The sequence below is a fragment of the Mya arenaria genome, chromosome 12, assembly GCF_026914265.1.
Source record: "Mya arenaria isolate MELC-2E11 chromosome 12, ASM2691426v1".
NCBI classification, from domain to species: Eukaryota; Metazoa; Mollusca; class Bivalvia; order Myida; family Myidae; genus Mya; species Mya arenaria.
In genome coordinates, this window is record NC_069133.1 from 34294122 (window position 1) to 34362281 (window position 68160).

The following is a 68160-nucleotide window of genomic DNA, read 5'->3' on the forward strand; positions in this document are numbered from 1 at the left end:
ATATGTATGCAGATGTACAGGAGATATAAATATAAACACTTTTTAAAACTCAAAAAGTGTTTCCTTAAGAAACAAATATGTTCTTATGTGTAAAACATGAGGAAGATGTGTTTCCCCTGTTAAAGAATTAAACAAACATTCAAATTCTTTAACTTCAAACAATAGGAACCCCATCAAAATACATGAAGTGTACGGTAAACAGCGAACCTGGTTTGAGTAATATCTTATTACGATCAATATACAACAACTTAAGTTTTTAAATATAATATGTATTTGACGTAGAAAACGTCGTTGAAGAACTCATAAGACGCCAATCTTCAACAAGCAATCATTTTCCTAACAGATTACCTTTGAAAATATGCACTTTGTACTTGTATGATGATATTCTAGATATAAGTCACGTATAAAAAAACACATCAAATAATTTAAATCAAAATTTTCAGTTTAATATCATTCGAAAATAAGATAATGAAGATACTGTGTACATTATCATATACATAATAAATCATGCACATACGACATAGTACAGTAACAAAGTGCACATGCTGTCCTTACGTTTGGAATATAAAACGAATAAGGTGTTGCAAAGTTGAATGAAACACAAACGCTTTCGAATCACATTAACGTATGAAATTGCTCAAGATCTATTTGGTTTAAACTTAATTATTTTCCAACATTGCGAAACAAGTCATTACAACATCATATCAATCACTTCTGTTGCCATGATATAATGCGAGAATGTGGTCTTGTGCCGTTGGAAAAACCGGAGTATCCGTAAGAAACCCACTTGTCCGGCTTGGTGACAAAAAACAGACTCACATGCGTCCAGGCCAGGAATCGATTACGGGTCGCCTAGGTGCGAAGGGAGAGCGCTAACTGCTGCGCTTACAAGACAACAAGAATATATACTTACATTAATTTTATAACCCTTCCTACACGAATATCTGAATATTCCAGTACCAGACTGTTCGATGACAGTTTGCTTCACCATGTTTTACTGTAATGACTAAACTTGTTAGATAAATCGTAACCAATTGTCAAATTAACCAATTTGTAGAAGATGGCACGCATACATAACGGGATTCCTAAAATAGGAGTTTATATTTTTATATGTTAATTAACTTTTTGTAAATGTGTTTCATTATATATTTATCTTGTGTATGTATGTCATTGCTCCATAATTGATTATATTGTTTATGAAACTTCAGTAACATATGATTATTTTAATAATAAGCATTTGTATAAATGTTATTGCAAGCTTAATTAGCAAAAAACATATCATGCTAAAATAATGAATATGTATGGTAATTAACAGTTAATTTGTGGAAATAAAACCTACTCAATACCATACCTGGACCTTTCAAAGTTTTTTTAACGAGTTTTTTTTGTCAGATTTCAATATCACCGTACCTTTGGGAACTCTTTTGAGTTTTGTTGTTGAATTTGTTTAGTGGTTTTTAATCAAAGTGCCAAAACAATCAATCAGATGATGCTATAATAAAGTCAATTGAGGGCGACTTTATCTTACAGTAAGTAACACTACAGAAGGGTGGGGAATGCTTTTTGAGATCGCATATTGTAGAAATTGCGCGCACCATATAGGGCCTTTTACTGTCAGGCAAATGAAAAATGTAAGGCTATTAGTCTGATGTACTGTACAATACTAAGCGAAAGTATTTCGAGTTTGAGTTCGGCATGAATGCCATTGATTTTCTGTTAATTGTATAGCTTTATTAATAGAAAATACACTCATTATATTAAGCGACGTGTATATTTGTATGTTACTCGGTTTTTAGAAATTTACTTCTTCTGACCTTGCCGAAAATGTCCGGGTGTTAACAATTGTACAAGAAGTAGAACGGTGCGAAAACGTGACAATAGTTGTAATGATTCTTGAGTATGAAGTGCCACTATATGGCTGTAAATGTTTCTAATATTGTTGATTATTGGCGAAGACAACCTGAACAGCGTGGTGTGTGTAAATGTACAGTTTCTCTCCCTTGGCAAAAATGCAAAACAGAAAAAAAGTTCACTGATTGCTCGTCAATACGTTGCCTATCACTAGGTTATTTACATAATACTAATTTGTGTTCCATTTTCCTCTCTCATAATTATATGATCATAATGTGCATAGATTGATATTTCCACTTAAGCATATTGTGCAATTCCAGTTGCTTCGTGAGCGATGCTCTTTGTGCTTCAGCTATTTGTAAACACATCACATGCTATAAAACTTGTGTGTCAATGGATTTGTGGTCTACATGACAAGAAAATTTAAACCTTGGTTTTTGCACAATATTATTAACAATGTTCAAATGCAACTTGGTACACCCTCCGATACTATGAATAACAACATACTTCGCTAAGGCCTACCTATTTCAACGACTCTCTTTTTCATACTAGAAATATCAGACGTTTTTGTTTGTTCTCCGCACTTCTTCCTTCATATAAACACAATTGCCTTTTCACTCATCTAATGTGAAAAATCTGTAACATAATTTCGTATTTGTTTTGAACCTAGTCAATTTTAACCCACACAATTATGCCATGTAATTGCTATCTTGTTTGTTTAACATCTCAAAAGTACATTTACATTTTTACTGACCGTTCCAAGGCGGTACCTAACAATCCTTGATAAACATTCCTATTTTATTTATAAAGTATACATGAAAATATATACTGTGCCTTTTGAGGAATTTTGTGCTGTTGTTCCATGTTTCTTGTATGTGATTTTTTGTTTTTGTGTTCTATGTCTTTGGCGTTTACCCTGTGCCATTGAACGGGGTTTATGTTTAAACTTTTGGCTACTGAGCTTGTTTCTGTAGATTTTTACATAAGTATTCTTATCACTTCGGAAAAACATTTATTAATTTTTATTTCACGTTTTCCTATAACTCCAAACAGTTGGTCTTCAAGATGCTTATTTACCATAAAAAGCCCATCATTTAGATCTTATCAAGTATACGGATTGTCGCATTCTGATTTATTTATCTTTCTGCAAATAATTATTTCTTTCTCCGCTTATTTATTGTGGTTTTCATACCCGTCTTCTGTAAAAATATTATTTTTGCAAAAATCCTCCTTAGCATTGCTTCCAAACACATTGTTTACAAATTGTATATTTAAAGCCGAAAAATGTGTCCACTTCAAACTTCAAGAACAACTACAATTACTACTGCTGCTGCTGCTGTTGTTGCTGTTGATGTTGCTAACTTCTTCTACTACTACTACTACTACTACTACTACTACTACTACTACTACTACTACTACTACTACTACTACTGCTACTGCTGCTGCTGCTGCTGCTGCTGCTGCTGCTGCTGCTGCTGCTGCTGCTGCTACTACTACTACTACTACTACTACTACTACTACTACTACTACTACTACTACTACTACTACTACTAGTAGTAGTAGTAGTACACTACCACTACCACTGCCACTACCACTGCCACTGCTAACGCTACAACTACTACTACTACTACCACTACTACTACTACTACTACTACTACTACTACTACTACTACTACTACTACTACTACTACTACTACTACTACTACTACTACTACTACTACCACTACTACTGTTACTTCTGCTGCTAATACTACTTCTCCGATCCATTGTGACATGGATATGTATTATTAATTAATGACTTATTTGGTTATGTAGTTTTATCTTAATGGATACCAAGACTCATTTAAATTAACTATAATTTCCTCTTATGATTTGTTTGCACGTATTTTTAAGATTTGTTTAGATTGACTTAGAGTTTCCTACTTATTCAATATTCAGAGATTTAATATTAAACACAATTTCTTACAGAATATTAGAAAAAGCTGAACAGGAAGTCTGTAGAATGTATTGAAATAAATTTTATAGATAAGGGAAATCCTTTCTGTTTTAACAAAAGTTTCTTTAAACAATTTCCAAGTCTAAATAAATGTTTTCACCAGTGCTAAAATATTTCCAAAGTCTTGGATTGAATTTAAGTATATGTTGAAGATCATTTTTTTTGTTAATAATCTGAAAATGTTGTTGGAATTAAATAGTGTTCATATAGAGTGTTCTGTATTTTATTTTATTTAATTATGTTGACATTCAAAAGTACCAGGAGCAGGGGTGATGGTTTGTCAACTTTTGTTGTGTGTACAGAAACAAGGCCCAGAGTGTAGTTATTATCTGTAATTCATACAGATGTAAGCAAGGGCCTCCGTTACTCATGCAATGTGACCCATGTACTCGAACGAATCCCACTTTGTGGTTATTTACTGTAAATCAGCCTGCTTGTAGAAAGGGCCTCCACTACTTATGCAGTTTGATACACGACCGAGGCCACATTATAAAAGAATACCGTTTTCACAGGTGCAAGGGGGCGTTGACATGGTCATCTGTTGCGTTACAATGTACAGTCTAATCAAACCGAAACTACTGTTTTAATACTTCGTATGTTTGTTTCCGCCTAGTGTGCAATTCAATATTAATCACCAAAGTAATGTGTTTACCATTTGCGATGTTTGTTGCACAATGAAAACAGGAAGTTACCTAAGTTATAGTTTCCTCTTTGGAAACAAAAATAGAGGTAACGGTTGTAAAATATGATTAATGCAAATATTTTGCCTTTTTATCATAAAATGTCCTTATTTACGAACGAAGAAAGAACATACCAAAATCAATAACAACATCATCAAATAACATGGTTATGTTATTATGCAAAATTGTGCTTTCATTGTGTGTTTCAACAATTAAAATGCAAGTATCATTACATGAGTTATATCGAAGCAAACCAGGTCATCTTCAGTCGCTAAGTTTTAAAAAGGGGTAACGAGGCTGCTACGTCCTGGTTTGCAAAATTAAATAGAAATGTATGGAGTGTTTGCGGATATATTGTCTCGCATATCTTACATATTCAATTAAACAGTGAACCAGAGAATGCGGTATATATATATACTTATCTCATGTTACGGACTTAAATAAGAAACAGTTAAAGCCCATGGAATATTATTTAAAGTGACATTCCTATCTTATCTTCAAAATCAATACATACACATTTATAACAAACATAAATTTCGAGTGATAAACCTTTAACTACTTACTAAATAATCCATTTAGGGAAAACATTAATTACTGATAACAACATTGCAACCGTATATTTAATAGCTGAAAACGCAAAAATATTAAATAATTGGTGAGTGCTAAGATATTTACTGTGATATAATATTGTCTCATAAGGCAGAAATAACATGTTTTCTGCACTTTTCTTACAAATTAAACTCGGTATTCTTCATAAGAACCATTGTTTACGACATTTTTTCTGCCCGTTTGGTATTTTCAAAAATGTATTAATTGTGGTAAACCTTATTTGAGAGTAAGTGTGCATCTGTACATAAATATATTACATACGTCAACGGATGATTACATTCAGATAAACAATACGTTTTCGCTGCAAACATGTTTCTAAATTTCATAAATATATTAAGCAGAAACGAAGGTAATTTAATCTGATTTTTTATGAGCTCACAGATAATATATATATATATACGGCAGGTGTGCGGCAGAGTTAGATAAAAAAAACGCCTTTAAAATATCAAAATACCCTCCAAGTGTCCTTATACGTCAAACATAAAAAACACATCAAAATGAAATTTGTTCCTCAATAAAAGAAGTAAACAAACAAAAGTAGTAATGTGAGACATTTTAAATTATTATATGAACAATACAAAAACCATTGCAATGAACAAAGTGTACGGAACGGAACGGTATACAGCAAACCTGATTTTAGTAATAGCATATTACAGTTAGTTTGAACACCATCTTAAATGACAAACCAAGTCAATACAACTAATTATTGTTTGAAATATAATAACATAATAATTATATAATGCAGAGAACGTCATTGAAAAGCATTTAAAGATATACATTTACATGATAGACATATTGGATGTTAAATGCGTTTTGTTAAGGATTATGCCATAGCCATGCGGGTCAAATCAACTAATCTATATAAGTTATATATCGTTTTTCAGCTTTACAAACAATCCGAGAAGTTGATGGGTCGTGACATGTTGATGTGTTTAAATTTTTAAGCTGACCCAACAATATTGCTTCATGCGATTGTAATGGGTGGAGCGATAGGTGTAAGCCTACATATCAGTATCCCATTGTCTGGACAATCTTATAGATGAAATAAATATTAAATGTGTTACATTCTGTATAAAATCGAAAAACAATAAAAGCACTTGCGATCAAAGAAAGTAATATGTTCACTTGTGCACAGATCAAATTTAAACATTTTTTCACCATTTTTTGCTAACACGGAAAACATATGTACAAGGCCAACATGACAGTTTCTGACATTATCACACGTAATGCAATTTAACAAATGTCAATAGTAAAAAGCCCCGAACAAAAACCCAATTCAAGCTCAAATTATTTAAATCGAATGTTGACCCCGAACAATATCAATTTCTAGCTTACATTATTGAAACCGAAAGTTGGGAAAATAAATGAATATCCTAGTTATATACAGTGTTAAAGTTGTTAGTAATTCTAGATAATTTCATTCATTATTCATTTGAAATACATAAGTACAGCCAATAACATCCTAATTGTGGTCAAATTTGGTCAAATCCTTATAAAAGTAACTTTATTAGGCAAGTAATTCCCTTTGGCAATTGATTTCAATCTCGCAAGTCATTAAAGGAGACCGGCCAATGATTTTCATGGTCAAAAATGGTAATAAAACATGTGGAATTAGATCGTATGGTATAACTTATCTAGACAGGCCCTGGGGCAAGCAGCATTTGAACTTATGCAGCAAAATTACCCCCTCTTACCTACAAACAAAATGTTATCTCAATTTGCGAAATTCTACGCTTAATTGGTTCATAAATTTGTTGCTTCTGACCATGGGATGTATGTATAATTGGCCTTAAATCGTAACAATTGCTGACAAAGACACATTTATTGACAAATAATGACAAAATCACCATAGCAAGGTTGTAGTTTATATGTCAAAAGTTGGTAAGAATGCTCTAATCAGCTTTTCTAAATGTTACTATGTGTTATTTAGTAGTAAATATAAAATGCCAACAAAGAATTCTTATGAGCCTTTGAAATGTCTTCGTAAAGAAGTTGAATCATTGTAAACTTAAACTTGAAATCGTGCCAAGTCGGTGAAATAAAGCAGGTTTGTTTTTAAACCTTCAGAAGTTGCAAAAAAAAACACGCAAACACAAAATTAGCTCACTTATTTCCTTAATGTTATCTGAGCACAGCAGTGTTTCAATGTAACTGTCTTTCTAGTCGAATTTTGATGTTGAAATTTGGTTTAATGAATAACTATTCGAAATTGAAGAATTATTCACTTTTTTTTTTTGTAAAACAGATGGTATAAAGATGATTCTTTGAAGTTTAATAAAAGTGCTTTTCTGAGGCTGAATCTAGACTTGGGACTGGAGATTGTTTATAATCATGGCCCCAGAAAGCTGCAATAGCCACAGTGCATTTATTAGCTTATAAAGGTGTTCAAAATATTTGAATGACTGTGCAAATACCATCTTCAAAGCATCCATTCTATATAGTTTATGCATCATCAAAGATATTCAAATATAGAAAATTTTGCTGACTTCATTCTCAAGTATGTGTACAATTATACAACATCAAAGATGTCGAGACTCGGTGATCATAGATGCAACCATGTTTGATCCGATTGAAATTCACACTGGCATTTGGAGATTTTAATAAGACGAACAGTTTGTCTTTAGAACCGCTTGTTTGTATTCCGGGCAGTTTACAAAAGAATACAGAAATTTGGCCTAGAACTTTAAATTTGTGAAGTTTCTCATTGGAGTATCAGACATTTGCTGCATACGTAGTCATAATTCTGCAATATGGACATTTGTAACCGTTCCTGCTAATACATGATAGCTAGTGTTAAGTCTCTGACAGTGGGATTGCTGAACCGGTTCTGATTTTAATAATTCAAAAGCTACTGACAAAAAGGACTGCCAATGTAGTTCCATTTAGTCATTATTTTGTTTTATTAATCTGAAGTTGGTTATTCAGTGGTTCCAGCATATATACATGCACCGACTATTTCAGAGATATTCCCGACAACACTAAGAAAGTTATCTTTCAATTTAAATTTACCAAACTTTTTAATGAGAAACTGGTTTTATGGTAATTTAGGTACAGCAACATAAATGATTAGAAATGCACAGTAAAATGTAAAGCTAAATTACAGCCTTGAACATATACGCCACTACAACTTTTTGCAGCTGCATTGTATGAGGAAAACTGCACTGCCGCAGTTAATAAATGACCTCGAGACTGCATCATTGTGCAGATGAATGAAAATACTTGACTATTTCGGTCCTGCAAAATCTTCAGCCTCAGCCAAATATTGTTAAGTGTAGCCTTGATCAAACTAATTATGCATCACATCAAGTCAAGCACAACCCATGATATCTCAGTGTCTGCTGATATTACTCTTAGTTATATGTAAGTCAAATGCCAGCAAGTGGTAGATTGCTGGTTGCCTTCTAACCATTAGGTGCTAATACCTTACCAAACATATCTCATATCTAGCACCAAAATACCTGGACCTAATCAAAACACTGTTTCTGCAAAGGCTACATAATATTATTCAAGTGCTAACTTGTTATAATCTGACACACAGTGCAATGTTAATTAATTAAACATTTTCTTCCCTATAATGATGGGCTACAGAAAAATCCCCTCATATACATGTATCTATTATGCAAATGTATATTGACTTAGATGTAAACCAAGATTTATCATTCATGAAGGAATGTGGAAATCATGAGTGACCTTATTTCGACCAATCAAAATTAAGGTAAACAACTGGGGATGTTTATCAACATGTTACAAAATGTTGCACTTTCGTTGGCAACATGAGTTAAGACAAATTGTAAACAAGATGAAATATAACTTAATTGATAATCCTGTCCAATGTTTGACACCTTTTATGCTTTATGAAGGTCTTATGATAATAAATACTGAATGAAAAACCACATGTTTCTTTAATATATTAGAGTGTGAAATCTCAACATCATTTATCGACTAATGTCAACGTTAGCAAATGAATGAATACTTTAATTATTTAATGATTGTATGATGAATTTTACAATAGACTGATAAAAGAACGTCGGCATCAAAGTATAACAATAAAATAAATAACAAAAACAGAAAATAACATTTTAACCACACAGCTGACTGTTACAGAAACCGATTAGCATCATTTATCAATGGATATTTAAATAAAAAATCAAATGAGGAAAAAATCGACAGGGAGCCATTAAATATTTTTTTTATCTTGTTGCATTTTTCTACCTTCTAATTTGACATTTTTATCAGTTCTTGGATGTTTGATTTTTATGGCTATCTACTAAATGGACATGTTTAGCTATTATCTGCGGCCAAATGGAGCCATATAAGGTACAGGTCAATAGGAATGACCATAACATCACATGTACTCCCCATTCCATTATTGATTGCAACATTCGAAATTGAGCTCGAAGGAATTTCCTTTTCCAGCAAACAATACTAAATGTTCGTACAGACTCGTTTTTTAAAGCCGCTTGTTTATTCTTAAATGTTATTTATAAATGCCATGAGCTGCCAGCGTACAAAACATTTTAATACCCCACACCAAATTTCAGCGACAAACTTTTTACAAATCGTCCTTATTAACACTTGTGTAACATTTATTTTCTTACCATTTTGATTAAGTGAACAAATTATGTAACGAAAATACCACTGTCATGGCAACCTTGGCCAAAGCAAAAAATGCATGTCTGCACTTGACTACATAATGCATGGGAAAGCATGTTGACATTTTACGCCACTACGATTTATTTGCAACTGCGCCACTGTATACCACTTTTCAGCTTTACAACTGCGGGGAAAACTGCACTTTAATGTGCAGATTAAGTAACGATTGATGTAATTACTCGGAGTATGATGGTCGTGCAAAAAAACGCCAGCAACAAACAGGTTTTGTTTTATGCTATAGTTATATGGTTATCAGAAAAAGATGCATTATTTACTAATGGAAAATAACCAGAAATTGCATACTTTTGACAGAAAATTTATCATTTATTAGCACAGAGATGTGAGATTTGCTTGATTATTTACATTAACAAGGCAATTAAAGAAATCCCTTAACATATGTATGCCAGTAAATATATGTATAAAGCATTAACCAAGCTCATCTCATTTGATAAACATCAAACAAGATTGTATTAAACAGAATTATTCCACATAAACATTACCGACATAAGCTAAGTGCATGAGATTTTGCCAAATTGGCATTTTTTATACATATTTTCTTTTATAAATCGGGCTCATAGAATTTGCATGCACTTTGCCCTAGGAAAAAAATATATGCTTTCTGAATGTCAGACATAGGGGAAAAAGCACTTACATGCTTTTTTACGTAATGGCTTTCAGATAATGCATGAAATAATTGACTAATTATAAATTCATGATCTTAGTTTTAAAATGAAAGTTTTGTTCTACAAAGCATGGCTATCGAAAATTTTAAATGCTTGTTTCTTTTACAACGCCAACAGACTTATATTCAATGGGTGTGACTAAAATCCATGAATGTCGGCCCCAGGGAGAGAGCATTAGTTTCGATTTAAGTGTGTGTGGCACAGTGCACCCACAGAGTGTTATTATGAACTCCGCAGACTCTGTCACTGTGCAGGGAACTCACATTAAACATTTTGTCCCATTCCAATCAACAAGACCTTATAATAATAATAATATTATTAATGAACTTAAAATACCCTTAAATAGACCAAAAGCTATTTAATGAATAACAGATTTGTGCTAGTTCCGTGGTCTAGTGGTAACGCACTTGACAGTCAATCTACCTTTTGATAATGAATAAATAATTATAAAAAATAATCATTGTCTTGCTAAATGCTGGTGCATTTTAAGAATCAGGGTAGCTCTAACCACGGTTACCATCTGTCTGTGCACTTTATATGCTTCAAAACACTAATATGACTGCAAATCTTATCGGAGCACTGGCAGAATTGGCCTTGCTGGAGTACGAATTTAAAAAACTTACTCACCCACCCTTATGAATAACAGTATAGCAATTTTTGACCAAGGACTAGTAACCTTGCTAGTAACAAAGTAACTGTGATCTTTCAAAGATGACACTTGACCAAGGGTCAAGTTAGGTCAACAATTATTGTTAATCCTTTGGGCAGACATCGTCTTGTCTGGTGGACACTTGCTGTTATACATGTCACGTTCTGACAAAAAGCATTGAATCAATGCGATGTTGACAAGAAAAGTCAATTAACAGCCTTTACATATGACATGTACCATTAGGTGTTTAAAGCCTTCATATACTGAATGAAAAAAATGACATTAACGAGTGTGTTGAAACATGAACAGATAAAATATTTGGAAACTAGAGTGCCATTAAGAATGCGTCAACATCTGTTTAGTTTAGTATGTGTGTTTTCAGTAAAAAAATGAGAGTTTACCAAAGTTATGGGCAGCTAGCTGTACACATGCATATTATTGTCTTTGGCAACATGCTTACCAAGTTTCAGTAGAAAATACCTGTTTGAGTTATGGCCAAAGTTAAAGATTTTACACCCTGACTATGCTGACAATATTATTTGTTAAACGATAGCACCCATCAGCAAGCAAAGAAAATACCTCAAAAAACAGGAGCTAAAAATAAGTTATGTAATCATATGTAAATGCTTTCAAAAGAGCATATTAACTAGATTTTAAAAATATAACAGCAATCAACTAAACTACCATTTAGAAATCTTTGACAATAATTAGTGCTGTTCAGTGACATATCTACGGTGTCACACTGTTTCATCAATTCTTGAAAATACTTGACCTAAGCTGTATTTTTGATGGAAAACAGGAGCATTTAAATGGAACTCCAACTAGTGAATTCAGTTGTCTCAGAGCACATAAAAAGGTATCTCTCAAATGTCCAAAGCAGTTATATTGATTCATGTGGAATGATCAATATTTAACATCCTGATAATTCTCCAGGTTCTGAAATTAAACTAGGAGATTTCCAGTTGTTTGTTGTTCCAGAAAGAAGCATGAATGTGGAATTGTACCTTATTGTACTTGAACACATAAACCGAAGAACGAAGAACAGGTGATCTAATTCTGTGGTTTAGAAATCAATCCGATGACATCAAGCTAAAAATAATTAGTTTGTAGAAGCTATAATGATGATGGAATGGCAACGGGAATTATTTTTCAAAGTAAAAATATATATATTATAAATCGCTAAATCGCTTTCATTTTAATGCTCTCGTAAAGCAGCAAAATTGTTAAATATTCAACATTTTGTTTCCAATCAATTAACTAACAAACATTGTATTAGCTATCATACAGTGCGCATCAAAGATATATATGGATTAAATGGATTTTTTTTTTAAATATTTAATGTTACTGGGTTCCCTGCCTTGAAAATTCTTTGATCAATGTGTCCCTGAATTATTTCTTGTATTAATATTTCACAGATATAATTAATTTTTACATTACAGTAAAAGGTCCGACCCTTTTGGGATTTTTACAAATTATTGGCAAAGCTCAGGTACATTAATATTTCTGGTTTACTGCACCAACAAACAGTGTTATAGATATAACTTCCCAAAAGAGCTCTTCAACAGCATGAATATTTTTAATTACAGGGGTTACGTTATAGAGGTGACATAACTGTGGTTTTGAATAAAGTGGGTTCCCGACTTGTTATTGCATATAAAGATCAAAAACAAAAAGAAACACTCTCAAATATGGTACGATAATTAGTAATTAGGTTTTAGTGCCACACGAAGGCATTGGATTTCAAAACGTAACATTACTACCAACTCGTGTTCAACTTACGTATGCTATTATAAACACTAAAATATCCTTTTCAATACTGGATATTAACATTTCAATGGTATCGGAAAGATTACAATTTATGTGAACAATTTTTAACTGCAAAACAATAGGGAGCCTAATTGAAGTATTGTCTTAAAACATGATGATTGTTTCTTTGCAAAAGATAAGTTCTTTATCTTAAAAGATTTTAAGACAGATTCTATTACTGCAATAAGTAGTTTGTGTAATTCCAAAAATGCCGATCTCAGCAAAATTTTAACAATGTGTCAGATCGCAAATGGCCTTAAGGTATCATAAACTAAATAAATGTACATGTATCTATTCATGTCCCGGTTTTAGGTTTTAGCGAGTATTTGCTTTAATGACATTGACCGATATCAAAGGCTTGTGCCTGCATTATCATTTTCATGTGAAATTCGTTTTATGGTCACTTTTCTTGTACGGTTACTTTTCCTCTTTGTTGAAACATGTACCAATTTTAATACTAAATGCAAACCTTAAAGATGAACTCTCACATTATGACCGTTTTGACAACTTTTTTTTATTTTTTTGTCATGGAATGAGCCAATTTTTGCAAAAATGTCTGAAAACCAGTGCTTACAAAAGATCATGCAGATTGCAGCTTTCATTATTATTTAGGTTCGAAAATTGATATTTATGGCATAAAGCTTTTCTATTGCTTTAAGTAAAATGAGTTTTTTACGCAGTTTTCCAAACACTTGAGATCCGTTCAATTGTGAATCATCTAATTTGCCCTTTATTGAAGGCATTAGGCCAAAATAAGCTGATTCTGAGACAAAAAAGTCACAACTGTCAATCTGTGAGAGCTACGTAGTGCGGCTTTAAGAATTCTTACAACTAACTCATTCAATAAATTTACAAAGAGAAAAAAATAACATATTTTCCAATAATTTATATACTCGACATGTACTATTCCGAAGCTTGGTAACATGCAAGAAAAGAAATTACTGAAAGCAAACATTAATTGCCACATACTTATAATATTCATAACCAAATGTCGGTATCTCTTTAATCTCAAGGTCAATGGTAAACATTATTTCTGTCACATTTATGTCAACATGTAGTAGGTAAGAGGGTCATTAAATACATCGTTATTAGCGAACAATATCATAAATAGTATAGTCTCTTTGCATGGAGTTGAAGTACATTTTTTATGATCTCTTAAAAGAAATGTATTGATGTGGTATTAACATTCCAACGCCCTAAATTCCCATATTCCCGCTAATAAAAAAGAAATTATACATCAAAGCAAAATGCAGGGTTTTTTCCGCAAGGTCTCTGAAGCTTAAGTTAAATGGCCATTATATATATATATATATATATATATATATATATATATATATATATATAACATTAAGGCGACTATAAATTAATTGCTAGATTTACATCCCTGCCTGCTCCTTCTTTTTATCTGCCATCCCTTAAATTTTTATTGACTAATAAAAATGTTAAACTGGGGTGTGTATTTGCTAGCAGTCCAATACTGTCTCAGGGAACAGCATTCGTTAGTATCAGATTGTGCCAAACTGAACATTCACATGTAAACAAGGAGAATTGTTACGATTGTGTTATTGGATTGTGTAGAAACACATGTATATGGGTCCTTATGTAATAAGAAAGAGCATTAACACATACTCAACAGGGAAAAATGTAACCCCACACACTCCCATTAAAACAAGAGCCGTCGTAAGACAGCGTGCTCGACTACGCCGCTTTGACTTAGAATACAATAACAATGTAATAATACCAAGTTTGGTCTCTTTATGTCAAACCTACATTTAACTATAATTATTTGATACATAAGGTGACTTTGATGCTGCCCTCCCACCAGCCCGCCCAAACAATGACGCAAGTCATTCAAATAACTCGATTTCCCATTATGAAAATGTGGTTAAAAATATACAAATATGCCTTTCAAAGGAAATAAAAAAAAGAAAAAAAAAGGGCCATAACTTGTATTTAGGCTTAAAACGGAGCTATGTTTCTTGTTGTAAGATGGTCGTAAATAAATTTGAATTTTATTATTATTATAAGTGCATTTAATGAATGGTATAGAAGTTTTTTTTTATTAAAATCCCAACTTGCCCTTAACTTTTACTTGCCTAAAACTTTAACCTAAGTCAATCAGGGGCCATAACTTGTATTAAGGATATGGAGTTATGTAACCTCATTGGGTGATTATCCTGAACAATTGTGTGAAGTATTAAGTCAATTGAATGAAGGGTATAGAAGTTATTAAACAATATCCCTCCTGCCCTAAAACTTTAACCTAAGTTCCATAGTCAATCAGGGGCCATAATTTGTATAAAAGATAATATGGAGTTATCTAACCTCATTATGTGATGGCTCTGAACATCTGTGTGAAGTCAATTGAATGTAGGGTATTGGACTTATAAGTGAAAATCCCAACTTGCCCTAAAACTTTAACCGGACGCCGACGCTGGGGCGAGTAGTATAGCGCACCTATTTTTCGAATAGTCGAGCTAAAAAGTATTTAGATGAAAATCTAGCAATTAATTAGTATTGGCCTAAGTTCATACATCACATCTGTTCATTCTTGCTTACTTCATCATATGAGATGAAGCTTATTTCATGCAGATAAGTGAGTTTGAAGTACACACATATTATTGGGTTGATCGCAACACTGAACCAAGCTTAAATGAACCGATATGATGAGTTACCAGTGTTTTGCATTCATTATTAAGCCAATTCTAGCACAGAACACCACCTGTTGGCTATCTGTTTGCTGAGATAATGACAGAAGATTTTTGAGACATAATGACATAAATACTGGTATAGGCAATTAGCAAAATGCTTGGCACTCGATGAAGCATTATGCCTCTGAAAGTATTCAGGGGTCGACACTAACTCTATTCCCCAGGGATCTTGAAGAGACACTACCAATTGAAACTAAGTGTACCTTTCTTAAATCCACAGACCCTTTGAATTTTTTTAAAATTTGAAATTGTTTAATTCAATTCTAGTGAAGTTGAGGAATTTATAGCAGTATTTATAGAAATCATTTTTAGATTGTGAATAAATTTCTGCTTGAACTTAACATGAATTTCGGAACCCTATCTTACTTTCTGCTAAAATATATCAGTGTGCTGTCATGACATATATGACATGGAGGCTCTGGAGTCCATCCATGGAATTTGGTATCCTCAGGTGCCAGGGACACCTGAAGTGTGGACGGATGGGCATGACATTTTTAATATGTCCCCGATTTGCATCAAATTAGGTCATCGACTTTTTGCAAAGCAACTGTTTCCCATGCAGGCCAAGCAGATATGACCATATCTTTTGTAGATTTTTACATCAAATACTGTATTATTAATTACCAGCCTTGTTTTTCAGTGTAATCATTAATTACAGCATCAAGATTCAGGTCTATAATATGAGATCTGACACAGCAACATAACCCAGAAACAGTTTTCCGATAAGCTATATTTATCTGACATACAACTGGTGAGATGTTTCTAAATATATCGACCAATTGGTACCGAGATTTCTTGGCACAAGTTTTTTTATTCAGATCAGATCAGAGTTATCTATTTTTTCCTCGATACCAGAATCACAAGTGTTTATTGCTCTTACAGTCTTTTCAGACATGCAAACCTGTTTCATTCAGTGTTTATGAAGATTTCTGGCTCAATTTTGTCTACTCTGCATTTGCTGATGATCTGGCATATGTTTTTACAGGAGCGTTTTAATTAATTTTTTGATGTCTTTGCCAGCGAAAAGAAATTGAGATTATATTGGTAATATGAAGCGGGTGCTTATGGCGGGCTTGGGCTTAAATCCTTTTTCTACTGATTTCATTTGGATTTAGATGTTTTCTCTGCATAAATCAATGAATCTTAGCCTATATATCCCGTGGTATGGAATTTAAAACCAAGTACTTGATATGTAATTGGAAATTTCTTATCAGCTTTGGAAATCCTTTTTAAAAGCCGAAATCAAACTGAGGTATATAGATAGATAGGTGTAGAGATACTTGTTTTGATGAAAATTTAAATAAACCAAAAATAACTTTTATAAAGGAAATACTTTAAATGAGATTGGATATCGAATATAAGGCAAATCAATGCTGTTATGATATCTAAAAGTTTGAGTAAAGATCAAATTACGTTATTCTGAAAGAATTTTGCATTGGACAGCAATTTTCTGAAAATTAATACTGTAGTCATTAATTTTGATAATGATTATTCTCAAACACATGATTACAGCATCTGCAATTAATGAAGCAAGTTCCGTTTAATTAAACACACCATGACATGTTGTTAAATTCTTCCGCAATATCGACGAATTAATAATCCATAGTATTGGCAATATGTCAGGTTTCCCATCAGGACTAACATGTAGGATAGAGACATAATCCTTTGCTGTAGGAAATAAAGTTCACTTCGCTGTTATATCAAGACACTTAGTCAAGTTTTGTTCCTTTAGATAATATGATAGATAATATATGGAATGTAGATGGGCATTTTTTTGTATTTATGGTAGGATGTTTTTATTTATTTTGAATTTATTTCGCATAGGCTCTAGTTATTGTTGGTTTTTCGTAATTATTGTAACTTGTTGATCGAAAAACTCTGCAATCAAATTATCGTAATTCATGTTTCATATCGATGGCCTCACTTCCAAACGTCAAAGTAACAAAATCTCATGTTTTCAGTAGCAACATTTTTAGTATTTTATCTTGGTAAATTGGTCACACATTTTTTTTACAAAATGCCAATGGTACAATTTTTGAAGTTACAATTTGAAGGTGCGGCATTTTTGCTTCTCTGTGAGATGTCCAATCATTGCTCAACATTTTGACCACACCATGCAACACCATTTTCTCATTGGACTATTTACTCGGCATTTTGCAGTAAGATGTGGCTCGCCTTTACGATGTCAAAATTCCGAAACAAAAAAAAACGCAGCTTCGGCATTTTGAAGTGAGGCAATCGATATAAGTAAAAGTTAATCATAGCAAAATAATTTTCTTTTCGCATTTATTTGCGTGAGATGTTTGTATTTCAAATTATTGTTATTGTGTTAAGACTTCATCTAATCAATTTCAAGAAACATTCTTATCTATATTTAAGCCGACAGTGCAAGTTTCTTTGGTATATGTCTAAGTATCTACCACTCTTCGCTTATCTTTAAGTACAATTCAAAATTGTTTCTTTTTCATATCGGAGACATTAATTCGAAAGAGAAGAAATGACAGACAGGTTAAACACATCCCTACCGTCCTCTTATCAATTTATGACCTGTCAGTCCAACTGCAAAATTACGACTGCTCTAAAACAAATCCATTTGTGTCTTCGCCTAATACTTTGTTAGACTATTCAAACCTTAATAATTTGTTATACTGTAGGAGCCTGTTCGTATCACAGCCTGGTCAGTTAGTTCATAATATTAATGCGTCCATTATCCATTCATTATCTCAGAATCATTTAACCTGTTGTATGCCATGTCATTATATGGGCATGGCGCTTGTATTCTACCTTGTAGACTTTTTTTGAAATACTTGTTCCCTTTCATTGTTGTGTTATATGTCATCTTTAGGTTCATATATAATGGCAAAATAAAACACAAAGAAATCTGAGAAGAACGCTGTTCGAACCTTCTAACTTAATGTTATTGGTAAGAAAATGGTAAGAAGTTGCTGCTCTAAAGTAAAATCCAGTTATGTGAAAACAAGGGACCACTAGCAATATGCAGTATGGGAAAACATTTATAGGTTTGAATCATGTCATAAAAAGATTGAATTGAGAATTGAGATTATAAATCTTAAAAAGGGAAATAGATATTTATAACTGAATGAATATATTTAGTATACTTAAACACGACAGAACTATATCGAGTATTGCACATAACAAGAAAACTGTTCGATGGTGTTGAATCAAACTTAGAACATTGATAGATGGTAGTATGCAGTTATGAACCCTTAAGGAACTCTTGATGTTCTTCTGTTGCAAAGTGATCTCCCTTTGCTTAATGTGTATAGTCAATTATTTTCAATGCCATTTAGTACATCAAAACCTGTTGAAATGAATTTGTTACATCTTTAAACAATTATTGATGTAGTATAAAATCGTGCACAGCGCACTCATGAAAACTATCGGCACCATTGTTCTTTTAATCTCTTTAAACAGTTTGTCTAAAATATAATAAAAAATGTTTTTGATGTTTGCTGTCTTGCAAATTTGTATCCACTGGAACTTCAAACAAAAGCATACTTTGGAAATTACCGAATTAAATGCTAATAAGTTTCGATGATTGATGTATTGCATTGTTAAATTGTGGCTTGTGCATGGCCCAATTGTTATTATTTAATCTCACAAAACAATCTCCCGTTTTACTTTGATTTACTTCAAATAAATAGTATGTCTTAAATATTACCCCGAAACAACTGGGCGGAATGATTTGGTCAGCCTTTTGTTGCATTGTTATCTACCATTCTCAAAGTTAAATGTTTTGGCTACAATCGTGTGACTTGCAGTCTTCTGTGCCTAGTGCCGGAATTGACGTGGCGGTAAACGAAGAACCGAAAGGAAATCGACGCAAAACATGATCCCCTAATATTGGTAATGCTCAACTTTAGCGTTCTGGTGTAAAAATGCAATACTCTACTACAATATTGACTTAAACAATGTTATCAAAGCTTTCAAGAATTCGACGGAAACAATTAACGCAAAAATAATCTGCATAGCTTTTATTAGTAACTGTACAGTTTAAAGCAAAAATATAACAGTCCGAATTCGTTGTCCAGGTGAGTGCAAGTAGGGAGTCAGTCTGCTTGAAAAAGACAATGAATGTTCGACAGTATCCGTCTACCACTTTCGTCTGCAGCAGAGGACCAGCTTACAGCCCTTCTTGCACCATGGGCATGGGCCAACAAACTTTTGCTTCCAACCACACTTGGGTCGGCATTTGCAATAGGCTCTCATGTTCCAACCTTCAAATAGAGATATTTTGTTTAAAGATAGATAGTTACTATTCTGAACAAACGAAATATATTGTCTATCAGTCCGTGTGTGTTAGGTTGAGGTAATGCATGTTAGACTTGTGTTCCGCCTAAAGGGTTCATTTTTATTATGATAAACAACAACATTCAAACCTGAAAGGAAGTGCACCAAACTGTTCTTTATGAGTAAATTTCCTTAAAATAGTAGATATGAAATTGCCCTTCACATCTACGTTTTTTCACTTTAAGCTAAAAATAATATAATACACAAATCATAAACAAAACCGGAATAACTAGCTTTAAAGAAAATATATGTCTTGTATCCCTTATGTGTCCAACACAAATAGGCCGTTTTAAAAGCAAAAAAACAACAAAAAATTATCAACTGTAATTTTATAAATATAGTTTATAATTACAACCATATTCAGCACCCAAAATATAAAAAAAACTAATTAAATTAAAAGATACGAATAAATGACTATGAAATAGCTTCAAGCAAAACTACTTACCGTATCCTCCTCCATAGCCGCCGCCGTATCCCCCACCGAATCCACCACCGTATCCACCAACACCTCCATAGCCATAGCCACCGCCGTAGCCACCGCCATAACCTCCATAGCCACCGCCATAGCCTCCCCATCCTCCCAATCCACCCAAACCATATCCACCTGCAGTTCAAAAAAATAAGTTCATACTAGTTCATATAATGCGCAATTTACGAAGCATGATCCATCTACGAATCTTGGCACTCTCGTTCTAACGGCTTTGACTTTGAACTCTCGGATATAAACACATTTACGTCAAACTTTTGTTAAATGTTGAAACAAGTATAGCCTATGTGTCTAGCACCACTGGGGATTTACTATTCACTTACTTAATTTACATTCAAAGCCAAACAGCAAGATCAGTTGTTTCATGATAATGTTATCAGCATTTTTACAAATCACACAATATATATTGCAAGTCTTAATAAAAGCAACAAAAACCTCCGTAGCCTCCATAGCCGCCTCCAAAGCCTCCTCCGTAGCCTCCATAGCCACCTCCATAGCCACCTAAGAAGCCTCCATAGCCTCCATAGCCTCCTCCATAACCTCCTCCGTAGCCCCCATAGCCACCTCCATAGCCGTAACCACAGTATTTTCCCTTACATGGCCGCTTCCATCGTGCGGAAACTAAAGTAAAAACACGGTATGAATATAAATATGAAATATAATCTAACGTATTGTCAACAGATGTCTTAGGTGAGTAACATCATCCTTGCTTTCATTTTCAATTTCAAGTAGTTAGCTATGTCACGGATGAGAAAGGAGAAGTAACGAAGTAATAATTATAACGAATTATTACCAATGAATAATAATTTTAGCCATTGCTAAACCTAAAAAGTGTATTACTAAACAATGCGTTATACACAAGAGCACGTCCTTATAAAATGAATATCAGTTTCAAATACTCATGGTGTTAAACGTACACGTTTTCCAAGAAATGTTTCGGGTATAACAGCATGCATTAACATTAACTAAACATATATTGGATGAAGTTTATAGATTAGGAACCTGCGAGTTATGTTGACTGCAGCTCAAACTATACAATTAGCATTGGCCTTAGCCGTTGTAACAACATGGTTAATCAACAAACAAAAGGGTAAGGAGAGTATACTTGAAAAGAAAATTCACTTTGGCACCTGGACGCTTTCATAAAAGATGCTTCAAATGTTGTTCTTTTACAATGTATTTTATAACAGGATATATCCAACATACAACAAAAACGATTATATTCAACAATCTTATTTTTTTAAACACAAGATTCCCAAAGATAGTTGCATTTAAGAAAGTGTATTTGTTTGATAATCCTCCAGGTAAACAACAATATTTTGGCATCAAATGACCTACTTAAAATATAATACACATTGATAAACCGTTACCGGCATGCCTTGTTGAACTCCTGTACTTCGTTAAACGTTGGTAAAAATTAACATTTGAAAATACTAAACTTTTTAAATTGTATTACTTAAACTTTTAAACAGTTTATTGCCAATATACTTTGCTACTGTTTTATTTAACAACGCTTATATTGTATGAGATAGTAATAAGTGACATGAAAAACAGAATCACTTACGACGTTATCGCTTTCACCAAGAATATCAAACAGTCGCATACCTGAAGCAACAGCAACCAGCAGCACCAACACAAGTGCGAGGGTCTTCATGGTGATTGCGGAGTGTACTATGTACGGTCGACGCAAGGCGATAAGCTGCTAGTCAGTCGCCATTTATATACCACTGAGCAGCAGAAAATAATGCATGTCACTAATGTTCCATCAATCACCTCTAGTGGCGTCTGTAAGGTATCTGATGCACACTAAAGCTTCTCATTTCATGAGGTATTGGCAATAATGTTAAAGCTTGCTGCTTGGTCACTCGATGAAAGTATGGTATCATTCAAAGGGGTAAGTCTTATTGATTACTAACATGGAAAATAAATGACCGAAAATACATTACAGATTTGTGTGTTAGGTCTTTATTTAAAATGAAATGATACATGCTTCCAGGTCAACGCAGTGTGTTTGCAATGTTTGTATAGGCGGTCTATTTAAATATTCTTCCACTTCACAATATAGCCTTACAAATGATACAATAATAATATGGGGTCAACATATCTTTTATATTGTTAGTGTATATCGGACACCTTAAGAGCTCTTAATCGATCATTGTATTTGCAGATCAGACGATAGTCACAACGTGGTACACAGATTATAAACGTACGTGCAGGGAATTTTAAAACATATTAAAGTAATATAGTTAGCAATATGTTATGCAACATATGTCATTAAAAGGTAAATAATTATTATCTATGACTGTGACTTTAAATATCTTTGGTGTTTTTAAACCACAATGATTTGTCTTAATCGAGCTGATCATGAATTGCTATAAGGACGCCTGACAGTTGTGTATAATTAATGCAGGATTCTGACGCAGCATTTTATTTTTTGCCATATTTGGATAACTCGTAAATACAAAAGAAAGATAAACAAACAATATATCTAATATCAGTTATCTTCATTCAGTCATCATTTTCACAGATATATGTATATATATATAAATTATTGATGTTTGGCCATGAATGGTGGGAACAGAACAGAGTTGAACAAAACTTATTCGTTTTAAACAATTCAAAAAAATATAGTCAATAAAATAGGTCCAAAATGACCCTTGATTATTTTTAAACGTAATTTTATGCATAAATACATAGCGATCGGTCACAAATTATTGTTATAAGTAAGCAGACATAATGAAAGAAAATACATTAAACATGTTACTAAAACATGTTTAGTAGTTAAACAATTCATTTCAAATATACTATGATAAACATCTAATTACATTTATATATAGCTTGTAACGAAATTGTGTAATTGCTTCTTTAAAACAGCTAAACTATTTAAAAACAATTTATAATGAACAAGTATTACGAAACATTTACTATAACTGTGTATTTCTTTTTCTTAATTCAAAAGCCTTATACACAAAATTAGCTATATTTTGTAATAAACGCTTAATATCTGACTGAAAAAGTTCAATAACTTTGAACATAGAGGGTCTAGGTATATATTTCTTTCTTATGTCAGCATACAGTTGGCATCCAAACATAACATGGAATTCGTAAATTCTTTCATTTAGATGTATTCTTTTACATCTACCCACTTCTACATTTAATCTATGTGAGCTCATTCGTAATTTATTTAAAGAGATTCTATATTTTACAATATTAATGCAATTTAAATATGGTTGAAATCCAAACGTGACAAACGTTCTGTAAAACATTGCTCTTGAAGAGTCATTAATCCTACCTTCAATGTTTGGAATAAAATTATCCCTAACACGTTGTTTAAAAAGCGACAAGAATAAAGGGATATCACTGACACCTTGGAATAGCCAGACATGAAAAAAAACAAATCTGTGAGAATTTTCTTTATACAAAGTGCCCAATTTAAACGTCGCTTTCGTTTCTCAATATCTTTTAACATTATTTTATAAATCACGCTAATATATTTATGCTCTTGGGTATTGATTACTTTAAACCAATACCGCACCATCTTGATTATACCATAAGAATAAAAATCCAGCCTTCCAGTCTCCGCATAGACAAAATCATTTTGTGATGTTGTTTTGATACCTAGCACTGATTGAATGAAAAGCGTATGAATACGTTCGATTGCAACCCTTTTGACGGCACCCCAAATTGCTGACCCATATAATAATATTGGTTTAATTAGTTTATCAAAACATTCTAATTTATGACACGCTGTGATAGTAATGCATTTATTTAGATATCTTTTTAATTGAAATAGTGCCTTCTTTGCCTGTCTAGGTAGCGTAGTTGTGGCTTGCATAAATGATCCGTCTGTAGTAAAGACTATTCCTAGATATTTAAAATTGTTTAATATATCTATAACATCATCGTAATAGTAAAATCTTAAATTGTCTGAAATTCCCAAAAAATTATAATTTTCGTAATCCTCATCATTTGTTGCCATATTGTTAGGAAGGAGATTTTCTTCTAACTTGAAGGTAAACATCTGTATTTTTTTCGATACTTCAAACATCAATGAAACGCAGAAAAATAATCAATTGTCTTCAATTCTTAATTCAAAACATCGTTGAAAAAGCAAGACGCATTACTTAAAATGTCACGGGTATTTGACCGCTCGGTGCCTAGATTACTGAAAAAAAAAGAAATGTTACGACAAGTTGAGCATGCACATCTTTTTTTTTAATTTTAAAGAGGCGGGAAGGCGACGTATTTCTGGACAGGATTTTTACCAGGGATAAGCCTGGCTCTGTATTTTTGATCCCGAACCAAATAGCAGTAGTGTGAATGGAAACGGTCGGCATCTCCACCCAAGAGAAGGCCCGTGTAAGTCGGACTTGTGGCAAACATATGTTTATTATGTTAGCCGATCGGCGCGGTAGGATCCTGACCCTCGCCGTTCTTGATCGTACGACTGTCAACTCAGAGTATTATTATTAGTATTATTATTATTATTATTATTATTATTATTATTATTATTATTATTATTATTATTATTATTATGCTGTCCGTATCATAAAAGCTTATAATAAGTAAGTTGATAATTCAGGTGTTGCGAGGTATTTATTTTTTTCCACAGAAAAACATCTGTGCATTGTTCATGTTTATACCAGCGCATATAAATACAATGATGCTTCATCATATTTTATGTAAAACTAAATATTTATAATCGCTGGTATAAAAGTGAACAATGCACAGATGTTTTTTTCTGTGTAGTGAAAATAAATACCTCGGGGAATAAAGCAAAATCCATGGGAGAATACGGCGGATGTACGATGGCCTCATCTCCTAGGAGAGACAATTCCAATATGGTGGCCTTGGATACATTGTATGGAAGGGATTATCCGCCAGTTCACTTAGGCGCGTAGCTGACTGTACGCAAATACGCAGTTGCGTAATTAAATTTTGTCATACCAAAAAAGAATCAAATTTAAATTAATACGATAAAAAGGTGGGGGGGGGTGAAGGGGTTAATATGCTGTCCGTCAATGAACTAATTTCGATCTGCGTAATCCAAAATTTGCCCAAGCTATGCGCCTTTCACTCATTATGCTTTATGACATTCTAGGTTCAATTTTTGTTTTGCTATAGTGAATATAAAGTTTGTTTTGTTTTGTTTTTAAGACATATTGTTTTCTTAACTGTTAAATAAATATCAAGGGATTTTGAAACATTACCATTTAAAACGTTAATTATATGTTTGTATACGTTTTTGTTTTTCGACTGTGAAAATTAATATGATTTCCCTTAAAATTTGTCTAATTCATTTTAATTAAACATCAAACATTAAAATTAGCATTATGCATTCAGTTTATAAACTCTAAAAAATATGTGTTAATTTATTTGTATTAAGATGTTAAACACCTAATAAAAATGAAAACATAATTTGCGTTAATGAATGCTGTTTTACACTGACAGATTTAAACATTATCGTCCGCATAACAATGTTGTCATTTTCAAAAATTAAAGTGGGGAACCGAGTTTAGCAACAACCATGAATTTTGTAATAGAAAGCAAATAAGATAATTGAAAGACTGTAAGAATAAACTGTGAAACAAATATATTTTAGAAAACAAATTCAAATAAAGTAAAGAAAAAAAAGCTAGCAAATGCAACATCTAATTTTATTTTGCAAGTTTACTTGTCTATAAAGCCTACGAACTGAAGTATCATTTGAATGTTTCAATTTTTCATTAAGAGCTCGAACTACGCCACCAAGTAGAACAATTTAACAACAGCATATTTATCAAAAACACAGCTGGCAAAAAGGAAAAAATGCAATAATGAAATACATCATGACATACATAATGAAATGCATGATAGAATGTCATAAAGCATAAGGAGTGTAATGGCGGATTATCCCTTCCATAGATTTGATTAATTTATTTTTGATAATGACTGCCGTATCGTTAAAATCAAAATGCACTTTTGCCATGTGTTTTAGATTTAACAGAATAAATCCCAACTGAAGACCACACAGATGATAATTAATCAGTATGATGAACAGTTGCTCGGTGTACGGTGTTCGACAGATGGTTTAAATATACCAAAAATGGAGAAATTGAGAACATCCTTTGACGTTGAGGCTAAAAACGCCGCAGTAAACGTCGGCGTGCTCCGCGGACGTGTTTATGACTGTTTTGAACTGGGTGCCATTTATATTGTGTGTATTCAGTTGAACTTGTTAAACATGGTTCATATAGATTGAACTTTGTAATTATGAATTATTTTATATGTTTATCTTTAAACCCGTCTTTGGCTTGCTCGGGATGTTCCGGCATGTGACGTATTTTTCTTCAAATATTGTACATAGGTAATCATTAGGAAGAAAAGTTTAGCTAATACATGTCGTTTTTATTTTTAATAATGTTTTCTTTATTTGTTCCCAGTTTTAGTACAATGATGCTTTTTATTATGAAACTCTGTGATCACACAGTCTTAAACCTTTCAGGCAGACTGTGTGTGGTGCTCATAGTTTCAAACAATAACTGCATCGTATCTTTGAAAGGTTTTTTCATTAGGTACTCTGAATTGTATTCCTCCGTCTGCAGATAGAGTTGGGATCGCTAATAATTGAAGTATTTGGGGTTTACCCATAAGTTTATTAATATTTGTTTTATTATTCAGTTTCCTCAAGTTAATGCATACTTTGACAAGATTTACCGTTAACGTTTTTCTTTATTCAGGATTGTTGGGATAAGAGTGAGGTTTCTGCACGTAAACTGGTTAAAACCCCAAGTAAATTAACATTTTACTGACTGTTCCAAGGCGGTACCTAACAATCCTTGATAAACATACCTAGTTTTTATATAGATATATATATATATATATATATATATATATATATATATATATATATATATAAAATATATATAAAATATATATATATATATATATATATATATATATATATATATATATATATATATATATATATATATATATATATATATATATATATACTATAGGAGATCTGTTTGAGACATTTGACAGTTAAATATGCATGTATACATGTATTCTTTTCAAATTTAGATCATCCACAGTGCCCTTTTTGTCTTCCTTTTTAATAAAAAGGTTTATTTTTTACATCTGGTGGGAAACAAAATTGTTTGATTAAGTTCATATTAAAATTTCCAGGACTTATAAAGGCCTAATATGTTTTAGTAATGCAAACTTATTATGTTATAAAGTGTATGTATATCTAAATGACCTCTCTTAACCTTTCATCTTTTAACCCCCAGTATGAAAAAAATGGATTTATCGCAATAACAAATATGCAACACACTTGAAAGTATATTCTGACTTTAGCGCGGAAAAAGTCAAAACCAAATTTCCATATCAGAAAGGTCGAGTATGTTTTAGAAGTTTAAACTTATCAACGCGTATTTATATACAAATGACTTCTCCGAACCCTCACAAAATATTTTAACCCACAGGATGATACAAAGAAATGATATATTTCAATTACAAGCAACATTCAACAGAGCTAAAAGCATATTCTAAATTTAGCGCCTATATAGCATATACAAAAAAGTGATCAAGTCAGTGATATTTTTGGACATTTCCGTACATTACTGTTTAATAAAGCACTGGGTGGACATTGGGTTTTATCCAACATTATCTTTTTTATATGCATTTTTTGGTCATTTTGGGCCATTAAGTATGAACCTGATTTCCTATCAAATAAGAACACAGTCGAATATCACAACTGGCAGCTGGGCTTACTAAGCAATATTTTATATTTGTTGAGTGTAACAGCAAATAAAGCAAGCGCCGATTTCTTATGAAAACCATTCATATATGAAAACAATTGAAACGATTAAAATGATTAGATAAAAAGCCTTAATGAGGCTAATTATGCAGATATGTTAATATGATGGATAGCACAAATTTAGGCCACAGTTATCTTTATTATTACTTTATATAGATTAATCAGAATAAAAGTTTTCAATAAAGTGATAAATTACGTTAATAATATTCAGTGTTCTCAAAAGCACAAGCACTCGTTTTCTGTACTGACAGCTGGATCTTGATCAATAACTGGTTCTTCAGCATATCTAAGTATCAATATGGACAAAACAGAGTCTAAAACAGTTCATTTTCAACCTAAATGCAACACACCTTGGAGTTTGACAAGAGTCTATTCAATACTTAAAGATTGAGAAACTATACGAACATGTGGTATTTTCATAAAAAGCAATAAAAGACCATTCAAGTCGCAAACCTTTGAACAGAATTATTTTCTAATGCATTGAATCAATCTAAGCTGACTGAAATGCATCAGTTTGTCAAATGTGTTTTTGTTGTTTTTTTTGTAATTATATATTTAACAGAACATATCAGTCAACAATATATAAATAGTGATCTTGGATTCATTAACAGTCAAAACAACATTATTATTATATGCCTAACTGATTGCTTCACGAACAAATGGTGCAACAAAAGAAACGGAACGAAAACACCAAAAACTGAAATATTTTGAAAGTATCTGGTTTTAAATGATAATTTTGGCACAAATTAAAAAAACGGCATTTTGCCATTGTATACATGTTGCTCAATTATTACACATTTGCTGTCAATGTCACACGTTTGAATAATTTACACACAAACAAGTTTCACAGGGGTGACTAACATCTTCATTCTCTTGAAATATGGAATTCAGTGCTGCATCGACTCCCGGTTTCAGATTGCTTAACCACTTCAGGCTGCTGGCACATCGGAATCTGCAAATAACATAAAACCAATACTTCTATCTACTTCTATCTACTACTGTGAAGGTATGCACATTTCCAGTTAACAATCATTTGAGGCAAACACAACTCTATATGTAGTCATAAATTTAATATAGTGCAGATTGTTCATACATCCAAAGATTTTGAAGATCAAGACAAAATTGATGAAATATAATTATTATGTTTGGATATTTTGCAATGATTATTTAACAACTCCAAGGTAAAACCCCATTTATGTAACCTTCCATCAAAGGAGTCATCACATGTAACCTTCCATCAAAGGGATTATCACAAGTAACCATCGATCAAATGGGTTATCACAAGTGACCTTCAATCGAAGGGGCCATCACAAGTAACCTTCCGTCAAATGGGTTATCACAGGTTACCTTCAAACGAAGGGGTCATCACAAGTAATCTTCCGTCAAATGGGTTATCACAGGTAAACATCGAACGAAGGGGTCATCAAAAGTAACCTCCCGTCAAATGAGTTATCACAGGTAAACTTCAAACGAAGGGGTCATCACAAGTAACCTTCCGTCAAATGGGTTATCACAGGTTACCTTCAAACGAAGGGGTCATTACAAGTAACCTTCCGTCAAATGGGTTAAAACAGGTTAACATCAAACGAAGGGGTCATCACAAGTAACCTTCCGTCAAATGGGTTATCACAGGTTACCTTCAAACGAAGGGGCCATCACAAGTAACATTCCGTCAAATGGGTTATCACAGGTTACCTTCAAACGAAAAAGTCATCACAAGTAACCTTCCGTCAAATGGGTTATCACAGGTTAACATCAAACGAAGGGGTCATCACAAGTAACCTTCCGTCAAATGGGTCATCACAGGTTACCTTCAAACGAAGGGGTCATCACAAGTAACCTTCCGTCAAATGGGTTATCAAAGGATACCTTCAAACGAAAAAGTCATCACAAGTAACCTTCCGTCAAATGGGTTATCACAGGTTACCTTCAAACGAAAAAGTCATCACAAGTAACCTTCCGTCAAATGGGTTATCACAGGTTAACATCAAACGAAGGGGTCATCACAAGTAACCTTCCGTCAAATGGGTCATCACAGGTTACCTTCAATCGAAGGGGCCATCACAAGTAATCTTCCGTCAAATGGGTTATCACAGGTTACCTTCAAACAAAGGGGTCATCACAAGTAACCTTCCGTCAAATTCGTTATCATAGGTTACCTTCAAACGAATTGGCCATCACAAGTATCCTTCCGTCAAATGGGTTATCACAGGTTACCCCCAAACGAATTGGCCATCACAAGTAACATTCCGTCAAATGGGTTATCACAGGTTACCTTCAAACGAAAAAGTCATCACAAGTAACCTTCCGTCAAATGGGTTATCACAGGTTAACATCAAACGAAGGGGTCATCACAAGTAACCTTCCGTCAAATGGGTTATCACAGGTTACCTTCAAACGAAGGGGTCATCACAAGTAACCTTCCGTCAAATGGGTTATCAAAGGATACCTTCAAACGAAGAGGTCATCACAAGTAACCTTCCGTCAAATTCGTTATCACAGGTTACCTTCAAACGAAGGGGCCATCACAAGTAACCTTCCGTCAAATGGGTTATCACAGGTTACCTTCAAACGAAGGGGCCATCACAAGTAACATTTCGTCAAATGGGTTATCACAGGTTACCTTCAAACGAAAAAGTCATCACAAGTAACCTTCCGTCAAATGGGTTATCACAGGTTACCTTCAAACGAAAAAGTCATCACAAGTAACCTTCCGTCAAATGGGTTATCACAGGTTAACATCAAACGAAGGGGTCATCACAAGTAACCTTCCGTCAAATGGGTCATCACAGGTTACCTTCAATCGAAGGGGCCATCACAAGTAATCTTCCGTCAAATGGGTTATCACAGGTTACCTTCAAACAAAGGGGTCACCACAAGTAACCTTCCGTCAAATTCGTTATCATAGGTTACCTTCAAACGAATTGGCCATCACAAGTATCCTTCCGTCAAATGGGTTATCACAGGTTACCCCCAAACCAATTGGCCATTACAAGTAACCTTCCGTCAAATTCGTTATCACAGGTTACCTTTAAACGAAGGGGTCATTACAAGTAACCTTCCGTCAAATGGGTTATCACAAGTAAACATCAAACGAAGGGGTCATCACAAGTAACCTTCCGTCAAATGGGTTATCACAGGTTACCTTCAAACGAAGGGGTCATTACAAGTAACCTTCCGTCAAATGGGTTATCACAGGTTACCTTCAAACGAAGGGGTCATTACAAGTAACCTTCCGTCAAATGGGTTAAAACAGGTTAACATCAAACGAAGGGGTCATCACAAGTAACCTTCCGTCAAATGGGTTATCACAGGTTACCTTCAAACGAAGGGGCCATCACAAGTAACATTCCGTCAAATGGGTTATCACAGGTTACCTTCAAACGAAAAAGTCATCACAAGTAACCTTCCGTCAAATGGGTTATCACAGGTTAACATCAAACGAAGGGGTCATCACAAGTAACCTTCCGTCAAATGGGTCATCACAGGTTACCTTCAAACGAAGGGGTCATCACAAGTAACCTTCCGTCAAATGGGTTATCAAAGGATACCTTCAAACGAAGAGGTCATCACAAGTAACCTTCCGTCAAATTCGTTATCACAGGTTACCTTCAAACGAAGGGGCCATCACAAGTAACCTTCCGTCAAATGGGTTATCACAGGTTACCTTCAAACGAAGGGGCCATCACAAGTAACATTTCGTCAAATGGGTTATCACAGGTTACCTTCAAACAAAGGGGTCACCACAAGTAACCTTCCGTCATATTCGTTATCATAGGTTACCTTCAAACGAAAAAGTCATCACAAGTAACCTTCCGTCAAATGGGTTATCACAGGTTAACATCAAACGAAGGGGTCATCACAAGTAACCTTCCGTCAAATGGGTCATCACAGGTTACCTTCAATCGAAGGGGCCATCACAAGTAATCTTCCGTCAAATGGGTTATCACAGGTTACCTTCAAACAAAGGGGTCATCACAAGTAACCTTCCGTCAAATTCGTTATCATAGGTTACCTTCAAACGAATTGGCCATCACAAGTATCCTTCCGTCAAATGGGTTATCACAGGTTACCCCCAAACGAATTGGCCATCACAAGTAACCTTCCGTCAAATTCGTTATCACAGGTTACCTTCAAACGAAGGGGTCATCACAAGTAACATTCCGTCAAATGGGTTATCACAGGTTACCTTCAAACGAAGGTGTCATCACAAGTAACTTTCCGTCAAATGGGTTATCACAGGTTACCTTCAAATGAAGGGGTCATCACAAGTAACCTTCCGTCAAATGGGTTATCACAGGTTACCTTCAAACGAAGGGGTCATCACAAGTAACCTTCCGTCAAATTCGTTATCACGGGTTGCCTTCAAACGAATTGGCCGTCACAGGTAACCTTCCTTCAAATGGGTTATCACAAGTTACCTTCAAACGAAGGGGCCATCACAAGTAATCTTCCGTCAAATGGGTTATCACAGGTTACCTTCAAACGAAGGGGTCATCACACGTAACCTTCCACCAAAGGGATTATCACTAGCAAATTACCATAAAAGTTATCATCACAAGTAACCTTCCGTCAAAGGGGTCATCACAAGTAACCTTCCATTGAAGAGGTCATCACAAGTAACCTTCAATCAAATGGTTCATCACAAGAAGTTTGCATTTTTGTGCAGGTCAATGACAATCGAGGGTTTTTCAAAGTAAGTGTTCATTAAGTTCAATTTTTGCGATCTCTGTTTTCTGAAGATCGTCAAAATTGGACTCTAACTCACTTGGTATTCGTCGGAATCAATCAACATAAAATTAATGAACAGAAAAATTGAAAAATCCTCGATTGTCATTGGCCTCACAACAATACCAAACATCTTTTACCTGTCACTAGTTTATCAAGTTAGCCTTGGTTGAAAAATATACCGACTGAAATAAACTATATAAAACTATTTTGGATCCATTTGTCAAAATCGATCTACGTAAAAAATTATGAACACAAAATTTGAAAAATCCTCGATTGTTTTTTGCGCACACAGAAATGCAAACACGTTGATCGATTATGTCTAAATCACCAACAAACACCACATTAATTAAAAAAAGAGTCCAATTTTGACGATCTACAAAAAAAAGAGCGGCTATAGAGTGTTATACAACAGCAGTCAATTGTATAAAACCTGTTTATTCTTTGGTTTGATTAAAGTTGGTCGAAACGTTTTATCGATTTGTCACTAGTCTTATTCACTACTTATCCAATAAGGACTGTTGATCAATTGCATTGTTTGCATGTGCTAACCAACCGAAAGTCAACCTGCGGAAAAGTTATCCAATTTTATATAATAGGCGAAAGTTTTTTTTTTCTGTAGACGGTCAAACTTGAACTCTAACATTAACACATACTATACAGTGTGTGTATACCACGTGATAAATTACGTCATATATGCTACGTCGGAAGGCAAACTTTTGCTTAAAATGAAGACTGCAATCAAAGATAACTTTTCTTTAACTACACCATTTTAAATAAGACGAAAGGCAGTCTATTCCGCTTCAAGAGCCCCGCCTTCGTTTCATTACCGAAGTTTGATAAGGTGAATAGTTTCATCAAACACTTCGACAAACCTGTTTCCAAATTAATGTTTTGACAGTGCTCCGTCAGACGGCCGTATTGTGAAAAGGTTTGTCGAAGTGTTTCAAAAAACTAAACTCCCAATCAAACTCTGGTAAAAGACCGAAGGCGGGGCTCCGTAAGCGGCGTAGACTGCGCTATATTTCATTTAAAATGATGAAGAAATAGTAAAGTTATCTTTGTTTGAAGTTTTAATCCGAAGCAAAATATTGCCTTCCGACGTAGCATTTATGACTGAATTTATCACGTGGTATATACACACTGCTATAGTAAGAAGATTAAACTTGTTTAAAACGTCAATTCCCGTTTTTCATTATTTATATCATGCGAAATAAAAACTAACAAAACGTGGGTATATGTTTACTTTTATTGATGGAAACCTTTAGACATATACATATATACATATGTATGAACCATATTTATCAAAAACCTAAGTAGTGGCAAGTTTTGGCCGCAGCGTGACGTAAAATCCCGTCGGTCGTAAGACCGCCGGTTGAAGCATCCTAAATGCTTGTAAATGTAAAATAAGAAAAACTGTTCACAGATGTTAAACCTAACAGTTGTACACGAGCTGGCACTAGCTCAAACTAATATTTATGCGAGCTGGCACTAGCTCGGGAGCCGGCACTGGCTCTGACAAAACAACGTTAGCCTTGACACATGGTACAATATCAGGAATGACCTTCCCGACGGCCATGCAAGACTAAACTAACTTGTACAACATGTTTCCTAACTATATTTAAAAATTGGTGGACTGTAACCTCTAAACCATTGTAAAGGACATGAGACCGGAGCCACGCTAAACGCTGGTAGAGGTCAAAAATCCAGTAGTCATTATTTTATAGTCAATAAATGATTTATTATATTAAACTTATTAATATTTATGTGCCAACGGTCAACCAACCGACAGAATTTTACGCCACAATAAATTTAATGAAATAAATTTATCCTCCAAAATTCTGATGCCTAGGCCACGCAAATGATCGGTTGTTTTAGAAATGTTTTTTAAGGATGTCCTTCATTGAATCTAAATAAAACTCTAGTCCGACGTCCGAGAGATGTACCCCGTCGGACAGATAAAACCCCGGTGTAGTAGAGTCAATATCGATCGACAGAACATCGAACGCGCCCGTAAGCCTAACCCAGCTCCTACCATGTCTGTTTAAGCGGTTTCTTTTGGCTTTAATTATTTATTTATTTTGGTAAGACTGTGTGCGCCAGTCCATGCGGTCCAAAATGTCAACCCAAATTATTATTACGTTTGGAAAGGCCGCTCTAAGATAGCGGATTTCTTTTGCGATTTGGTTTGAAATTACGTTACAGGGAGCCTGGGTTAAGTCATTTCCCCCGAGATGTATGACTATGATCTTAGGTGGAGAACACAAGAGAACCTGCGTTTCGAACGACCTCCTGAATTTAGGCCAGGTGAGGCCGCCGACTCCCCACCAGGAAATTGACGCGGGAAGCTTCAGATCTGGTATACCCCTCGATCGTGCTCTCTCGCCGGCCCGACGCGGGATTGAATCTCCCAGGACCCATATGTCTGCGAAATATATTTATCTCTCTCTCTCTATATATATATATATATTTATATATGTATCCGTAATGTTATTTATGTATATGAGGTTTTATCTCCTAACCTATTTTCCCGGGCCGTCTAATTCAACGTGTCCTAATCCTCATACTATTAAATACATATACTCAAGTAATGACCTCAATGGCATATTCAGTTCGGCGTGTCTATATTCTTATGTATCGCTTGAACGAATCCGACGACCACCGACCAAGTCTCATTATCATATCATGAGGACACCCATGTGCCGCGAGATCAGTAGCCCTACCTATACGGAAGCTATGCGTTTTGTAAACGCTTGTGTCAAGTCCCGCGCGTTTAATACATTTTTCTAAGACTGCAGTAACTTGTTGCCTAGTAACGGGTGCGGCGTCCATGTGACAAAAGGCAGAATGGGACATTGGTGCTACAGCCAGGTAATCAGTAACGGCTTTAACCGGGCATGGCCCAATGCTTTGTTTGGGTATTTTAAAGGTGATAGGCGGACCGCGTTGACTAGTTTTGGATCTGACCAAGCGTACGCCTATTCTTATTCCGTCCTCAAATAAGAACAAATCACCCCCGCGTATTTGGTTACCTGCGCATGCGTTTGCAGGGGCGAATAGCTCGCTATTGCGGAAAAGCCCAAAGTATGCCAACGTAAAAATAGCTTTGAATAATTTAGATTCGAATGCATCATAACACACCAAAGGAAGTGCCTCCGTTATTGAAATGAGAATACAGAGTGTGATTGGGCGCCTTTTGTCGGCTTCTTCCGGGTGTCGACCTGCCCTGCTACATCCCTCTAACAGTTTGTTTACAACAAAAACTGTAGAAAAATCCTTAAAATTCTGCAACTTATGAAAGTAATTAATGCCGGCCATGTATGTCCTGATCGTACTTGCACTGCAGTTGTTTTGAAAACAGTATGTTATAAACATTACTATATGATGTTAGGGAATTGGCCATACATCGTCGAAATTGAGTTTCCGACGGAAACCCCTTAGTGCATTTAACCCTGTTCTATATGTTGATTGTGTGTTAGGGGCAATGGCATGTCGCAAAAGGTCGACGGCTCCACGCTGAAGACGTTCCACAGATGTACCGGAAGAAGCTGCGGTTCCAGGTCTGCTTCCGGAGCTAGGCGTCTGAACCTGTCCATCTGAAACCGGGATAAAGCATCGCATATTCCGTTGTTATTGCCGGCTACATGCTGGGCCCTAATAAGAAGGTTAAACTGGAGGGATTTCAGAGTAATCGTTCTAACAATGGACATAACTCTGTCAGATTTCGATGTTAGCGTGCTTAAAATGTGTACCACGGCCGAGTTATCGCAATTAAACCTAATGCGCTTATTCCTAAGGCGTGGGCCCCAGATACATGTAGCTACTAAAATAGGAAATATTTCCAGGACTGTGATGTCTTTTGTTATACCCTCGTTATGCCATTCTTCAGGCCAAGCCGCTGATAACCACTGACCCTGAAAAAAAAAAACCAAAACCACGCCCTGGCCCTCCTGCGCTATCAGAGAAAAACTGAACGTCCTCATTCGACAACCAAAAACGGTCGTGAAAAACCGATACGCCGTTAAATCTCTCAAAGAACCAGAGCCACATCGCCAGATCTAACCTCACTGCTTTTTTAATTCGGACATAATAAAATGGCTTGGAGAAACCACAGATCGCGTTGATGAGACGTCTGCAAAAAGGGCGCCCGGCCACAATGGCCCTGCAACAAAAATTGAGAGAGCCAATGAGGGATTGAATTTCCTTTACCTTTGCCTTATCTTTCTGTAGTATAGCCTGGATTTTGGATATGACCTCCTTGACTTTATCCCCTGGGATCCTAACCACCATTTGCCTAGTGTCTAATTCCAGACCCAGAAAAACCAGAACTTCCGCTGGGCCTTCCGTCTTATCCGAAGCCATGGGTACATTAAGTTGATGCATGATCTTTTCAAATGTGTTCATCACCTGCGAACAAGCGGATTTTGACCTATCACCACCCAGGAAATCATCTAGGTAGTGTATCAACGAACCCGATGACAAACGACTTTTAACACAAAATTCTAAAAACGTTTAGAAACGTTCAAATGTTGCACAGCTGATCGACGCACCAAAAGGCAAAGTTTTATCAAAATAAAAGAAGTCCTGAAAATGAAAACCTAATAGCGGAAAATCTTGAGGTTCTATTGGAATGAGCTTGAATGCGTTTTTTATGTCCATCTTAAACAAGTGACAACCTTGGCCAAGCTCTTGTATTAGCTCCACCGCCTTATCAAAATTCATTTGGTATAATGCACAGATGTCAGATTAGGATCTATGAAATCATTAACCATTGTGCCATGAGGGTGAGATAAATGGTGGATCATTCTGAACTCATTCGGGGCTTTTTTGGGAACCAAACCGATAGGCGACACTATAAAGTTTGGCAGTGGCTGATATGTAAACGGTCCCGCGACTCGTCCTTCCGTGATTTCCTTGTTAATTTTTTGCTGTATTATATGCGGATTTGACATTGCTGATTTTAGATTTTTTGACATACGCTCCTGTCTAGGGCCTTGATAATGTAGGCTAAAACCTTGTGTGAAACCTTTTAACAAATATTCGACTCGTTGTAATTTAAAAGAAGTTTTGACAGTGTGTTAAGGTTGATGGGGGATGGGGCAATTTCAGTCGCATTCAAATTACATGGAAGAATACCGAATCTGGTGTCGACCACCGTTATATTGGGCCTGATCTGGTCGCCTCGGTCGGGGGGCACGAAATGTCGCTCCCGCAGGGTAACGGGGGATATTTTGTATCGTGTGTGGCCTAGGGCAATGGGCCGCCGGGTGGCCTTCCCCGCATTTAGCACATGAGTGTAAGTATTTGCAGTTCGCCCAGTGACAATGACTCGCATTAAAATAATTGCACACAAGAGTTTTGCGGGTGGGATTTGTGGGAGTTGCGGTATCGCGGACTAACAGACAACGCCACCAGAGATCGTTGTTGATACGTGCCCAAGAGGCTGGTTCGATTGCTTGCCGTATCCGAAATTGCTCATCGTACGCGCGCCACGCGAAGCCGCCTTGGCGTGCGGCGCATTCTCTTATGTCGCGCATATATTTAAACAAAATCTGTGTTGCATCGTTATGGGCCGATATGTACACTTCACTATATATGATGAACGCGTCAGTCCATTTCTCGATATTCGTTACCTTATCCTTACATTCTTTCGGGCGCGTCTCAAGCCGGCCGTCATTAGAAAGATGTAAAGTAGCTCCGCCACAAAGGTCAGAAAGCTCGACTGAGCCTTTCAACAGAAGCGCAAGGTTTACATAGTCGCCGTTGATAATTTGGCGTTTAAGTGATTCTGGCACATGTGCGGCGACATCGTCGCCCGCCAGGCGTATGATAGTAGGGACGTTCGTTTGCTGTGCTAATTGCGCGACGCTACTGGTAATGTTAGACACAGTGTCCTGTAATGATTGTACGTTACAAACTGCCTCACCACACCCATTTATTATGTTAGATTCCCTTATAATGGATTCAAAATCAATGATCCTTGGGGCGGTTACATTGATATCTTTACCTCCGTCATCGCGTTGTTCAGGCACGTCAGCTGTCCTGTCCGGGTCGACCTGGTGCCGTCTTCTCTTCACACCTCTTCCGCGTCCCGGCATCGCTGAATGCTTGTCAAAATACTACGATTAATTTAGATATTGTTAAGAGTTTTTGAATTGTAGCGGCCGCTACAGTATCGCCAAAGAGAAAGAACTATCGCGAGATCTCGTCACGTGATGAATAAAATCACGTGACCTTGATAACGGTGACATGCAAATGTATCCGAATGCCTTAGAAACGGCATCATGTAGCTAAGTAAAACTATTTCTTAGCAAATAATTTGAATTATATTTATGCAAACATAATTGCTATTATTGTTTTCTTACAAATGGCCGTTTTGTTGTATGAAGATATAACTTTCAGAAATATATTAGACTTTTAAATGAAATCATGATTTCTAGAAATAGCCTACCATCTTAATTAGTTTAGGTTCATGATATAAATGAAAATAAAGCAACATCAAACCACAGACAATTCATCTTGGTGACAGCATTGGGAATAACTAGCAAATATTTATTTTGATTGATCGTAAAAAACCTCTGTACTGGTACTTGTCTTGCATACTTTTTCATAATGTATTCCAAACATTGACACACGTTGTGAGGTACTTTGTGAATGCATGTACATTCCAACATTAGATCAATGTAGCATACACTGTCCATACGCAGCCCTGAATCTTCACCAATACTTAACGAATGTGGGGTTTTATCCCAGATTAACAGCTAAATGGACTTTATGGTTTTATATGAGTGAAATACGTTTTACACAATTAAAGTTGTTTTTTTTACATAAAGCAATTTATTTTAACTCCATGGTGAAGACAAGAATTGTCTCTCGAGGCAGTTTACGAGTTAAAAACCAGAACAGTACTTATATTTATTAAAAAGGGGAACACAGCGTGCCCTTGATGGGAATCGAACCATTTACAGAAAGATCGTGTGACACAGATAGTGGTTTACATATATAGATATTAGTAAACGACAAACTGCCGAGTTCGCTTTGGTCAAATTCCGTGTTGTTGTTTTTGTTCGCCTGCTTTTTAACTTTTCGAAGAGTTTAAATAAACGTATTCGTCGCAGTAAGCGTACATTAATATATTGTCTACGTCCATGTTGATACTGATAGGCCCTAGGCCAGGACATTACTTTGCCTGTTCTTGAATTAAATTTATTTTACAAAATAGTTATTATTCATGAAATGAAAATGGAACTTACTTGTGATATTTAATATCCTCGATTACGTTGAAACACAGGTGGGGAAGTGCAAACTTTACAGACATGAAAACATCTTATTGCATTACCCCACCCGATGACATTTTATGTAAGTCAGAAGTTTAACTATGCTCCATGTGTTCGCTGACTAATAAGTTTAATCATCATAATAAGCATCAACAGTAAGACTCACTGGTTTACTATACTTCAATAACTAATCGTTTTACACTCGATTATTCGTTGAGTGCATTTAAACTCAATTATTATGTTAAACTTTAACACTGCGTCAGCCATCTTGTTGTTGAAATTTATGCTCTTCCTTAGGCCACTACTTTTATATAAATTGGTTTACAAAACCGGCGGGTCTAATTTTCCGAAAAGTACAAAAACAATAAAAAATGAATTTCACTTTTTTTTCAAAAAAAAATTCCCGACCATATTGATTTTGGTGCGAAACAAAAGAAAAACGAACAGATAAGAGTACGAATGCAGTTGATCTCGACTGGTTTGTTGTTCCGTAGCAGTATTCGCCAATTTATAGTAATAACATGTGAGCCAGTCAACTGTTATGGCAGCGCCGTTGGAAATGGCGGAATTGACGATAGCAGTCATTCTTTGTATGAAATAATTTATCAAAATATGCAGGAGTTGTTAAAATAACAATAGCAATAAACATTGGCAAATTTAACAGCCGACACAAACAATAACTGTCACGTGATTGTTGTTTTTCACCACCAATTTAGGTCATGAAAATATTGTTGTTTATAGATAAAAAAAAAGTGTCAGCGACTGCCATCGAATTAGTAGACGCAAATATCTGTAAATTATGTGACTGTAAGAAAAACATTTTATAACATTTTATGGTTAGATATCAAATAACAGTGCACTAAGTGTGAGCGGTGAAATCGAAAGTAAAATTTCTAAGTTGACACCGGTGGCCTAGTTACGCAATTTCGGTCGGTGGTGTTTATGGATTTTAAATCACAGAATGGTTTGGAAATACTTGTCATTGAGTCAATTTAAAGCTTGTGTTTATTCTAGATTACATGTTTATTCATGTTTGGGTTAAAAGTAGAGTAAAAACAATGAAAGAGTTGAACACATTTGTCAATGACATTGACTATTTAAATGCGGGGAGTTGTAACTGTGCAAAACATTTAGATAAAACAACACGGAAAACTAAGTCCATTTCAATTTGTAAAGAGCTTGATATTTCACTATAAATGAGATTTGTTGTTGTAACCAAGGAATACTTTTTAAAATGAAAAATAAACAATCAAGTATAGATGCCATGTGAACGCATGTATGCACAAAATGGCGGAGTTGGGAGAAGATGAAAATATCCGATACATAATTATGGATTTCTCTGTCAGTTTACTATCATTGGTACATAAAGTTAAGTCACATGCTAGATTTATTATTTTGCTATGTGATTTTTAGGTTCTGATGTGGTAATTTGCGGCAAGACTTTAATTTGAAATGGATTTGGTGAACATCCCATGGTAAATATCCCGGTCTGAAAATATCCGGACTTAGCATGGACCGGGTTATACACAACTAGGATCCCGCATAGTAAGGGTTATTAAAACTCAAATCTAGGTCTTGTTTGGTTTTTAGTTTTTCAGGAATTATTTTCACAATATTAAAGCTCAACTGTCTTCTTAAAATGTTACTTCCTTATTTACAAAATTGGTAATTATTTCAATTTATTGACATATACCAATATTGAAATAACTGAAACAACGTCTAGAAAATGTAATGTATTGTTTTAATACGGTGCAGTTTTTGTGTATTTAATGCGTAAAATTCGCCTCCTTTTACAATTTAATATTGGTAAGTTTTTAAGTGTTCTGCATTCACTTTTGCTTTAGCAATACTGCATACCCTTAAAGCTAAACAAATGTCTTGCTGAGTGATATTCAATGTATCTTTGATAAAAAGTGTAGTTTATACATGTAAACATGTTATATATTCAATTCCATTGATGTTTTATATGCACAGTATGTAAGATTTAAACTGTGTGTTTAATTAGAACTTTGAAACTTGGAGTGTATTAAAGCATGCACTAATGGCAGTTTTAAAATTTAAAATGTCAAGTAAATGATATAAGTTTTCAATGTTTATGTTGTTCTCTGATTTTCACCTTTAAAGAGTATGTTTTGTGACTTTTTTCCTTTTTTTTCTTTTTTTTCGACCACCCGGTGGACATTTTTTCCAAATAATCTTGTAAACCAAAAAATAAAAATCGCTCAATGTCACAAAATTACATTCACGCATAATTTCACGGTTAGTGATTTGTTGCTACCACTGTTAAAATTCATTAGCTTGCTCATTTATGCTACATTCCAATCTTGTATACATCAGCTAAAAGCCATTGATGTTTCTATTTTTAGAATTAACATTGTAGACAGTGTCAAAAACGATCGATCAATTTCGATCGTACTTTCTATCGATCGAGTTGGTCGATAATTCGATCCACTTTTCGATTCATGTTGATCAATAATATGATCGACATATTTTTTTTTTAGTATAAAAAGGCTGCGATTTTTCAGGTCGAGGTTCAGACATTTTTGGCAATATTGAGTGCAGTCGCATTATTGATAATTTTGACTTTAAAGTTTGACGCAAATAAAAGTACGTTGTAGCGACAGTATTTGAATTAATTAACACTGATTAACATTGTTCTACACAGTTTTATACGAATTTAAAGTGACTTTGTTGAAATGAGTCATGTTTTCGAAATAATATAATATCTTTAGCTGTGTGAAGTTAGCTAAACATACGACATTGGACATTGGACATTTAAGATCGAATGTTGTGCTGGCACGACATTGGACATTGGACATTCAAAATTGAAAGTCGTGCTGGCACGACATTGGACATTGGACATTCAAAACTGAATGTCGTGCTGGCACGACATTGGACATTGGACATTGCGATTTCAAAAGTGAATGTCGTGCTTGCACGACATTGGACATTGGACATTCAAAATCAAATGTTATGCTGGCACGACATTGGACATTCAAAATCGAATGTTGTGCTGGCACAACATTCGATTTTGAATATCCAATGTCGTGCTAGCACGACATTCATTTTTGAAATCTCAATGTCCAATGTCGTGCCAGCACAACATTCATTTTTGAATGTCCAATGTCCAATGTCGTTCTAGCACGACATTTATTTTTGAAATCCCAATGTCCAATGTCCAATGTCGTGCTGGCACGACATTCATTTTTGAAAGTCCAATGTCCAATGTCGTGCCAGCACAACATTCCATTTTGAATGTCCAATGTCGTGCCAGCACAACATTCCATTTTGAATGTCCAATGTCCAATGTCGTGCTAGCACGACATTCATTTTTGAAATCCCAATGTCCAATGTCGTGCCAGCACAACATTCATTTTTGAATGTCCAATGTCCAATGTCGTGCTAGCACGACTTTCACTTTTGAATGTCCAATGTCCAATGTCGTGCCAGCACAACATTCGATTTTGAATGTCCAATGTCGTGCCAGCACGACATTCATTTTTGAAATCCCAATGTCCAATGTCCAATGTCGTGCTGGCACGACATTCATTTTTGAATGTCCAATGTCAAATGTCGTGCCAGCACGACTTTCAATTTTGAATGTCCAATGTCCAATGTCGTGCCAGCACAACATTCGATCTTGAATGTCCAATGTCGTATGTTTAGCTTACTTCACACAGCCAATATTTTTAACATTGATTAATGATTTTATTGAATGAAAAAGTGAAGGCTGACTTAAATTTATTTATATTGTATAATATATACTATACACAGCGACATATACTATACGGCAACAGATTCACGCAATAATCGAGAGGTGTATTGTTTCGACGTAATTTGACGACATTTATCCGTCCATGGAAAAAAAAAACTTTTCAGGTGTCTTTCTTTCGTGTTACAAGTATGCATATATAAACTGAAAGAAAGTGATAAGAGTCAATTTAAGGGCGTCAAGCGTACAAAATATGGAGCAAAACTTATGCATGAAAATGTTACAGTTTTCCATGTTTTGTCTATCCTTTGAGTTTCCCTGAACTTAATTCAAGCCAGCCCGATTAACAGTACCCTAGGTACCCCGAACCCCACCAATATTATCACGAATATCCAATGATCGTGAATGTCTCAACAATGCCAGCAGCGTATACAGGCGCAGTTATTTCCGGGTCATTTTCGGTGCAAGATACAAGATAAAGGTCTTTATTTAAAGTCGGGTATAGGATAACAAATTAACATTAGCTAAATGAACTATTCTCCGTTATGAATAAGAAACATATATAACATAACAATATATGACAATGAATTGGTGACCTGGAAATAAAAGCAAATAGTTTAAAATATAGAACAGAAGGGCATTTACAGTATTTACAAACGCCGTTTATATTCATGCAGACAAGTGCAAAATGTAAGATGGATAAGAGCAATGAAAACAATGATAACATAAACTAGTTTTCCCGGCTGTACGGCCAGTCCTCACGCGCACGGTTCCGCTATAGTTACTATATCACTGTAAAATGGTAAGTTCTTACAAGAAAATAAATTAAGGACAATAATAGTATACATTTTAAACAACAAAGTTGTAAGAAGGTTTATGTACATGGGAATTACAGCATGGTTTAGTAATGTGAAGTTGGTAAAAACATGTTAATTAATGTTTTACTATAGCTTGCTAGAAAACGTCTTTGGAAATTATTGCTTAGAGGACGAACTTACGTTTTGTAATATAGACATTTGAAACAGATTAAACATTAGACCTTGAAATTAAAGTTTGGTAATTAATATTCAAAATACGCGCTGTATTTCTTTCCAGGTTTTTGAATACCATATCTTGTCCACTGGGTGCAACCATCCAACTGAAAACAAAACTCTTTTTCCGTGAAGACAAAGGCAGTGATTTTTTTGGTGCAATTTACTGCCTTCTAAAGCCTGTTTCCCATAGCGAAAAAGTGTTTATTTTCCCCAAAAAGTCATGCTATTTTCCCAATGCATTTAATACAGATCCTGTGAATGAATAAAAAAGCAATGAATGAATTAAAAAATAAACAAAATCTTGACAAGACTAGCCCCTTTACAGCATAATGATTGAATAAAAAGTGAAAACATGTATATTTGCTATTTTAGCATGATTATGTATTTTTCCCAAAGTTGAAAAAAATGGCGGTGAAAATAATTCCAAAAAAATCACGGATTAAGGATAAATGATATTAAGTGAGACAATTTAAAATTCTCATTTTTTTATAAAACAAGAGGGACCTTTCCAGGTGCGAATCATCCTTCTAAATAATAAGTAGTTTTGACAGCACCTTTTTTGCTTTGGGGGGCTGTTTCACACCTGAGAGGCCTCAAAGCGGAAAGAGTTCTTACAGATGGCACATATGCACAGTTTGCTTAGATTCAAATTACATGTCTACAAGCTTCAAGGTTTTGTGAGATACCGTTTATAAGTTTTAAAAGCGGTGCATCTTACTCTTAGGTGTACTAATCGAAAACAATTTTAATATATTGAATCTTTTCTATTTTTTCTTTGTTGGTCTTGCTATAAAAATGCCAAACGACAGGACAGTAGTTGAAATTGGATCTGATAAAGATTTAAAGAAAATAAGCTTAGTATTGATTGTCAAAACTTTGCTTGGTCATTGAAGGATATTCATTTGCTTGGCTGCTTTTTTGCATATTTTAGAAATCTGGCCATCATAGTTTAATAATCTACCTACCTCAACGCCTAAAAGTTTAACATGCTTTCACAAACAATAGTGTGATTCAACATATTGATTGCTTTAAATTTTAACAGAATATAAGCCAAATGAAATTGCTTAAGATTTGGAAGGGTTAGATTGCGTTTGATTGGAAGTAGACTAGAACTACACCTTCATATTTGTTCTCATCATCGGCTTTCTTCAAGTCTTCTACCAGCCTTTACATGGTTATTTGACAGGTATCAAAATAACTTATCAGTTGCTCACTGATGACCTGCTCATATAATTGGGACATTGATGGTAAAATAGTATATAGGCTTTATGGTCTATAGTTTATTTTAATAAACGTGTCATCTTTCTTGAAACAAGGGATCACGTGTGCAAGCTTATGACTATTTGGAAATGAGCCTTTTCTGCTGATTACATTGGTTATGTTTCGGATGGGAACTTTCTTAGCCAGTCATGACGATTTAAGAAGGAAGGAAGTTTTCCTTATTACTGTTATAAGTGTTTCTTACTAAACGAGTCTTGTTTACCGTACATATAGGGTGATAAATTCCTTTTAGGGTTTTCTTTTTAACTTGTGCATGCTCGTCAATGACTAGTTTCATAAGGTATTAGCGAGCGTGTGTGCGTGCGTGCGTGCGTGCGTGCGTGCTCGCGTGTGTGTGCGTGCGTGCGTGCGTGAGAAAGTGCATGAGTGTGAGCGTGTGCGTGCGTGCGTGCGTGCGTGCGTGCGTGTGTGTGTGCATTCTTCTTTTAATATAAATCGTATATGACGTTAAGATTTTGCGCGACTAAACCGACGACGACGACAAAATATTCCCGCCATTACATTTCTCCTTTTCTCACGAACTAAATATTGCTCATATCAAAAAAAAAGAATTGATATAGTTTGTAAATCCACCTGTATTTATAAAGTACATGTATACATTAGACATAGAGATAAAAAAGATATTATATTTATAGAATCTTACGATAAAGCAAGGATCAGGTGAAAATCTGACTCTTAGCTCAAAACTGAACTGTTTGCTACTGGTTCTGCCTTTTAGTTGTCGTTTAAAGATGAAACATTGCATGCAAGGAAACAGTTTTAGCACCAGGAATGAAATTAAAAAATGTGTTTGAACGGTAAATCATGGTATATGACAATCTCGCATGTAATTTGCAATAATTCATATCTTGAGATTGCATGCAAAACGCTTAAAAAAAACAAATGCGTCTCTTAACGGCCATTCTTTTTCAAGTTGAACGGCTATTGTGAACACGTGCATCACGAATCACCGTTATAGTCGCAAAAGTCAATTTGTAATTGTCTAGACGCGATATTTCAAAATGTAATAAAGCAATCAACTAAAGCCATAGCGACATCCCAGTAAGATAAAAACATCTACTTCATCATCACCAGGTCGTGTGATCGTAATAGAAACTTGTCAGAAACACAAGAAATGGAAAAGAGTGCACTCCGGTATATGGTATAATAATTATCGTTATTGTTCATATAGCAAAGATATTTTTTCGCTGCCATAATAAGTTTCACTTACTAAACATGAGATCAGAGCATTCAATTTATAAGTTATTTTAACCTGGTTATAATGAGGCTTTTATCTGAATGTGTACTTGTCCATTTCGTACAATATGAGGGATTATAGATTTTATAAACATAGTCGGCCTGATGAATTATAACAAGAATTTAATGTAACAGCTTTAAACAAGCCAATTATAGCCAAATATTATGTGCATTATATTTCGTAAATTAGGCTACGCGACTGAAATCGATTTATTAATTAGACCGTGCCTTATACTACATATAAAATTATTGTAGATGTGCCACTTACCCAAAGTCGATGAAGGTACGTGTAACGTCTTCAATGGTCTAGAAGCTCCTTAATCTCTGTAATCGGTCTTAGAAATATTCACCATGGTAGATGCGTCTTTCTTTCATGCTTTTCGATGAAATATGGGGTTTTATCAGTGAAATTACAACGGTAAATATGATATTTTCACTGCAAAATAAGGAGTGAAAATATCACTTTTCAGAACTACTTTTAAAATCCTTTGTAGTTACCTCTCCTTGATCAAAACAGAACACTTCCCTTTGAACCAGAAAATGTTGGCAAATTAAAAAAAATGTTTTCTTAATTTAAATAAATATATATTTGGAAATTAACAACTTACCGTTTATTACCGGTTATCCCGTTTTTCAAACGTTTTCTTGATCTTGAAGCTGAATGTTCGAACATTTGCTTTCATACCAAACAAATTACTGACGAAAACAACTGTTCGAACATAACAAAATTGTAATATAATCGTTCAAATGTATTTTGAACTGTTTGTCGTTGTAATACGTAAAACGAGCTTCCCGGAAAATTCACACAACAATTTACAGATAATCTTATATTTGTTTACCCCACCCACGCCTCAGAATATGTCAACAAACTAGCGTGGTCCTCATCATAACCTTGAAAACGACCTGTCTTCAAGCAAAACAGACTTGTCCCTGACAATTTTTGTAATGCATGATCAATTGTTTTACTAATTACTTAAATAAAAAAAACAATGTGTTGGAATATGTAAAGCATGTATAAGAGCTGCTCAAACCGATAATTGTTAAAAAAAACATGTAATTTTGAAAAAAAATGAGTCAAAACGTATTAGTTTAAAATCTGAGCCAAAACGGCCCAGAATATTCCATTGAATTTAACATTTATGGGTGAAATATTTTCATTATGAAATATTTAAGCCTATCGACCATATTGATACAATCATCAATAGGTAAAGGAGTATTGGCGGTGCCATCTAACTTTGTACGGCATAATTGGCTAGATTTACTTACCTTGGTAAAATTTATACACCTAAAGTTTCTTTCACAAAACACTTTTGATGCATAGTCTGGATAGGCTGTGAAGGCTATTTTTAGCTTCTAAATATCGCTGCATTTCAGTCAAGCATAGATTGGATCTTTTCGATAAACTAAGAAAGGGTCGGAAATATGGGGTCTCAGTAACAGTCCTAAAATTGTAAGAACACATTTACTTTTTTTGTTAATAATTCTGTGTAAGGCGTTAGATTACAGACCCAAAATAAGTTTACCTATTGTGAACTTGGAAGAACCTCATCAGATTGCAAAAGCTCAGTAAATGTCATAAAATAGTAGTTAAAGACTGTAACTATGTACACTGTTAAATATGTTAAACTGATTTATGATTAACTTTGTATGCACTCACAGGCAAACCCAAATTGTGCGTCTTGGGCTTAATGGAAACATACGAAATATACGATATATATAACCATATTATTTTAAAAGACTGAATATATATATATATATATATATATATATATATATATATATAAGTGTATTGAGTTGATGACCTCTTTTAAAAACTTTTGTTAATATACAATTGGCAATGTATGATAAAAAGGCTTCTCAGGAACGTATATCCATGTTTCGTGGAACACGTGCGTTTCACCCACTTAGCATTACGTCGTTATTATTTGGAAAACCCTTACTCTCCGACGATGAAAATATTGTATTATTCCATTATGTACATTTATTTATAAAACACTCTAAACGGTTTACGTATTAGACCCTTCTTTAAATATAACTGAACCAGGTTGTTTTATTGAACAGTTTACCACATATCACCTGTGTAGCAGTGAGTCAGAATGCTTCTTCCTTTTCTTTTGTAAGACGTTACTAATGTTGTTAGAACTTGTGTCCAACCCATTTGCTTTTTGTATATTCTATATTATTGTTGTAAATGCCAAATATGTTGAAAGAAAAAAGGCAATAAAATATGTTTAAATCAAAAGGCTTCTGAATTGATAAAAAAAAAACATTTCATCTGTTAATCTGTCATGTCTCGTGACCTGACCTATTAGTATTACAACTTATCTTTTTATAATTCGTATATTCATAGACACATTTCATGTAAAATGCTATAAGCGGTAAACAGTGTAAAACAGAGAAAAACAGAACTGGCCACTTTTTCAGTGTACTTTAAACTTGCACAATCAGAAGCGTTATTCAATTTATAACAAATTTATCTAAAATTTCAATAATGCTCTTCATTTCTTAATAAAAAAAAAATTTCCATTTAGTCCAAAAATCTATTTTTGAAAACAGTAATTGTTTGCTGTCAGCTTGCTTCAAAATAATTGGCATGCACTATATTTGTTGAAAGCTATTAGCAATGTAGCGGTCGTATAAGTTTTATAACCTCTAAGAGAATTATTCAAAGCAAGAAGACTCTCTGTTTGTATATATCAGACTGGTTACAATAATCGGATCCGTACACATTCTGGCAAGCAGTTTAACTCCTCCCTCCCTACCATATACTTATTTATCTTCAAGCTATGGTTTGAACAGTAAAGTGGATTACGAGAAGAGCGGAAGTCAACACATAAATATATTGTTGGTATGCATTCAAATCCGATTAAGTGCTTTTTAAATGACATGCATTAAAACAGCCGATTTTAAGGTGTTCGATGTACAAGTAATCTTGTCTTTTCATCGAGTCGAAGGAAATAATGTTATTTCTTTCATGTTTTCAATGAAATATGGAGTTTTATCAGTGAAATAACAACAGTGAAAATATCAATTTGCAAATGAAGGAGTGGAAATATCAACTTTCAGAACCTATTTTAAAATCCACTGTAGTTGCTTCCCCTTGATCAAACCAGATCAAATCAGAACACTTCACTTTGAACCAGAAAATGTCGGCAAATTAAATAATTAAAATTTTAAGAAATGTTACATAAGTTTAAATAAAAATATTTTTGCCACTCATGAAAATACGTTTTTCTATGCCACTCGTGAAATAAAGTACGATCTTACACTGAAATAAACAAATATCCTCTATTTGTTTATGCCTTGTGACTCTCACATTACATTTGTAATTTCTTTCTTTATTTGACTGAAATTTGACTTGTTTTGCAATCTATCAAGCCCGAAGAAGCTTGTTTTAATGATTCATTTGATATAAGTTAAATATATTCTTTCTTCCTAAAATCCTTTCAAATGATACCGAAACAGCACTGGGTCGCCAAACATCCAAAATGCATATCTTGGTTCATCAGATACCTTATATTAAAGATTTACTTTTGCTGAAACTCTCAATCTGCGTATAACTTCCACGCACGCGCTCTAATTTTCCTATAAACGTAAAACGGTATATTAGTCAGATAGCTGCAACTAATATCTTAGGTGTTTCATTTGTCTGAGTTTGTTAAATTAACAAATATGTACCACTTGCATGTCATTTTTGTTGTTGGATTAATGATTCAAGGTAAACACATGTCATTTATCTCTGAGTTTTTTTTTTAATTTTATTAAATTATTTCTGCTCTAGATATTCTTCTCTGAGTCCTCAGCCTTTGAGATTTGAAGTCTTACTTTCTGAAAATATGTTTATTGTAATTTATTTATATGTCAGAAAAACGATTCGTGCATTCTCTGTCATTATCCTTGAATGTTCAGCGATGTTTGCTTTTCTGATAAAAAAAGTTGTGTTTTTAAATAAGAAAACAATACCGTGCAGCCAGCGTTACTTGGCCAAATCTGGTATGTGCTCCACTTCACACTGCCTTTTTCAAGGCATCATCAACGACAATTTCAGACGTTTAATACAGTAAACATAACATAAATAGTACAAAGCAAAGACTTGTAACGGTCAGAATCTGTCCTGCCATTCTATAATCCCGATCATTAAGGGTTATTGGGGTTCGAACTTTCCTCATAAAATGTTATGTTTTTTTCCCGAATGATTGAGAAATAACGACAGTGTGGAGGAAAACAAATATGTATATGGACTCAATACTTATGTGAAAAACTACAGAAACAAGCTCAGTAGCCAAAGGTTTTAACATAAACCCCGTTTAATGGCACTGGGTAAACGCCGAAGACATAGAACACAAAAACAAAACAAAATCACAAACAAGAAACATGGAACCACAGCACAAATCTCCACCTACAGCACAGTGCATGTATGTTTATCAAGGAGTGTTAAGTACCGCCTTGGAACGGTCAGAAAAATGTTAATTTACTGGGGGTTTAAACCAGTTTACGTGCACAATCCTCACTCTTATTCCAACAGTCCTAAATAAAGAAAAAACGTAAAGGTAAATCTTATCAAAGTATGCTTGAGTAACTTGATGAAACTTAATTATAAAACACAATGACCACTTTTATTGGCTCTACCACTTGGCTTTTTCGCTTGACCACTTGGCGTTTATTCGCTCTACCACTTGGCTTTTTTAGCTTAACCACTTGGCGTATATTCGCTCTACCACTTGGCTTTTTTCGCTTGACCACTTGGCGTTAATCGCTCTACCACTTGTCTTTTATCGCTTGACCACTTGGCGTTTATTCGCTCTACCACTTGGCTTTTTTAGCTTGACCACTTGGCGTTTATTCGCTCTACCACTTGTTTTTTTTCGCTTGACCACTTGGCGTTTATTCGCTCTACCACTTGGCTTTTTTAGCTTGACCACTTGGCGTTTATTCGCTCTACCACTTGGCTTTTTTCGCTTGACCACTTGGCGTTTATTCGCTCTACCACTTGCCTTTTATCGCTTGACCACTTGGTGTTTATTCGCTCTACCACTTGGCTTTTTTCGCTTGACCACTTGGCGTTTATTAGCTCTACCATGTGCGTTTTTTCGCTTGACCACATGGCGTTTATTCACTCTACCACTTGCGTTTTCTCGATCTACCACTTGGCTTTTTTCGCTTGACCACTTGTCGTTTATTCGCTCTACCACTTGCGTTTTTTCGCTCTACCACTTGGCGTTTTTTCGCTTGACCACTTGGCGTTTATTCGCTCTACCACTTGCGTTTTTTCGCTCTACCACTTGGCTTTTTTCACTCTACCACTTGGCGTTTATTCGCTCTACCACTTGCGTTTTTTCGCTCTACCACTTGGCTTTTTTCGCATGACCACTTGGCGTTTATTCGCTCTACCACTTGCGTTTTTTCGCTCTACCACTTGGTTTTTTCACTCTATCACTTGGCGTTTATTCGCTCTACCACTTGCGTTTTTTCGCTCTACCACTTGCGTTTTTTTCGCTCTACCACTTGGCTTTTTTCGCTTGACCACTTGGCGTTTATTCGCTCTACCACTTGCGTTTTTTCGCTTGACCACTTGGCTTTTTCGCTTGACCACTTGGCGTTTATTCGCTCTACCACTTGCGTTTTTTCGCTCCCTCACTTGGCGTTTTTTAGCTTGACCACTTGGCGTTTATTCGCTCTACCACTTGCGTTTTTTCGCTCTACCACTTGTGTTTTTTCGCTTTACCACTTGGCTTTTTTCGCTCTACCACTTGCGTTTTTTCGCTCTACCACTTGTGTTTTTTCGCTTGACCACTTGGCGTTTATTCGCTCTACCACTTGCGTTTATTCGCTCTAACACTTGCGTTTTTTCGCTCTACCACTTGGCTTTTTTCGCTCTATCACTTGCGTCTTCTCGCTCTACCACTTGGCGTTATGTCCGCTCCACCACTTGGCGTTTTATTCGCTCCACCACTTGGCGTTATATTCGCTCTACCACTTGCGTGTTTTCGCTTCACCATACCAGGCATTTTAGCCCCGTCACGTGGCACATTTTCGCAAAGGATATTAGAAAACACGAAATGGCGAAAGCAGCCACCACAGTTAGCAGATATGGCTGAGAAGCAGTAATACTATTGTTGTCAAAGGTCCCTCCCATATAATGGGATTATTTACTATGTATCCTCTTCCAGGTAGCTACGCACCTTGTAAACATATTGATGCTATCAGTACTTGGCCTCTTGCGGATAATAACGAAATAAATGACGCTGAAACCAACACAGTAAAAGGAGCAGCAGGACCTAACATCCAGTATGGAGAAGGTAAACCAGATGTTGGTCCATCAGCTATGGAGTTTCTTGGTGATCAAAATTCCTATGTAGATCTCTACATTGACAATTCATCCGATTTGGGGAGCACTCAACAATCGGATTATTCGATAAGCATGTATGTGTTTCTGACAAACACTTCTTCTGGTACTCTGTTTCACTATAGAAGTAGCCAGTACGCGAACGAAACAAGCAACGGAATAAATCAAATAATAGTAATTTTAAATACTAACGTTCTCGTGGTAATTCCTGACTTCGGTAGTAGCCAAGTGCCTGGAATAACTATTCCAGGAAACACGTGGTTTCACATTATAATTTCAAGAGATTTAAGTCAGGGTTCAATGCATGTAATATTGAATCGAGAAAAAGATAACGCTCATGTGGCTGAAATAAATATCAAAGATGAACCTACACAGTTTCCAGGAACACTGCGCGTCGGAAATGGCTTTGCCTCTAGCTCTTATGTAGGTGAACCCCTACAAGGTCGAGTCATGTGTGTGAAATTTCTTCCGGACAAAGATACTCACAACATATGTGAGCAAGACACTAATTGCATCGCAACAGCAACACAAACACCAAGCTCGACAACGCCAATAAATACGACACCGCCACAAACACCAAGCACGACAACGCCAATAAATACGACACCGCTACAAACACCAAGCTCGACAACGCCAATAAATACGACACCGCCACAAACACCAAGCACGACAACGCCAATAAATACGACACCGCCACAAACACCAAGCACGACAACGCCAATAAATACGACACCACCACAAACACCGAGCACGACAACGCCAATAAATACGACACCGCCACAAACACCGAGCACGACAACGCCAATAAATACGACACCGCCACAAACACCTAGCACGACAACGCCAATAAATACGACACCGCCACAAACACCGAGCACGACAACGCCAATAAATACGACACCGCCACAAACACCAAGCTCGACAACCCCAATAAATACGACACCGCCACAAACACCAAGCACGACAACGCCAATAAATACGACACCGCCACAAACAACGAGCTCGACAACACCAATAAATACGACACCGCCACAAACACCAAGCACGACAACGTCAATAAATACACCGCCACAAACAACGAGCACGACAACGCCAATAAATATGACACTGCCACAAACAACGAGCTCGACAACGCCAATAAATACGACACCGCCACAAACAACGAGCACGACAACGCCAATAAATACGACACCGTCACAAACAACAAGCACGACAACGCCAATAAATACGACACCGCCACAAACAACAGCAGGTACGACAACGCCAATGGGTGCATCGGCGTCCAGAGAGCTTACAACCAGTAAACTAATTGCAGGTATTCACGTAATTAATAATAACCCTATGTTATTTAGAGCATTTATTAAAATAATCTAAGCGCTATAAACGACCATAATTGTTCTAACACAACTTTAAATACTGATCTGATGATTTGTATTTCACATAATGTTTTATCTGCTTGCTGTCTTTAATACAATGATACAGCTACAGAGCCAGCAATGCAGCGAAAGCATATCCAATGGGCTTGTTAAACTGCACAACGATAGAAACATATCATGCACTAAACGAGATAACGAACATCGGTTTATAAAATCACATATCACACAAACACTCGTACTTCTTTGGAAACTTTATTTTTGATCAGGTTGCAATAATGAGAGTAGAATATCAACTCTTATAAAAAAAAAACGTCCTTATACAAGTACACCTCGCAGACATTGTTAGAAGTAATAATGTGTTGCAAAACGCCCCATTGTCATGTAAATCAGACATTACATGGTTTAGTGATATTTATTTAGCAATGTTTTTCATCCTTCTTGAAATTTTGAGTGCAACTAGTAATGTTTCCTCTAGAGAGGTAGAATGCTCACATTAATTTTTCAAGAGAGTCCAGTCTTACTTTAGACCAGATATATCAGAAAATACTCTGCAAAGCTCTCCTTTTGGGCTGAATTAAACATATAGACAAAGTGCAATCCATGTTGGCCTTTTGTCATTTAAAAACAAATAAGTTACATATAAAGTTCAATGTTCGAACGTCTTACAGATAACGGATGTTAAGTCTATGACCGTATTATAGTTGTGTACAATTACATTTCATTTTTTTTTTTTTAAATTTAGCGTTTAATAATTAAAAGTTTAGAAAAGTTAGGATGAAATGTACTAAAGTAAGTTAAACATATTATCTTACCATTCATTGTCATATTTTCTCTATCCTTAGCTTTCTTGCAGATGTACTTCTTTCCCATGGTGGCCACTGGGGCAGTACTAGCACGCAATGGCCCATATCTGCCATGTATTAACCTCTTTATACACTACACAGGTCAGCGGATACGGTCTTTCAAAGGGTGTGTACGATTCACCACCATGAGTGCAAACATGACATTGAACGTCTCCTCAAGGGCTCTTATTGAAATAAAAGAGTTAAATGCCATTTGGAAGTGCTTTGATTACTGTTCGCGGATGGAGAATTGTGTCGTGGTTGCAGTGAACAGTGCAGGGACAGTTTGCAGCCTTGGAAGTGATGACAGTGATTTAGTACCGGAGAATGGTTCTACGGTCTTCAAGTTAGCAATTTGAAGTGAAAAAGTACAGTAGGGTTGACCTGTTATACCGTAGCTGAAATTGTCATCCCGAAATTTCTGAAGAATGACTTATTTGTGTATAAACTCTTTGGGTTTTCTTGTGTCCTTCATTCCGACATTTTTCTAAAGAAGGGTTTATTTATGTATAGACTCTGTGTGTGTTCGTTTGTCCTATATTCCGACATTTTTTTCTGATGAACGGTTTATTTATGTATAGACTCTGTGTGTGTTCGTTTGCCCTCTATTCCGACATTTTTTTCTGATGAACGGTTAATTTATGTATAGACTCTGTCTGTGTTCGTTTGTCCTCTATTCCGACATTTTTTCTGATGAACGGTTAATTTTTGTATAGACTCTGTGTGTGTTCGTTTGTCCTCTATTCCGACATTTTTCTGTTGAACGGTTAATTTATGTATAGACTCTGTGTGTGTTCGTTTGTCCTCTATTCCGACATTTTTCTGATGAACGGTTAATTTATGTATAGACTCTGTGTGTGTTCGTTTGTCCTCTATTCCGACATTTTTCTGTTGAACAGTTAATTTATGTATAGACTCTGTGTGTGTTCGTTTGTCCTATATTCCGACATTTTTCTGATGAACGGTTAATGTATGTACAGACTCTGTGTGTGTTCGTTTGTCCTCTATTCCGACATTTTTCTGTTGAACGGTTAATTTATGTATAGACTCTGTGTGTGTTCGTTTGTCCTCTATTCAGACATTTTTCTGTTGAACGGTTAATTTATGTATAGACTCGGTCTAGATTTCTTTGTGAATATTCTGTGTGTGTTGTCGCGTGTACGTCATCCCGGCAGTTCTGATGAACGATTTCTCTGTGAATTGTCTATGTGTGTTGTCGCGTGTACGTCATCCCGGCAGTTCTGATGAACGATTCCTTTGTGAATATCCAATGTGTTGTCGCGAGTTCGTCATCCCGGCAGTTCTGATGAACGATTTCTTAGTGAATATCCTATGTGTGTTGTCGCGTGTACGTCATCCCGGCAGTTCTGATGAACGATTTCTTTGTGAATATCATCTGTGTGTTGTCGCGTGTACTTCATCCCGGCAGTTCTGATGAAATATTTTTTGGTGAATATCCTATGTGTGTTGTCCTGTGAACGTCATCCCGGCAGTTCTGATGAACGATTTCTTTGTGAATATCCTATGTGTGTTGTCGCGTGTACTTCATCCCGGCAGTTCTGATGAAATATTTTTTGGTGAATATCCTATGTGTGTTGTCGCGAGTTCGTCATCCCGGCAGTTCTGATGAACGCTTTCTTTGTGAATATCCTATGTGTGTTGTCGCGTGTACCTCATCCCGGCAGTTCTGATGAACGATTTCTTAGTGAATATCCTATGTGTGTTGTCGCGTGTACGTCATCCCGGCAGTTCTGATGAACGATTTCTTTGTGAATATCCTCTGTGTGTTGTCGCGTGTACGTCATCCCGGCAGTTCTGATGAACGCTTTCTTTGTGGATATCCTATGTGTGTTGTCGCGTGTACGTCATCCCGGCAGTTCTGATGAACGATTTCTTTGTGAATATCCTATGTGTGTTGTCGCGTGTACGTCATCCCGGCAGTTCTGATGAATGATTTCTTAGTGAATATCCTATGTGTGTTGTCGCGTGTACGTCATCCCGGCAGTTCTGATGAACGATTTCTTTGTGAATATCCTATGTGTGTTGTCGCGTGTACGTCATCCCGGCAGTTCTGAAGAAATATTTTTTGGTGAATATCCTATGTGTGTTGTCGCGTGTACGTCGGCCCGGCAGTTCTGATGAACGCTTTCTTTGTGAATATCCTATGTGTGTTGTCGCGTGTACGTCATCCCGGCAGTTCTGAAGAAATATTTTTTGGTGAATATCCTATGTGTGTTGTCGCATGTACGTCGTCCCGGCAGTTCTGATGAACGCTTTCTTTGTGAATATCCTATGTGTGTTGTCGCGTGTACGTCATCCCGGCAGTTCTGATGAACGATGTCTTTGTGAATATCCTATGTGTGTTGTCGAGTGTACGTCATCCCGGCTGTTCTGATGTACGATTTCTCTGTGAATATTCTATGTGTTGTCGCTTGTGCCTCATCCCGATGTTCTGAGAAATGACTTTTTTCTGGATGAAATGTGAGTGTTTTCGTCTGTGCTTCACTGTTTCAGCACAAAGAGTTGTGTACCGGACATTGTTTTTATTAAAGACGTTACACTCGTAATCTAGAAATTTGAAAACAGTCCTTTAAGGAATTAATTGCGGAATTAATGTCATTATCGGGGTAGAACACAATTGGGCTGGTCAAAGTGTGTGGAGTCCACGCGTACTTTGACCAGCCAAATTGCGTTCATACCCCGATAATGACATCAATCCCGCAATTCATTGCTTATATTTACACCAACAGTGCACTATTTCATTCAAGAATTGTTAAAAAAAAAAGACTTTATTTCATTTAAGATAACCTTTCAGTAATCCTTTCTTACCCATTCTGTAAATAGAACGACCCGACTGTAACCGGAAACGTTTTATCAAATGACGTCACAATAACGCGGGAAAAGAACAACCACTTGAAATCACTTTTAAACGTAAAATTGAAACACTTATGGCAACGATACATTTAACATATCATAATTTAACACTTTCTAAAATGTTTATTTATATTTTACGGCACCTGCTGACACAATACAAACAATACACAAGATAAAAAAAAAAATCATGTATATTGTTATGCGATGAATTGCGATTCGAAAATATCCGAAGATGTTGCGTTCATCGATTGATAAACGCAATTGCAGAAAGGCAGTTCATTTAGGAAATGGAAGTTGAGGTGTAAATATTATAGCATGAGCATTGTAGGGTGTGATGTTTAACATTTCATAAGTATTGTTATTCTTGTCAGTTAATGCTCGCAAGTCGAACTACTTTGTTAACATAATGAAATCTGTGAACTTGTTAGTATTGGATCGCTAGTGATTTTAACAACCTTTGGCTTTTAAATAGTCTAGAATAATGGTTTTGTGCACACAAGTAAACATTATCAAGTAATGGCTCAAATAAATGAAAACAAAATGTGACTGTAAAAGTCTAGCACCAGTTATATAAACAATAGGTACCGGACGCTTCAGAAAAGAGTATTCAAATATGCCGCGTGAGAATGTTTAAAGCTTTATTTGATCGGTTTACCAAACATCCGGATGGCTTATTTGGAGCTGTTTTCAATATTTGCATATTTAAAACGTTTTGTAACTATTGAAAATATTTACAAAAAGTAGTATATTGTCAAGTTGACATCCTATCACCGTTAGGCAGTTTTCACTCGTACCTTCATTAAATGGGACGCGACATTCATTCTACGTTATATAGCTATTAAAGTTAAGAAGGGAGTTATTTGGTTAAAGCAGTATTGAATAACTTCTTACATGAAGAAAACATGGTGATCTTCGGTTTCCTACTCCTTTTTATAGCAGGTAATATATTGAAATGACGTTAAGTTTCATTGTTGTAATGCTTAGTTTTCGATAACATTTATAAAGACTTTTATAAGTGATGTCTGTACTTAAAATTAAAGTATTTAAAACGTTTCCGTATATTGTCATACTTGAAATTTTCATGCGTTTCGGAATAATAACTGTTGTCTTTTTTATTTAAAAAGTTAACTAACACAAGCAAAGCTAATAGTCTGACATATAATAGTGTTAGTAAGTGTTTAAGTTTATAGATACATTGCATATATTGTTCACAAGGCAAATATTGTAATTTCGCAACGAATTATTTTAGGTGGTAACGCGTGTGCTACTGTCGATACAATTAGTACATGGCCGCTAGGCTCTGGCGATGACGTGATAGATGTAGAAACAAACGTTGACAGGGGGGCGCTCGGAAATAACGTTACATACGCCGAAGGCAAAGCAGAAATAGGCCTATCAGCACTGAGGTTTGGCAGTGGTTATACCTCATACGTTGACTTATATCTGTCAGATTCAAACGCCACAAACACCGACTATGCTCTTACATTGTATCTATTTGTTGGAGCAACTGCCAATGGAACGGTGTTTCATTTTAGAAGTGACACCTATGACGGATCACCAAATATTGGGGAGATAAAAGAGCTGAAGGTCTATCTTAATAATGGCTACATATACGCCGAGAGTCCCGGTCAGCCTGTTGATTTCGTTGACGACTTGCAGCTCCAGCCAAACACATGGCTACACATTGGGTTTGGGAGGGATTCTAGCAAGGGCGAGGTATTTGCCATCATAAATGGAATTAAAGACAATACAATGGTATTTAATTTAGGAATTGCGAATTTATTAACTGAATTTCCGGGGACTTGGAGGATTGGTAACTCCTTTGACGGTTCTTTCCCCCTTGACGGACGAGTGATGTGCGCGCAGTTCTACCCCGTTAAAGATCCATGTCTGAGTACTTCAAAATGTTCAACTGGTCCAGTGACAACAACATCGACTACACCAACAACTACGTCAACCGCACCAACAACCACGTCAACAACAACGACACCCAAATCAACAACGACGTCGACTACACCAACTACAACGTCAACCACACCAACAACCACGTCAACAACAACGTCAACAAAACCAACAACAACGTCGACTACACCAACAACAACGTCAACAACACCAACTACAAAACCAACAACGACACCTGTCGCTGGTAATAAATTATATTCATCCGAAATATTCAATCAGTCCATTTTTAATTAACATCTTTATCATGTATTTAGATAATTTAGTAAAACGTACCTATAAACAATGCATACATTGAAGAGCACATTTATGATTCATGTATTTATAAACATACTTTGGTCTACATAACTGTATTCTACGATTTACTGGTGTAATACGATGGCCTTTCGCACATATTAATAGTACATTTCTGTTAAGGTCATCATCTCTATCTAGCTACTGATATAACGTTGTTCATAGAGCGTCATTATGGTTACCGACAGGTACCAATTGGACATTCTGAGGGTAGCTGGAACAGTCAATCGCTTTCGCATCTTTTTAGGGTATCTCCAGATCTTGAATAATAATTACCAAGGGTCTAGCCCCTTAGTAAAAACCATACAGTTATTAATATTTTCGATCAAAGGACTACGACCCAGGTCCACTGCTAAAGGCTGATTTAAATACTGTCAAGAAAAAAGTATACTTACCTTATTTACACACAAATAGAACAAGGGTTTGGAATATCAAAATTCTACGTCACAAAAACTTTTGATTGACAAGTCCCTTCGGTGACTATTGCGAGTAAGATCCTTAAATGATTATCATGTGATGCTGAAACTGTCACATGATGTCATTAACCTATCATGTATATATATTGTATTTCCTCCAATTTTTACTGTCAACCGCAATTTTAGGTCAGTTGTATAAAAGGCTGACTTTGAGCTCCATAAGGAATTCTGCAAAGTGGTAAAATCTGAAAATATGTACATGGGATTAAGTCTGAAGGTCTGCTGACCGAGTTGAAGGCGATCTGATTCTGGTTAAGATCTGGGAGTCTGCTTTGCTCTCGCTTGAGAAAACAAAAACACTTTACAACTAATAAATAATTATTTACCAACAATAAAACTTGTATAATCGAACGTGGTTGTTTTATTTATGCAACAGTCAATTGTAACCACGGCCCCTTATGTCCGGGGGTATACCGAGGATAGCGGGGGAAAATGGACCGTGTTTTTACCTTCCAGGTGGCCCCGAAGGGCCGAGTGAATGCGGTGGTTTTGTTTTCGCGCCGAAAATAGAGGGGAATGGGCCTTACCTAGGATGTCCCCGGGGTGCGTGGGCATTTGGCGGGGATTTTACCAGCAGTTTGTCCCCGCAGGGCGGGGATTTTACTTGGGACTGGCTGGACCGAAAATCAAAGTCCCCGCTATTTCCCGGACCTGGGGGGCCGTGGTTACAATTGACTGGTGCATTACTTTATAAAATACGATTGATGCTGAGTTTACTACACTGGGACAACCCTCATATACTTTATAAAAATGAATTTATGACATTTCAATACAGGGAAATTAAATATATGTTTTCAAAATTACAGGTACAAAACGAAATAAATTCTCTTCAAAAAGGAGATGTTTCAGATAAGCTATTTGAGGTCAACATTAACACAATACCATGATTCATTACTATTTATTCTATACCTAACTTATACGTCCAATCGTAGACGCTCTTTTGAACCACGTTACCGTACAATATATTTCCGTATTGGGACGCACGCGCGTACAAAAATCCTATATTTTTTCCGTATTGTTCGATGTAAAGCCTATGATAAAGACCGAAACCCGTGAAAAGGTTCCGAATGAAAATTCGATACATTTTCTGTACTATTCAGAATATATTTGGGATAATAGTTAAAGGTATAGAATAAAAATGTCATTTAACATTGTTCTGTACGATACGGAATATATTGGACTCGTACACAGCTTGGAAAGCCATATTGTACAAGCCTAGCGTAATCGTCCAAATATATATCCGTAGTGAACAGAACAATGTTAAATAAGCTATAAAGTATAAGTATACAACGTCGCACGCTCTATTTGGTAAAGGGTACACAATCGTTTTCTACGTCAGATATTAACGCAATGCAAATGAAACGTTTAAGGTTAAGATAGGAAAATAAACTAGCAGATCCTTGAGTCGGATTTTCCTATCCGGACCGAAAACCAGAGATAGGTATAATTCGTTTATTTGAGCAATGTTTTGTTTTACCTTTAACATAATTTGCAGGAACTGAGTTCGACTTGGTTGAAGAATGCAGACGGTTTACCTCAATCCACACCAACATGGCGTTTGCTGATGCGATGTACATTTTAGACGTCACAATCGTCAATAAGATTGGACAGTGTGCAAACCTGTGTTTACGTCACGGTTCCTGTGTTGTGTTTGAGGTAAAGGCGGTTGTTTCCACGGGGTATACGTGCACTTTGGGGTCTGCCGTTGGGACTGTTACTACAAGTTCGGGTTCAACTATTTTTCAGTTGATTTAAATAGGACACTATTATTTGAGTCAGTGATTTCGAAAGGCAATCTTACAACGGATCGGTATTACATCTGCAGAAATGCTTCCGGAAAACACCAAACAGATTTTTTTAACAATTATCTAAAACGATGAATGAAAATGACTGCGCAAAAATAACACCGCTCACACAGAAATTAGTTGTCGCTTTAAAAAAAAAATAAGTCCGAAAAAAAACGGGCATAGTTACACCAGTTTGGTTTGACCTGAGCACCCCCCCCCCCCCCCCGTCAGCATCACACGAAATACACCACTGTGTCCTTCTTTCTCCATGAAAATGCCAATCAGATTTTAACCGACCGCAATGACCATTGCTTACAAAAGAAATGGATTCAATAACATAATAAAATGTACATATACAGACATAGCATTTATTTTCCAATCATTTGGTCGATTGCTCAGAATTATGATAAAGTTAACAATGTTGTTAACGTCATCGTTGTTAACTTTGACATCTTTACTATTCTGGAAGTTTAATGGATACACTTATGATATGTAGTATTTCTTACAAGATCTGTGACACTTGTACCTGTTTTACTTAAATATATGAGCTTATCGAGAAATAATTCAAGTTTAAAGGTGTACAACTATCTCGTTCAACACGTTGTTAACTTTAACAGAGTTCTAAACAATCGGCTTATTATGTATAAACTCCTATGGGCTTATAGAAATTACAAATGGAAAAATATAATGCAAAGTCCTTGTCGTAGTTTTATGATTTCACCATAGTTCGAATATTGATGCATGGTTGATTTTCATGTAAATGTAAGTTTATTATGTAACAGGTGGACTCCACTGTGTAGTCAAAATACGTTCACTGTTTCATAACCACGATGTAATGTTAATTGTTCATTTCAGAGAGAAGAAAATATATTAATGGTTATTATTACCTAACATGTATGAGATACTTTTACATAGAGTTACTGTTTATTGAGTGAATGTTCAGCTTTTATTATTTAGTAAAACAAATTCGAAAGTGATAGTTTCATAAATGATGTATGCAAATACTTCTGGTGAAATAACTCAACCTGAATCAAAATAAGTACGCTTTAAAAGTACACACGATTGCTTAAACCTATAAGTATTTATTAAAATTTTAATATAACTTTTCACTTCGACACATACTTTCTGTCTGTATTGTTACTAGACTGAATACTTACACAAAGTGTAAACAGTTTTAAACTAAACTTACCTGATTCAGATAAGTCTATCACAAAAGTAAATTTTAGTGGTTTCCCTTTGGCTCCCTATAGTTTCGTTTTGTATAGGTTGTCCGATATAGGGAGTTACAGATATTTGCAAACATAACTCTCATCATAGAACAACTATTGTATATATGTATATGTATACCCGTTTTTCACTTATCTGTGAGTGTACATATACAGTTATTGACATGTTAATTTAATTAATAGATTGCATTATAAAATATTTTGATTTACTGAACGTAAGAAGTTGATGTATTTGCGTATTTGATATTTATTATTAGTGTTGGTTGTTTAGTTTTATAATTTGTATGCATGACATCACCTGGAAACACTATATTGTATATTTATTTGTCCACATGGGCTTTGGCCTTCTGGATATTCTGTAAATAAATCTTAAATTATTATGATAATCCTAACACGTTCAAATTTGATCACCGTTTGTACAGTACCGATAAATCAGCTTTTTCGTTTGTTAGGATTATCTTTATTCTGCAAAATGATAATGCTATGTTCAAGGGGGAGGACGTAATTTCGTTTCATGCAAACACTAAGTGAGAAAAAAAATTCATGGCAAACAAAATGGCCAGATAACGCTGAAAATAAAGCCGACAACGATATTTTCTTTCGAGCATCCGCATCAGGTATGCGTTTTATTGTTATAATCCAAGCGTGTGGGTTAAGATGGCCATAAACATCGAAGATATGGTTTGGCTTGGTATTAAGTTTTCTGGGACACATATCCCATGTAAATTTATAAAAGGAAGCGGCTCATACTGTTTAAAAAACATATTATCAGTCTGTGAACTTTTAAAATAGATACAAAGTGTTAGCCGAAACTGTTGTGATATAAACCATAGTTGTATCAAACAAGTCTGTGAGAAATTATTTTGTGCCCCCCCCCCCCCCCACTACCATCGAATACAGTGGCTGTATTTTTGCCATTTCCTGTATATAACTTTGATATTATATGATGCTACTGTGCACATAAAATGCTAGTTGTTTTTTGCAAATGGACATTGTGTATGTTTGTAGTTATTCTAATAGTTGGTTTCCATTATCAGCTCACAGTGTTAAATAGATATGATCCTAAAAATTATCTTGTTTTGTAATAATCTTATAAATATATGCTTTCTTTCTTAAATGTTTGACAAGAATGATAAAAACCGGTTGTCTTTTTCATTTATTTTAATATGTAGATTGCAATGGTCATATATTAATTGAATAGTATAAAGCAAAGACACACTGTTATCATTTTTAACATCACTGGAAGGTTCATTTTAAGATGCAGCAACCATAATTATTACAAACACATATGCATATACATTTTTGGAAAAGCTTGTAATATTTAATGCATGATAATGGAAATACACAAAAATGAACTGTAAATTAATACAATAAGATTTACTGAAAACTGTGGGCGATAGTCAAATGTATGTAAAAAAAAAACACTCATCTTAGATTAAATAAACTAGTTTATATAAAAAGTAAATTGTATGTTGTTGTTTTTCCCCCCACTCTTGCGCACATTTTTTTTCAAAGTTCGAGAAACAAAAAACAAACCCTGGCCTAACTGATAAAAGCTTTACGTACAAGTGTATTGCTAGTTTAAAGTCAATTAAATGAAACCCGATATTGACTGAGGACGTTTTTACTTTTTGTAATAGGTAAAGAAAGGCAGGGTCTTCTAATCAAAGCAATTCCATTTTCTTCGTAATTATCAATAATTATCTACAGCCGAACCTCGTTGGGTCGAACTAACTTGCCTCGAATTCCTCGTTGGCTCGATCTGGATTTCAAGGACCGATTTCTTTATATTGAATGTAAGCAATTCCGCTTGGCTCGAATGTTTCGAGGCTCGAAGTATTTTCGCCGGTCCCTGAGAGTTCGAGCCAACGAGTTTCGACTGTATTCCCCTCGGCTCCTCATCAAGATTTATTAAAGATTATTCTGTTTGCTTCCGAATTTTCTGAATTTACATTACCCTTGCACTTACTTAAATAAAGTGGTCTTCTTGTTCGCATTATTTTTAAACCGCAATACACCAGACGTCCCATTCTGTAACCCCGGCGCAATAATTACTTTAACATTGCATGTCATAAAAATAGATCTTACGTACGACACTTGATTTTGATTTTGATTTGCTGAACTAAACACGTTTGTATAAAATTACAAGGAATGAAAGATCATCTTTAATCACATGACACATTCATCACAAAGAGTGGAGACATTTTTTTCATTTTCAGGTAAAATGTTTGACGCTTAATTTGAAGGCCGAAATAACGCCAATTATATATCGTGATAAGAGTAATACGAACATACGTGATAATTTGAACATAAGTCTAAGAACATACGTGATAGTTTTTTATACTCGAAACATGCAATGTCGTTTGATAATCAAGGTGTTTCAATTAATCCTTCCCTACGACTAAGTGCTTAAGACCGGCTTTCGTTTATAGAGAATGAAGAAAATGAGGAAATGAATCAAATTTTCAATTAAAATTAAAAGAAACCTAAGGCCATAACAGATGTTTGAAAGGGGGTGGAGTTTGAAGGCGTTTTATTATAACCAAGAATTTATCTGGTAGTAGTCTTATACATGTACTAAATATTTACACCTCAACTTCCATTCCTTAAATGAACTGCTTTTCGGCAATTGCGTTTATCAATCGATGAACGCAACATCTTCGGATATGTTCGGATCACAATTCATAGCATAACAATATACATGAACACTATTGTTTGTATTGTGTCAGCAGGTCCCGTAAATATAAATCAACATTTTAGAAAGTGTTAATTTATTATTTTAAATGTAGTGTTGCCATAAGTGTTTCAATTTTACGTTTAAACGTGATTTCAAGTGGTTGATCTTTTCCCGCGTTATTGTGACGTCATTTGAAAAAAAAATGTTTCCGGTTACTGTCGGGTCGTTTGATTTACAGAATGGGTAAGAAATGATTACTGTAAGATTGTCTTAACTGAAATGAATTATTTTTTTAACTATTTTTTTAATTAAATAATGAACTATTGGTGTAATTATAAGTAATGAATTGCGGTGTTGGTGTCATTATCGGGAATATGAACTCAATTGGGCTGGTCAAAGTACGCGTGGAGTCCTTCGGACTCCACACTTTTAGACCAGCCCAATTGCGTCCATACCCCGATAATGACATCAACCCCGCAATTCATTCCTTAAATGTCAGTACATGACATAATCGCTAAAAGTACGAAGGGCCGTATATGAGACAATATTTAAGCGTCAGTAGCATATCTTGTCACAAAAGAACGTATTATTACTCTGGGCAGGTAAAGAATGTTTGAACTTAGAACGGTTTTTAAGTTATTAAAAACACATATCAATATAATTTCTAGATATACAAAGGGCAATAAATCCGACAACATTTTAGCATTAGTTACATCACTATTCACAAAAGAGCGTATTGATATTGTTAGAAAGTTTAGAAAGTTTGAACTTAATATCTTGAACGGTTTTTAAGTT

General features: G+C 35.3%; 2 protein-coding genes across 2 annotated transcripts; one reads left to right on the forward strand and one right to left on the reverse strand.

The window, feature by feature from the left end:
- Positions 1–19618: 19618 nt before the first annotated feature.
- LOC128212514 (ctenidin-1-like) lies at positions 19619–22170 on the reverse strand. Its single transcript, XM_052918000.1, has 4 exons — positions 22042–22170; positions 20872–21057; positions 20395–20553; positions 19619–19876 (listed from the first exon to the last, which is right to left on the reverse strand). Exons 1-4 carry the CDS (start codon positions 22088–22090, stop codon positions 19752–19754), a joined length of 519 nt encoding a protein of 172 aa, XP_052773960.1. The 5' UTR covers positions 22091–22170; the 3' UTR covers positions 19619–19751.
- Positions 22171–53798: 31628 nt separating this feature from the next.
- On the forward strand, positions 53799–55158 carry LOC128210630 (TBC1 domain family member 5 homolog A-like). Its single transcript, XM_052914983.1, has 2 exons — positions 53799–53807; positions 54688–55158. Exons 1-2 carry the CDS (start codon positions 53799–53801, stop codon positions 55156–55158), a joined length of 480 nt encoding a protein of 159 aa, XP_052770943.1.
- Positions 55159–68160: the final 13002 nt, after the last annotated feature.

Coding starts and splice junctions, on each gene's coding strand:
- LOC128212514 (XM_052918000.1), bottom strand. CDS start 22,090: ATGAAGACCCTCGCACTTGTGTTGGTGCTGCTGGTTGCTGTTGCTTCA. Junction 20,554..20,871: donor CGGCTATGGAGGCTACGGAG/GTTTTTGTTGCT, acceptor TTTGAACTGCAG/GTGGATATGGTTTGGGTGGA. Junction 19,877..20,394: donor CGGCTATGGAGGAGGATACG/GTAAGTAGTTTT, acceptor CTCTATTTGAAG/GTTGGAACATGAGAGCCTAT.